This window comes from Pyrus communis, chromosome 14 (assembly GCF_041283825.1).
Source record: "Pyrus communis isolate YQ-2024b chromosome 14, ASM4128382v1, whole genome shotgun sequence".
Lineage (NCBI taxonomy): Eukaryota > Viridiplantae > Streptophyta > Magnoliopsida > Rosales > Rosaceae > Pyrus > Pyrus communis.
The window spans coordinates 18,396,254-18,456,686 of record NC_142578.1 but is presented as its reverse complement, the minus strand read 5'-3'; the positions used below and the strand labels follow the sequence as shown (position 1 = coordinate 18,456,686).

The window sequence follows — 60,433 nt, the reverse complement described above, 5'->3', positions numbered from 1 at the left end:
TATTAACCCACTAGCATTTTCAACAACCAATAGACTGTAGACTAGTTGAGGGGCGAATATGATTGAGTTCTCTCCCTCCGAAGTCCGGAGTTTAATAATAAAATTTTAACGAAAAGCTACCGTATTATTCATTTTAACGAAAATCATATTTTTATATTAAAATATTAATCATGGTACTATTCAATTTATCCTTTATTTTGTCCTTATAGTTAAAACTCAAAGTTTTCAAATATTTTTCATAAATTTTCCTTTTAATAATTCAACTAACTAGGGTACAATAATGAGAGGTCATATTTCCACTGCAACATAAACATTATCATTAACCTTTTTTATTTAAGTACATCAATATATTTTTACACTAAAGGGTAGATCTAGTAATTTTATACATAACTTGTTAATACGATAAGTGGAACAAAAAAATAACGGGTTTTGGATCAACACGATAACTAATCGGATCATTATATCATTGTACGATTAAGAACCTGTTAATAATGGTTCATTAACAGGTTTACACGAAGATGACATATGGGTAACCCGTTTCGACACGTTAAGAAAAAAAATTATCCTGCTGATTTTAATTTTATGAACTACTACAAAGACTTACTATAAAATACAATAATCATAATCTATATGTATATATTGTATATTAAATATGTATTATTGTATTATTATTCTATAGAAATTTAAAAAAATTATGTTTTACTTATTTATTTATATTTATAGTATACTAAAAAGTGAGATTGAAAAATTATAAAACACATTAAAAATAAAAGTATCAAGTAATTTAAAAATACCAAACACAAACACATTAACAAAATTATAATAATTAATTTACAAGTACGAAAAAATGTGAAAAATATTTAAACTATGACTATGGGTTCATCATTGTTTGAATTTTTAAAAACATACAAACCCTCATGAATAATATTTTTAAGGGAGTTCAAAATAAATAAAATTCATAATCATTAATGTACAAGTCTAAAAAATATGAAAGTATATACAAACACGCAAGATTTCCCAACCTTTAAATGCAACTCCCTTCATTTTGCATATTGATAGGAGCATATTCATGCGACTTAAATGGCTTGTTCTCGTGCATTTACGTTATGTTTCTTTAGTTATTTTAGTACTTTAAGCTATTTTCGTGTGTTTATAGGTCCAAAGGGCTAAAGGAGCAAAAAGATGCATTTTGGAGACTTTTGGAGCACTTTTGGGCTAAGGACGGATAGCTTATGCTTGAAGCCAAAGTGTTGGACGAAATTGAAGACCTAATTGGAGCCAAAGTGTTGGAACCTTGTTCTCTTTAGTTTTAGGACATTTAAACCTTTCCTAATCCCAATCATGCCATGATTAACACACATCCATTCTAACACATTGTCATTGCACATGCATTTCCTTCATTAGTTAACCCACATGCACTTATCACTTATCATCACCACATATCATATCACTTAATCACTTATCACTTATCATCACCACTTAACCACTTATCATATCATAACCACATATCATATCACTTATCACTTATCACTTAACATATCATCCACCTACTTCACCTACAACATCCACCTACTTCACCTACAACATCCACTTCACCTACAACATCCACCTACTTCACCTACAACATCCACCTACTTCACCTACAAATGACATAGCCATATGTTCCCTCCACTACTCCTATAAATACCCTTGCATTCATTCATTCATTCACATCTCATTTTCATTCACATCTCACACACAACACTTCCATTCCATTGTACATACCACAACACATCCAATCTTCCCTTTGCCGTGAGTCTCCCCTATAATCCAAACACCATTTTTCCATTTCCCTATTAATCCAAACACCACTCCCCAAACCATTCACACCATCAAACTATCCTTAGACCTTGTGCTACAACAACGAGGAAGAGAAGAGTGCCTAAACGTTCATACAATTCAAGTTTGAGTTGTTGGAATGTTTAGGTGTTTCTTTGATTTCAATGTTTAAATTCAATTCTCTTTGTTTGTACGTATGAGGAATGGAAGAGAAGAGTGCCTAAACGTTCATACAATTCAAGTTTGAGTTGTTGGAATGTTTAGGTATTTCTTTGATTTCAAAGTTATAATAAACTAAACCCCCTTTAGCTAGGGGGTGATTCGAAATATATGTTTATGCTTGCATTTTGATTTGATTAATTCTAATTGCGTTTCATAAGTTGTGGTTCAATTTGTTTAACCGTTTGATTGATAACTTATTTATGAATGTTTATTAAGAATGCGCGCTTAATTTTCATGCATCAATATGACGCTAGAATATAAGTGAGTTTCACCTAATAGTTACGAATTTATATTTACAAGTAGTGGAGGTTGCTTATAAACAATCGCGTTAAATAAATTCTTGGCATAAGTTTCATGCGTATTCCATAGTAACGAATGCCTCGTCAACACTTAAAGTTTTCATGATGCTTAATGATCTTTGATTGTATCTTTATTGTGCTTTTCACGTAAAGGACTTTTGGAGAATGTTGTGAATTGCGTTGCGCTAACCCATCCAATTCATTAACTTAAGGAAAACTTGACGGTTAATTTAAGCGGACCTAATTGACCCGGGGCGTTGAGAATTAATGATTTGTTGAAATGCAATTGGAAATCGTTTTATTATGCAAGTATAACATATGTGGAGATGAACCCCGTAGCTAACTTTCCATCCATTTGTTCTTTCTTTTCTTGTTTCTGTTTTCATGTTTAATTTAACTTGTTATTCAATTATGTTAAACATGTGAAACTAATTTCTTTTTAGTTAGAGGCGAATTTGAAGCCATGGACATATGTTGGTTATGATTTGATTTACTCCAGTTATGAATTCATGAACTTTAGATGTGGGTTACTTTTCTGTTTTGATTAAGAACTTGTTTATGTATGTGGGTTGAGGGTCGACACTTAATTTGCATGCCTAAGACTTGATGCTAGGATATAAGGGAATTTCACCTAATCGTTATGAACTTATATTCATGAGTAGTAAAAATCGCTAGTCACAATTGTGTTTAGTAAACCCTAGGCTGGATTAACATGCGTATTCCATAGTTATGAATGCCTAGTCAATGTTTATGATTTCCGTTGAACTTAATGATCTTTGTTGAATGTCTCTATCATGCGTATTCCATGTGAAAGACTTTGATTAGGAATAATTTGGTTGTAATGCGTATCCCATTCAATCCAATGAATCTAGGGAAATCTGACGGTTAATTTAAGCGGACCTAATTAACTTGGAGCATTGTCATTCATCGTTTGTTGAAGTCATAACTGGGAGTCAAATTATATGCTTATGTTCATGTGTGGATAAGGAACCCTCTAACTAGTTTTTTTCTTCATTCTATTCCATCAATTTCGTTTGTACAATCTGTTTTGTTTCCAAGTTTCTATTTTAGTTTAATTTCGTCCAAAACCAATCCCCCATTTATTTTAAAGTGTTAGATTAGTTAGAAATACATTTATTTTGTGTTTTTACGTTTTTTTTGAGTCAAATCCAAGTGATTAACAATCCCTCCTAATCCCCGGTCAGAACGATCCCTACTTATACATATACTACAATTTGACGAAAAGAGGGTTTAATTTGTGTGCGTATAAATCACGCACCACATATCATTGAACATTGAAAGGCAAATATTTTTATTTTTATTTTTTATTTATTTTATTTATTTTTTTAATGTTTTGAAGTAATATTTATGTGACAATGTGGTATACATATACTAATGTAGTATTGTCACATCCCGGCCCGGGGGGGGACCACTTCCCAGGCCTGCTCCACTACCGTATCACGATATTGTCCGCTTTGGGCCCAGGCCATGCTCTCACAGTTTTGTTTCTGGGAACTCACATGAGAACTTCCCGATGGGTCACTCATCTTGGGAGCGCTCTCGTGCGCTACTTGCTTAGCTTCGGAGTTCCCATGGAACCCGAAGCCAGTGAGCTCCCAAAAGGCCTCGTGCTAGGTAGGGATAAGAATATACATATAAGGATCACTCCCCTGGGCGATGTAGGATGTCACAATCCACCCCTCTCAGGGGATCGACGTCCTCGTTGGCACACACGAGACCAGGGTTAGGCTCTGATACCAAATTGTCACATCCCGGCCCGGGCAGGACCACTTCCCGGGCCCGACTCCACCGTAGCATGATATTGTTCGCTTTGGGCCCCCAGCACACCCTCATGGTTTTGTTTCTGTGAACTCACACGAGAACTTCCCAATGGGTCACCCATCCTAAGAGTGCTCTCGTGCGCTACTCGCTTAACTTCGGAGTTCCTATGGAACCCGAAGCCAATGAGCTCCCAAAAGGCCTCGTGCTAGGTAGGGATGAGAATATCCATATAAGGATCACTCCCCTGGGCGATGTGGAATGTCACAAGTATTATGTTTATTTTTTATTTTTTATTTTTGTCAAATTATGTTTTTCATTTTCATTATTTATTGAATTAAAATATATTTTCTGTAACGGGTAACATGTCAAGTTATATTACCTGATAATATTAACGGGTCGATTTTGGGTTGGGTCATATTACTAGTTTACTTTAACGGGTGTTACACGACACGACTCGTTAAGATATCGGGTATGACACAAAAACGACACAAAAACGAACACGAAAAACACAACACAAATGCCAAGTCTAGTAGTACTAATTGGCAACATTAATATTAAATTTAAATTAACTATCTGATCCACTAAAACTACACTATCCTTCTAACAATAAAATAACACATTATTTTTTATTATTTTTTAGAAATAACCGTTCAATATTTTAATTTCCACTTAAAGATCATTATTACCAAAAATCATGTAAACCAGAGATTGTTTAATTATCAAAATGTATCAAATAAATTAACAGTTCTTTGTGAATATGTTACTTGTATCTACATTATTGATTTAGTTACATTTGGATTACTAAAGGATCTCCAATCTAAATAATTTTTCGTAAAAATGACCTTAACATGTAGATTAAAATTTATACAATGAAGATAAGTTATTTGTTGTAGAAACAAATATGTTTTTATTTAAATATTTATATTTTCTTTTATTACAAACATTAAATATATAAAGTAAATTTTTTTTAACCTTATCTTTTGATAAGGAGTAATCTCCTCCACTAAATTTTGAAACTTGAGAAAGCTTCTCACTTTAAATAAAGATTCTTTATCTGAGACCAACTCTAACTCTTGAAGTAGATTTCAAAATTTGCCTTCTATTCCCCTCCTAAAACACTCTAACCTTTAGTCTAAAATGAAGTTATGGGTTAAAATTCAAAAATTAGGCAAATTCTGGCCGAAAAATAGATTTGGGTTAATGGGCTGGCCCACTTATGTGAACCAGCAATTGGACATCACCCGTGCAAATTGGACGCTCTAACTCGCCCAACGCGCATCAGCTTGCAAGCTTGTGACCTAACCCACGTGGGTTATGTCAGCCACCTTGTCGGCTAATTAAGTTGATGTCGGCCACTTGTTGGCTAACTAAGTTAGTCCAATGGCTCCTTTTGAGATCAACGACTTACATTCAAATAGTCGCAGGTGATCCAAGTTTTAAGGAATGAGGATCCTCTTTGTGAGGAATCCGGAATCCTCACATTGTGCAGTTAGTTTTCGTCAAATGCTGTTTATGTTTAATTTTAAATAAAAAAAATTAAAATGATTTATAATCGCACAAGGTACGATAAACAGACACAATATGAAAATATCCAGAATCCTCGCAAATAGGATCCGAAGAAGATCCTCGTACAGTTTTAAGTGCGGACATAGTGAAAAAAATATGTGATGTGACTATTCCTTATTGACCGACGATGGATAGATTAATATGAAAACTAATGAAAAAGATTTGAAAACTTTGAGTTTTAACGATAAGGACAAAATAAAGGGTAAAGTGAATAGTACTAGGATTGACTTTTTAGTGTAAAAATGTGGTTTTTCGTTAAAGTGAACAGTACCGGGAGCTTTTCATTAAAGTTCCCTAGATTAATGTGGGGAGCCTCCTTTAATGGAGAATTTCAATTAAAACTACAACTTGGCTGCAAAAAGCAGGTGCAAGTTTTGTTGTTAGGAATGAATATAGCCATATGATGGGTGCTGGAGCTTTTAATCTTGATAGGACCACCATTAATGGAGATGAGGCGAGAGGTTTCAAAGAGGGTCTGATTCATGCAATGCAAAGGGGTTTTAAGAAAATCATGGTGGAGGGTGACTCCTCGTCTCATTCAGCGGCCTAAGGCTATTGCGAGATACCCTGGAATCTCATTCTTTAATTGAAGATATTCGATGGTTGGCTTCGAACTTTACCAAAATCTGGTGGAAGCACATTTATAGAGAGGCAAACTTTGTGGCAGATGTTTTTGCTCGACAGGGTCTTCTTGTCCAGCATAATCATTTTTGGGAGTTATGTATCCCTTTGTTTGCTAGAGCATCCTTTGATATGGACCATATTGGAACCTGTTGTATTCGTGTTTTCTTGCTTTAATTATGTTTTATCTTGTAAAAAAAATATTTGTAGTAGAGCATGTCAACTTCCGAGATGTAACATTGGAAGAAAAAAAAATAAAGGCCAAATCTCGGAAATCAAGGCTGTAAATATCTGTGTAGCGGAGGCTCTAGCAGCGTTGGAAGGGTGACTTCTTGCCCAAGATATAGGTTTCTCAAACATAGTTGTGGAATCAGATTCAAAAGAAATCATTCTAACTCGTATTGTCAAGCTACAGAAGTTCTTTCAAGCTTGAAATGGCATTCATCGGGCAGCTAATAAAGCGGCAAATTTTGTTGCATTGCATCAAAGAGCGAAGATGAGTGATTTTGCTTGGGTCGTTAGATCCCCATCTTCGTTTGTCATGATCTTGAACAAGGATGGCTTGCCATGTCTACCAGTTGATGCAAATCGACCCCTAATACATCTAATTTATTACAAGACCAACGAAAAATACAATTCGCCCATCATCCATCCAACAAGACGAAAACTCCAAGGCTTCCAAGCTGAAGTCCAACCACATTCATTTGTTTTCGTTTTTTTCCGGTCACATTTAGAAAATTTATCCCACCTGGAATACAAGAAAGCAAGAAATCAGGCTTCATGACTTTGAGCATTCTCCTTTACAAATATACATATTAAGTAGCTTATCAACTTATTAAAAACGTGATTAACAGATCGATCAAACAATTTATCTTTTTAGTGCCTCCTATTCCAGACTGTTTAGGATTATCAGGAAAAGAAATCAACAACAATTCTTAGTAATAAAGTAGAACCACAATGGCGTAAAGCAAGATGCACCCAACATACCTCACTCATCATCTAATTCTCCTTATAGAACACTGACCCGATGTACAAACAAAATATCAGACACTGACGAATATTGTTGAGGGTTGGAAGAAGAGAGAGCTTGGAGAGTTCTTTACTTTTCTGTTTCTACATTGGTTATTGTTAAAAAAAAAAAAAAAAAAAAAAAAGTCTTTTGGTTTATTTTTAAAATTTACACGATTTCAGTAAACCCAAGTCATCCTGTGTTGTCCAAAAGCTACCATCTTCATGCAGCAACCAAACCAATTTACCCTACTTTCGTTCCAGAAAAAAAAAGATCAAGTCGTAAGACAAATATGCACAGTATAGTTTGATATATTGTTTATGTATGATACTGCATCATATCACGTAAAGTTCTTTTATTATTGTGGTTTCGTTTTTGTCCTACCTTTTGATTACGTACACAATATCTTGTTATTTGATTGACAACTTGTAAAGAAAGTTATAGTGCGACAGTTTCCTCAATAAAAACATAAGAACATGAACAAAAATATTTGTCATACACTTATTATTATAGACTCCAGCGGCACCATATCGACCAAATTTACTAACCTTTTAAACTTCAACAACAGATTTTGGCATTTTAGTCCTTGGTCTACCTCGTCTCTTCTTAGCGGGTGGAAGCATGATAACATCTTTTGAACCCCCATCCATCACATTCTTATTGTCAAGTACAGAAGAAATACGAAACCCATACGAACTTCTAAAATAGCTCGACTTGAAGTGGTCATCAATATATTCATAAATGCTATCAGAATGTTTTTGTAGAGCAACAAGTGCATAAACACAAGGAAAGCCCTTAATTTGCCACTCATGACAAGAACACAAACGATTATGCAGATCAACCATAATAGAATAATCAGCATGCACCTCATAAACAGAAGCAGTAGAACGACTGACATTCCAATTCATACCAAGCATCAATATTTCGTTCAAGGTTTTCTCTATCTAAGGGCTTAGAACGGAAGACCATTTCTCTGCTTCAAGACTCAACTCAGCCATCATTCTCATGAGTTTAATCCTGAGGCCATCAACCATATGACATAGCTCAAAAATCCAAGAATTAAATGTTTCAGAAACATTGTTGCACGTTTCACCATACTGATTACCCTTAAAGTAGGCACATCACCACTTCTCCTTAGGAAGATCTTCAAGAAAGGTCATAACAGGTGCACCACCCTTATGTTTCAAATTTCTCAAATTAACCTCAAAAGCAGCTTTAGTAGAAGCATGAGCGCATTTCGAAAAAAGATCAACAATTCGATCCTGGAAAAATTTACCATAAGTAGTTGGAAATTTAGATAAAAGGTTCTGTTTCAAAATTTGCAAGCAAAATGCATGATGGGATGTTGGAAAGATGTTTGAAATAGCTTCTACAAGACCTTTGTTCTGATCAGATACAAATGTAATTGTCCTACCTTGCGGGGTCAAAATTTTAGCTAAATTTTCAAAGAACCAGCTCCAGTTTTCTTCATTTTCTGAGTTCACTATAGCGAACGCAAAAGGGAATGATCCTGCCAACCAATAACATAAATACAGAATGGATGATGAGTATTCTAAGAGTGCATTTCTTCACCTCATAGATACATATCAACAATCACATTAAACTTATACCTTGATTTCCATTCTTCCCAATGGCACCAATTAGTTGACCCACATGCTTACTTTCTAGAACAGTTACATCTATGAACAACAACGGCCTGCACCACTGAAAACCATCAATGTAAGCACCATAACAAATAAACAATCTCTGAAAGCGAGAAGTCTTGGGATCACAATCCAAGACACAATGCGACCCTGGATTAGTTGACATTAAACCATTACTATCACCAACCAATCGACTATAAGATGAGGATTCATCACTATGAACTTCACTCTTAGCCACACCATGCAGTATGGTAAAGGATATTAAGACCATAATTCTGCTTAAAATCCTTGACAGTATCTACTGGCTTAATAGACCGTTTCTCCTGGATTTGATCCACCAAAACAGAAGATACGATCCTTACACTCATCATCTTACTTTGCTTCTCACAGTTAACACCCGTGCAAGTGTGAACATTAGTTAGAGTCTTTATGTAGAAAAAACCATTCAACCGACAAACCGAAGCAAAAACATGCCAATGACATCCATTTGAAATCTTTTTAAAACATTCAGTAACAACACGATGCTTATCATTCTTTGCATAAGCAAAACGAAATCCCATCGCAAAGGCATACATACATAACTTCGTACGAATTTCAGTTGCACCCCTTTCAAACTTCTGGCCTACATGAACAATGTATTCCTTCTAACCCTGAGACGTGTGTATCGCTTTCTTGGAATTTGGAGATGCTATCTAACATGCATGATGAAGATGCTAAATGATTAGATATTACATCATCACACGTTGCATGATTAGATATCACATCACCAAACGCTACATGATTAGATACTTCATCGTTGGACGCATCATGGTTATATATTACATCATCAATAAACGATGCATGGTGAGAAGCTATATGATTAGATGTTGCATCACTTGACGTTGTATTATTAGAAGTTGCCCGATTAGATGTTGCATCACCAGATAATCCACGAGTAGGAGCTACATGTGTTGCATGGTAAGGTGCTCCAAGCGTTACATGATTAGATGATGCATAATCAGAAGCTAGATGATATGGTGTTGCATGATTAGAAACTGCACGGCTATAAGGTGCCTGATCAAAAGATGCATAATTAGAAATAACACGACTTTGAGGCGGATGATTAGACGTTGCATGATTTCCATCCTCATTATTTGAACTTATAAGATCCTTGATCGAAATATCAATAAAACTACTTTTCAACATCGATAAACACATAAGCATCAAATGCACATCCATATCCGATTGCAGCAAGCAAGTAAGATGCTTGGGAAAAGAATATGTTAGCTCAAAACTCCCTACTGTCAGTTTCTTAAACCTTAAACATATATCTTTACAGACATCTGCATATTTACTGTGTTCAAACAAAGCAAAGACAGCAGTAATTGCACGATAACTACACCTTGCTATTCTAGCAGTCTCCATTCTGCTACATGCAAAAAGGAAAACCGTAGATGAACAGTAAGTATGACCAGAAATGGAAAATAAGCAGTAACTACAACTACCAAACTAACATTATAACTAATAGTAACTGTTCTGTAGTAAATATCAAGTTCCTCAACAAAATCAAATGTTCAGTGACTATGTTAATAAGTACTACTATTAAAAGACAAACCAAACACAATGTAATTGGTAGGCATGGGTTTAGCCAAGTTGGCTAGAGCAGTGTGCTTGACTCTCAACACCCAAATTCAATTCCCATTCCCCATAGTTTGGATGAGTTTAGTGTAATTATCATATCATTTTTGTAAAAAAATCACAATGTAATTGAATGCAACTGTCTTAAACATAAAGTAATAGTATTTCTGAAACAGTATACTGTAACAACTGTAACCAAGAGTTTTCCAAATTTTCTTAGGTACTAGGATTCAACATTATACAATCTATTCCCACAATAGAACAATAGTCGTAAAACGGTTGTGGAACAACAAAATCAAATTTAAAAAAATAATAATAATAATAACAAGAGAAGGGAAATAACAATGCTGAACCAAATACCTCAACCATACCCAATCAATACAAATAAAATACAACGAAAACAAATACCTCAACCATAATTACAGAATGCCTTTACTTTACCGACTATAGTTCGACAATGGAAACATAAATAACCATGAAAATTTGCAGAACCCAATAATGCATATTGGCTTACAAACATACATTCGGTAAAATCATGTAATAATATTGCATAAAAATCAAAAGCTTTATTAGCATGATGCTTAAGTGAGCCAACATAACTGGAAAAATTAAGGAGGAGAACAATTTAATGGCTTGATACGAGCGCAAAATACAAACTTTTGGAGGAAGAGTAAAGATAATATGAACTCATTAACCTAATTGGAGAGAGAGAAAAAGAGACATTTGAACCTTAAAAGAAGAGGAATTGGAAGCAATGGAGGAACTCGAACTCTGGAGCCTACTTCATAGAAGGAAGGAGACGAGACGACTGGAAAAAATGTTTTTCTAAGGCCATCTCTAACCAAATGAGGGTTATAAGGCTCATTTTAGCTCTATAGCCCTTCAAGAAATTAATATTTTAATAAACAGTGTCAGGCCATATTTCTTATAATCTCCACCCGAGAGGCCAAAGGGTTATAGGCCAAACATAGTCCTGTGACAAAAAACCATCTCCAACCGAGAGGCCCAAAGGGTCATAGGCCAAACATAATTTATTATTTTAATTGAATTAATATGGTTACTTAAATTAAACTACCTCAATAATTTTTCGAGACATAATCTCAATAATTTTTTGGATAGGATTTCGAGTGACAAGTGTCGATAAGTGAGTAACTTTGCAGATTTCTTGTCGATATGGAATCTCAATAATTTTAGGTCTCAGATTTCAAGTGCCACGTGTCAAGATGTAATTGGTTGTAGGAATTTTAGATCGGATTTTTATCTACGTGGCATTTCTTATCTTCAGCTTCCAATGTCCATAAATAAGGTGGATATTAGGCTATAATTCATACACCTTCAACTTTGCCCTCTCCAATATCTCTTTCAATTCAATCTCTTTTAATTCAATCTCTTTCAATTCAAGTTTGCAATGAATTCCAACTTTGGATCCTCTTCGGATTCCAACTGGGGTCCCTCATCCAATTCTGAATTGGAAGAAAAATGGGTGCAGATGAGACGAGAAGATGAGGAGTCTGATGAAGAAGATGAAGCATGGTGCAACACATCATATATAGCAGCCATGGCTAGGGTCATGGCGTGTGAGCCAACTGAGGAACAACCTCAATGGGGTGGCTCTGTTGCTGGTCGTTCTTACAAACCACAAAATAAACATATGTCACATGACAATCTGATGAACAACTACTTCAACCCTAACTTGGTGTACAAAGAAGAGGATTTCAAACGTCAATTCCAGATGAGGCATCATGTCCAGCATGTTAATCCATACTTTCGACAGAAGTTGGACAGAGCAGGCCGCCTTGGTTTCTCACTTCATTAGAAGGTTACTGTTGCACTTTTAATTGGCCTATGCCTCCCCAGCTAATGCGATGAATGATACATATGGCATGATTGAGTCTACATGCCTTGATACATATGACACAATTGTTCACCTTTACAAAGAGGAATACCTCCGTGAATCAAATCAAGAAGATCTGGATCGGCTCATTCGTAAAGCTGAAGATCGTGCCTTTCCGGGCATGATATGGTCATTAGATTGCATGCATTGACAATGGAAGAATTGTCCCACCAGATGGCAATGAGGCTTTAGTGGAAGGTCGAGAAAGCCAACTATTGTGTTAAAGGCGATTGCCTCGTTTGACACATAGATCTGGCATGCTTTCTTTGGAGTCCCTGGATCTCAAAATGACATTACAGTTCTTGGCCGTTCACCTTCTTCAATAACCTGACAGATGGTAAATCACCTCAACTTGACTACTACATCAACGACCGTCAGTACATATGGGGTATTACTTGGCAAATGACATCTATCCAAAGTAAGCGACACTTGTCCAAGCAATTCCAAACCCTGTGGATGACGCCCAAATGTGGTTTATCTTACACCAAGAAGCATACCAGAAAGATGTTGATAGAGCTTTTGGAATTCTACAAGCACGGTGGAAGATCATCAAGGAACAAGTAAGAGGGTGGAGTCGAAGTAAATTGAACTCCATCATGATGTCATGCATCGTATTACACAACATGATTTTGGATGATCAGTGCGATGGCTATATTGATGGAGAAACTGATGACAACCAAGATGATCCAAATAGGTCAAGGAGGGCTTGTGCAAAAATATATGATGGGCCTAATTTGCTTTTTGATCCAATAATTGGTAATATCTCGTTAAACGAATATATGAGGCGCAATAGGATGATACGTTTGCGTGCCACAAACAAGTACCTACAACAGGATCTTATTGCACATCTTTGGGCCAAAAGAAGCATGGAGTAGACATTTAAGTTTTACGTTGTTAAATGTTTTTTTTTTTAACATTGTTTAAGTTTAATATTGTTTAATGTTGTTTAATGGATTGGGTAGTTATAGGAAAAAAAAATTAGAATTTTAAATTTTGTAAAAAACAAAAAAAAAAAAAAAAAAAAATTCAAATCCAACAGCTAGCTGGCATCAGGATGACGTCTAGTAACCGTTGGGCTTCAAATTTTTGGACCGGCCTGGGCTGGCTGGTTGGCTGGTTTAGGCCAGCCGGTTGGCCTAATTCTACAATTGTGGCTTGGTGGGGCCCACGAGCCCTCTGGCTGGATTGGTTGGAAATGGCCTAACTTGACCGGGCTTTTAGCTTCGAATTGCTTTTGGGTCTTCCGGTGCATGGTCAAACTCTTTCTTTATATATATATATATATATATATATATATATATATATATATATATTTTTTTTTTTTTTTATTTGTAAAGAATAAAAAAATATGGAGCAAGAGATTTTTTCCGTGTTACCAGAATCTGGTCCAATACATTGCTTAATACAAGTAGAAAAAAGTATTTTTCTTAATGCAAGATAGGCAAATTTTTTAGACAAAATTTGTTATTCAAATTATATGTCAGAAATAGGAAATAAACATGTTAATCAACAACTAATAATCCAAGCATCAATAACCATGTTATTTGGTTTAAAAAGTTGGTCTCCCTACTATTACCCTATTAAATAGTGAGTTGTTAGGGAAAAGATGTGGGGATCCAACCCGCATCATGATGCATAGGCATTATTGTTTTTCACCATTGCGATAAAATTTCATCTGCTTTCGTCTCAAATAATTGACTTTCACGAACTTTTTTTAAGTTCTATTCTATACAGGTACTTTCAAATACGCCCTTGCTTAAATAAATTTTTGATAACATGATATTGTAAATTGTTCTAATCAATAGGGAACAAGATCAAACTCAAGTGCAAAAGTAACACATTGCTTTAGTCAACTGACATAACTCTTGCTTATTGCAACATAAAGAAAATGTGAATAACACCACACCAGACTTTTGACACCAACTTATCAACAAATGCGATTACATTTTACGATGTTGGTGATCACATTCATAATTCATCAGTCAATAGCTACAACTAGCAAACTTAATACGATCACATTATTCTTGGGGGATAGAATCCGCTAGGTGGTCAGAGCATAGCGACACCAACAGGTTTCGAAGCTATCACTGAGTGGAGAGTCTCTTTAATCATCGAAAACCAAATCATGCGGGTTTGGTTCGGTTTCCATACCCCTAAACTCGAAATCAAAACAATTAGATTTGGTTTAGTTTGGTTTGTCTTAATTCGGTTTGGTTTTTTAGGCCTCGGTTCGATTTTTTTTTTTGAGTTTTTGATTTTTCGAACTCATCCCAATCCAAAACACTGAAAAATCTCATAAAAATGACTTCCCCATCCCACCTTTGACCAAAGTATGATTCTCTCCCCTCCTATTCTCATCCCCTTCCCTCCCTTCCTCTCACATATTGCTTTTTGCCTTCTTTTGGCTATTAAAAAAAATTAACACAAGACGTTGACGTGGTTTAACCGTAACCGTTCAAATAGAAGGGAAGAGAATCCTATTCCATTTTGACCTCCACACTTCCTTATTTGTTTCTTTCCCTAGATTTGCATTGATTTATACTTATTTAATACCAGTAATTTGTACACAACCTATGTAGGTGATGATGAAAATTATAAAACAGAGTAGCCAAGGATCAACCCTCATATTTACTTAAACCCCATCATGTGAATTATTGAGTGAATTCCTTCAAAATCTCAGCGGGATAGACATAATTTGTACCTAAAATACATTATAAAATTCATCAATATTCTTCACTTTCAAAATTCTTGAAAAGTAAATAAAACCCTTTACATGTTGGAGAAGGCTTAGATTTGAGCATATGCACAAATAGAATCAAATAACAATTAACAAAGTATTTTGCAAAGATTCATGCCATTGCTTCATCATAAACCTTTAAAAAGAGTACTTTGTTACACATAAAAATAAAAAATAAATGAAAGATAGAACTAGAAATCCATAGCAAGGTACCTTCCTAAACTCTTCTTCACAAATTGCTTAGATGGTGATGATACGGCATTATGATTGTGCGGTGAGATATGAAGAGAGCTTAGGCCATCTCCAACCGATCCGGTCAAAGGATCATAGGGCTAAAAATAGTTTGAAATGACATGAAAACCGTCTCTAACCGAAGGCTGGGCCAAAGGGCTTGTAGGCACCTTTGACAATAATCTTTCCCTTAATTTTTTCAATAATTTTAAAATGGCCACCTCTTTCAATAATCTTCCAATATGTTCGAAAATCTTATTTTAATATGATAGTTTAATTTAATTAACTATATCAATTCAATTAAAATAATTAATTAACTATATTAAATCAAAATGTTTGACAAAAGAAAAGTACCAAGGCTCTTTTCAAGTCTGAATTTTCTTTCAACAGTGAGGTATGTTTCCATCGAACATACACAAAAATAGAGAGATTGTTTTCTTCGCCAACAATTGAGACATGCACACAGAGAAAAAAATGTATATACTTGAAGTAACCGCCACTCAATTCACATATATGTATGCGTACATGTTACACAACAGATTCTGTATAAAACACGAGCGAGCACTCAAAATCTCAAATCAAATTCAAATGCATCTCTCTTACTCTTCCACCCTCGTTTTCTTGACCAACATCGACGACAAGAAAGTCAGAAAGTCAGACAGAGGGTTGTTATCAAATACCTCCTTCACAGCAATCCCAGATGGCATTCATTTAGAAACCAGCCCATCCAGCAGGTTGAGAAGCCGGCTTACTGTTCTCCATACCCTTTGCCTCCCCTAAGCGCTGAGAATTGTTTCCTTCGCTCATAGGTCTTGATATCTGTGCGCTTTCAGTGGATGCAGCACTAAAACTATCTGCTCCAAAACCCCACGAATCAAAACCAGCACTTACTTGAGTCCCCTGCTTGTTCTGGTGACCATTTCTTGTCCTTGCCGATTTGAAGGCATTGGCCGTTGATGAAGGCTGCGGCGGTTTGGGTTCCTCTGCAAATGGCTGCCACGGCTTTGACTCCGGACTCGGAGTAGATTTTCCTTGCTGGAGTTTCCAAATGTTTCCTTCGATCTTCTCCCTATGCTGCAAAAGCAATAAATTTTCCAAATAAATAAACAACAGAGGACAAATTTTAAAGTCAAACAGTTGTAAGATGAGGCACAATTTTTTTTTTGAAATTATACCGGTAGATTTGGTGATGGCTGCTTTCCAGGTGAAGTCTGATTTCTCGATGCATCTTTATTTGGTGACGGTGTTCTAGCAGCAAGCGTCTGCTTAAGCTCTTGTAACTCCTGCCTTTGAGATCGGCAGATGGCTGATAGCTTTTCAAATTTGGAAGTTATTTCAGCCTTTTCCAAGTTCACTTGTTTCAGCTGCTCTTTCAATCTCTCTACTTCAGCCTCTAATGCTTCTGTTCCAGATTTGTTATTACTAGCTTCTGAGCTGAGTTTCTTAGAATCAAAGTCAGCAACGAAAGAGTTAAATGCCTCATCTTGAAAACTAATTGAACTCTCAGATTTGGATGTCTTTGCCCTTTCAGTGCCATGGTCTTTTTGTAAGAAACTTATTTCAAAGTCCTTTGAAGGTCCCTCCTCAGGTTTGTGCAATTTCCCATGCAAGTTTCTTCGTGTGGCATGGGTTTGCGCCCTTTCCTCTTTTGCAGGGGCACTGTTCTTGGGTTTGGGATGAATCTCCAGGCGAACCCCATCAAGTTTTTCTGTGAAATGGCCAGTGGGCTCTTCATCAAACTTAGGTATACTCTTTTCGTCAACAACAAGAGAGCTATCTGCATGTTGAGTGGACCAGAATGCACCAATTGGCCCTCCACCTCCCCCTGCCCTTGATGTATTTGACAATTGTAATGAATTTCTGGCTGATTCTCCAACCGAAGCTGGTGGTGGTGGTGGGCTTCTATGGGGCCTTGACAAACCTACAGATTTGAAATAAATCAGTCACTCAATTAAAATTGAAAACTTCAAACATAGAATATAATTTTTTTTCAATTAATAGAATTTAATTTTTTTTTTTTCTCAATTAATATTTTCAAGTTCGTACTCTTAGAAGTTTACATAAAGTAGCAACATCACTTTCAAACCTGAAATATCTGATAAGCAGAAAAACCTAAAAACAAGGTTTAAATGCAAAAGACAACAGAAAAACCAGCATGTGACAAGGATCATTGAGGACAATATAACAAATTAATCCCACACGAAGAAGTTTAATCAACAAGTAATGCCCTGATGTTTCAGCCTCACCTTCAGGTTTCTCAGCAGAGTTCGCTTCAGGTTGCCTATCAGGTAAAGACTTTTGTAAACCAACTGGTAACAGCTCATTAACACGAAACCACACCTGCCACCGCACAAGGGGAAAAAGCATCAGTAAACAAATGTTGGAATCTCCACACCTACTGTTGCATGGACGCAAATGATCTTAAACTAACCTAAATTCATGGAAATGAATGGCTAATCAAGCAAAGAGCTTGCCTGTGTGATGTCTGGTCTGTCATCTGGTGAAGACTGAAGCATGTCTCTGATTAGATCTGTGATAGATGAGCTGTATTTAGGTAATTCTGGAATGCGATAGTTTCCATTTAAGATCTGCAGCTTTGATTCTCCATCAAATGCACTTTTGAAGTAGCAAATGCGAAAGAGAAGACACCCAAGAGCCTGTAAATGAAACTCATAGTCTCAGCTCCCAGTAGCATTTGAATTATAAACTTCAACTCTTTCAGAATTTCCCAGCAATCTTGAGGGCATAATCAACTTACCCATATGTCTACTTTCTCGTTTATAAGCTCTCTCCGAAAGAGATCCCACATCTAAATCAAAGAAGGAAGAAATGAATCAATATTTTAAAACATCAAATACCACGCATTCAAGTTCAGAAATAAAGTTTTTCGTTCAACCTCAGGGGCTCTATAGGCCGGTGTTGTGTGCTTTCTAATATTGTCTTCTTCAATACCCATTTCTTCAGGCTTCTCGAAACGCTTGTGATTGGTAGAGATGCTTCCAAAATCACACAACTTCCACAATCCATCAGGCCCCAAAAGAAGATTCTCAGCTTTCAAGTCCCTGATTTTAAGTACCACTAATTAAAATTTTACTGGGAAAAACTTTTTTTTTTTGCACGAATGAGTTAATAAGCACATGAATGAAAGTTATCTTCTGCGAATAACAAAACAGGTTAAACGTATATCGTTTTAGGTTTTAACTCATCCGATCTCTTCTCTTTTTATCTTACCTGGAATTACTTTCCACAAAGAACCACATTTAAGGATTATTAGGCATCACAAATACTTTATTAAAGCATACTTCATAAATAGACATCATTTCTATTTACTGATTTAACAAGAAGAGTCGTGGTTACACCAACAAAACTGATTTGACCAATCATTTGACACTGAGATAAAAGAATACTTCATAAATAGACATCATTTCTATAAAATATAAAACAAAAGAAAAATATAAAAACATAATATGCATTGTTAAAGTGCCAAGTACCTATGAGCAATGGGAAGGGATTGTGAGTGCATTGCGAAAACTGCATTGCACACATCCCTGAAGATAGCAAGAACCTGTTTCTCCTCAAAGAACCCGGCTCCTCTGCTCTCGAGTACATTCACCAGACTCTTTTCACAAAAATCCATCACAAGGAGAGCTTCTTTTGTGCGCCCCATATCCAAGATGGTGTGGGCACAAAGTGTGACCACATTGGGGTGTCCTCTGAGCAACTTCATGACCGAGATCTCCTTCATCACCAACTCCAGCAGCTCCTCATCATTAATAATGATGTGCTTCAAAGCATACTGCTTGGACACATGCACGGCGTCCCGGGCTAAGTAAACGCAAGAGAACCCGCCTTCGGCAATGGCATTCTTGACATGAATCTTGACATTTCCAACGTCAATGGATCGACCTTCGAGCCCGGTTGGCTCCTTGTGCATAAAAGGCTTAAACCTCCACATGATCGATCAATGGATTGATTGATACAAACACAATGAAGACCAAACACTGCAACAGCGAATACCCAAAAGCATACAAATCAATCAAACAAACCCCATTAAAGAAAATCACTTAATTATCAGAGCATCTTATCTGAAATTAAAGATTAACTAATTTCATATTTGATTCAAAATGGCGATTAAACCCTGATAATCTGCAATCGCAGAACCCAGAAAAATAGAAGCATACAATAATGCTCAAATTCGGAGAAGCAGATCGGAAGAATGAGTTGAAGCAAATGCAATAACGAATGCAAATAAGATTGAAAACTGCAGCAGTAAATGAAGAGGGCGGACCTGGATGGAGGATTGGGTATGAGATTGGAGACTGGAGATTGGAGATCCGAGATTGGAGATTGGATATCGGGAATTGGCGTTTGAAGTTTCAGACATCTAAGATCAAGAGCCGACGTGCTGATCCCAAAGTTTCAGACATTTAAGATTGGGAATAGGTGTTGTGTTGCAGTCGCAGAGGCAGCTCGTCACGAAGAAGATGAATCAACCTAACCTATCTTTTTCCCATCTTTTGTCCTCACCGAACCACACCGCGTCCTTTTGAACAATCACCAATACCTGTAAATTTTTTATTTTTTATTTTTTGTGGAAACTATCATCAATACTTGTGAATTAAGACTTAACAAAACACATAATTTGACCCAAAAAACAAAAAAAATAATCATGGTTAGTAAATTCGCGTATAATATACTTATTAGAAACATACGCATATATTTATAAAAGAATTCTCCTTTTTCATACACAATGATTAGTTAAATTACACGTTTTTTAAACGTACCATATATATATATATATATATATATATATATATATTTGTTGGGAGATCTTTAGATCAAGGTGGACTTGGACTTTAACAACGTCATTTTGTCTCCCTTGGTTCGATTTCATACCAAGTGTTCAGGCAAAGATTTCTCTGGAGAAGGATCCTTGGACCTCAGCACAGCTCCCCAAGGGATTGGCACTTTGGATGTGTAGTCGGCCTCTAGCTTGTTGATGTGCTACAAGAAGAGGACAAAGTCAGTTCTGAAAGGTGCCTTTGTGGGGCCTTAGGTGTAGACCTTGAGGCTCACAATCAAAACTAAGTAAGTGCTAGGCATGCCATGCTATCTCAATATAGTAGATGTAGAACAAGAGTGTTTTTAGTCGATTACTTGCGCCCTAAGTTACTCGGACTTCTTGTTATCAAAGGATTGTCATGGATGGGTTAAGTCTACATTAAGTTCTTTTTGTTGCCTTGTAAACAAGGACTTTTAGTTTATAGTCTTGTATGTTTAAATGAAGGGAGTCAAGGCTCTTTTAAGCCATTTGTTTGGTTCTTGATTGATTTTAATGATAACATATCCATTAAACTAACTAGATCCAGATGCAAATAGAACTCTTAAGATAGGGAAATTGATGGAAATAACTTGAATACATACTGGAGAATGCATTAAGTAATAGATCTACAAATTTAGAAAACAAACAAAGAGCGTCGGGCAAGATTTCACCTTGTCTGTCAAGATTGAACCTCTTGCAATCACTTCTCTTTGAATTAACAGGGGTTTATATGCTAAAAAGGGACGGATGGTAAACAAGTTTACACAAGGGAATCGATACTACGCCACTATGGGAGATAGCAGAGCTTTAAACTGGGCAAGAGATAGCTTGTCGCTAAAAATGACTAAATCTGGGTTGATTTCAGCTTTTGAATGCAAATCTGGCTTAAGAGTAGAGTTTATATGTTTGTTTGTTTGATTGGTTGAGTGTCCTTGTCTCTAGGGCCTCTTCCTCCTTTTCTAGGCCAATTATCTCGACTGATGACTTTGCTCTTGCCCGAAAACATCTGAAGGGTAGTGAGTCATCAACCTTTTTACTTGTAATGCCACTAGAAAGTATTCTTTGGCTGGTAGTAGGTTAGTCTTCATCACTTGTCTCTTCAATGGTAAGAACGTGGCTTGTATCTTGGCTGAGAAGGCTTCACTTTGCCTTTGGGCTTGGTGCTGGGCTTCGGGCAAGTCCCCTTTTAGTTGACATCCTTGGGTTTTCCTTCATCTAGGTCCAATGTTCAAATATTAACCCAAATAATGCCCTCTTTAATCATTGTTGAGTCTGCAACCTAAGATGCTAATAATGATTAAATAGTCGTCGCACGCCTTCACTCGAGACTTGCACCATTTAAAACATACGTAGTATATTATATGTGGAAACTATACTTGTTTTATGGCGAGGGGTTATTATGTTTTCAAAAAGGTTTTTACAAAGCTTTATTTTAGGCCCACTCACCCTTGTTTTTCGCTCCTCCAGGTTTTAGTAGCAGAGCTTTAATGTCAACGAGGATTTTTGGCAAATCTTGGTATAGGTGGTTACCTTCAATGGTATAATTCGTATCCTACTTTTATTGTACTTTACTTATACTCTGACATCACGTGTGAATTGGGATCAATCCCACTCACATGCGCACTCTAACATTTAGGCACTTTTAGGTTTAAATTTATTCACATTTTCTACATCATTATACTTTATGACTTCATCACCTTCTGAGTGTCGACCAGCACATCTCGATTCGAAGTCTAGATGAACCTTTGCATTAACCCACAAATTCCATCGTTAAGTAATCACTTACTATATAATTCTCACTTAAACCCTTTGTCTAAATACCTTAGCAACTTCAAACCTTCGAATTCCCAGAACTTCCTAGAATTCTCAGAGCCTTCAGACTTTCCAGAAACTTATCTCGTTCCTCAAATCTTGCCCCTAATTCTGATTTTCTTCTCATTTTCTCCTCAAAATCATCTAATGGCACCCAAAGTTGCTCGAACTCAATCTCATTGTGAGATTGGTGAAGGGATTTCCACCATGCGCCACTTGCTCAAAGGCCTTCATCGCCTTCGGGCAGGCCTACATATTGAACTTTTCTTCAAGAAGCGAGAAGTATATTTTTAAACCATTTCAGGCTAAGTCGGATATTTCGTCTTCTAAATGGTCAAACCACCATCGCAACTTCCCACTTATGAAGGATGAGGCATGGTCATAATGGATAAATAAGCTCGAGCTCATCTTTAAAAGGAAATGGATAAACAACGTAATTTATGAGTTGATAATGCTCTCCAAGACCACGGTCATTGCCAAGTCCAAGCTACTGACAATTGCACTCCTCTTCTGAAACTCGGGCACCAACACTTTTGACTTCAAGATGGGCCTCATGTCTCCTACCATCCTTGACACGGCACAGGTCTTCAGGCTAAGGCCTTCGGGCAGGGTCGTAGATGTTACCCATGATTAGTCATTGGCTTCTACAGTATCTTCAGAAAGGCACACTATGTCTAGCTTTTGTTTCAGGACTTCTATGGCATTGAGGAGTAGCCGAGCAACTTTAATCGCACCGGTAGATTCCACTTGTGAATATAAAGCTATATTTCCTTGCACTGATATCCACAAGCCCAAACTTCCCCATGGCTTCTGCTTTCTTGATCACTTCATCATCATAAGTGTATGTTTCGGGATCAACTACCATGACCTTGTTGGTTTTAGGATCAATGTCAAAAACTTTGGTAGGACTTGTGGAAGAAGGCTTTGCTGTGGAGGCAAGGATTACAGAGGTGTCTTCTGAAATTGAGAGGTTGGAAGAGCAACTGTTTATACTTAAGGCTGAACAAACGACCTTAACCAACCAACTTCACCAGAAGATTGAAAAGGTCAAGAAAGTAAATGTTGAAGTTGAAGATGCTGAAGCATAGTTAGTTAATAGTAACATTGCTTTGGATGAGCTAGGTAGAATCTTCACTATTATACAAACATACCATTTTAGGATAGTTGCCCTAGCCAAGGATGTAAAACTATTGAGTTGATTCTTATGTAACTTCAACATTCAATGAAATGAAAATGACTTCTTTAATCCACTTTAGCTTGCATTTCCTCCTTGAAACTCAACTATGATGAGCATATAAGTTGACTTTTGGATCTCGTACAATGTCTAGACTTTTTCAATGTAACAATCCCTAAAATCCCATAAGGTTGGGTGATATTTCTTCAAAAACTTAGCATTAATTAGATGCTTTAGTAAGCTTCCTTCCATATCTGCCAAGTAATATCTTCCTTTGTCTAGTACTTGGTTGATAATGAAAGGACCCTCCCAAGTCGGACTCCACTTCCCAAAGCCTCTGATTTGAGCTCCTAAGGTAGTACTATTTTCCATACTAATTCCCCCTCCTTGAAAGTTTTTAACTTTACTTTTTTGTTGTATGCTCGGGCAATAGCTCTCTTCCCCTCTTGAATTTTATCTAGAGCTTCAATTCAGGTTACATCTAGATCTTCAACTCCTTGACACATAGCTTGAATATATTCTTCACTATGCAACCCAAATTGGTTTTGAATCCTAACAGAACTCGCATTTATCTCCATGGGGAGCACAACGTCTTGCCCGAAGGTTAGGGGCGTAAAGAGTAGTTCCAGTTCCTGCTTTCTTGGAGGTTCTGTAAGCCCACAAAGTCTCTCTTAATTTCTCAAGCCACTTTTCTGGATTATTTATCACCATTCTCTTAATAATGTTCACCAAGATCTTGTTGTTGGCTTCTGCTTGACCATTTGACTGGGGATAGTAAGGACTAGACGGAATCATTTTTATCTTGAACTTACCTGTAAACTCCTCTACTTCCCTTGAAATAAAAGATGGCCTGCGGTCTGTGACAATTGTCTCGGCTACCCCAAATCTGTGTAGGATCTTAGTTTCAATGTTCTTGACTACAGTTGAGGTGATAGTTTTGACTGCTAAAGCTTCTACCCACTTAGTGAAGTAATATGTTGCCACAATTATGAATGTATGTCCCTTGCTAAAAGCTAGATAAATTTGCCCGATGAAGTCCATTGCCCACCTTCTAAAAGGCTAAGGCTTGACCACGAGGTTCAAGGATACTGAGGGCATATGTTGGAGAGGTCCATGTCTTTGGCATTTTTCACACCCTCAGGCATAAGCTTTGCAATCTTTCTCCATCTCGGGCCAAAAATAGCCATATCTTCTAAGAAACCACTCATCTTAGTACCAGGTTGATGTGCCCCACAGATTCCTTCATGTACTTCGGCCATTACCCTCATTGATTCTTCCTGGCATAAGCACTTCAGCAGAAGTCCATCTAGAGTCTTTCTTAACATAGCTTTATTCCACAAAACATACTTAGTTGCTTGTCCTCTATTTTTCTTACTTGTGGGGAAAGATGGTTATTTCAAATACTGAACAATAGACGTTATCCAATCCTCTATCTCCATTTCTTCAGTCATCATATCTAGGTTGAATCCTCTTTCAAAGATAGAAGGGAGATTTCTTTTCTGAACTTTTATATCCTCTTCAAACTTCCTTTCTTGGATCTGTGCTCCAGAAGCCAATTGTGTCATCTCATTAGCAATTGCATTTGACTCTCTGGAGATATAGCTGACTGATATTTCAGTGCCCAAATAGCTCAATAGTTGTGTAGATGCCAAATAGTAACCTGCATGGTGATGTGTCTGCACTTGTATTTTCCATTTAACTGATTGATCACCAATTCTGAATCACCAGACACCTCAACTTCAGTTGCCCCCAACTCTGTTAAGATTTCCAGGCCAATTATCAATGCCTCATACTCTGCCCAATTGTTGGTAGTATCTTGATAATCCAAGAGGAATGAATAACAATGATGAGTACCTCTGGGATCAATGATGACAATCCCAACTCCAGTAGCATTTTGAGTGCAAGAACCATCAAAATACAATCTCTAAAGAGTGATCCAGAGGCTAGTTATTCTTTTTATCTCTTGTTGGATCCATTTTTCTTTGCCCGAGAAGGCTTTACTTGGAAAGATCCACACAATGGCCACTTCCAGAGTTCTTGGGATGTTGATAATCCCCTCTTGAGGCTCTTGGTGCTTAGCCAAGAAGTCTGCAATTGCTTGTCCCTTGATAGTTCTTTGAGGCACATATTAAAAGCTGAACTCTAATAGTGCTAGAATCCACTTTCTAGTTCTCCTAGTTAGCGTTGGTTTTGACAGCATGTACTTGATCACATTTATCTTGGCGATGATGTGGATGTGGCAAGGCAATATGTAATGCCTTAGCTTGCAGGCAGTGAAGTATATAGCTAAACACAAGCTCTCTATTGGTGTGTATCTTATCTTTACCTCAGTAAGGATTCTACTAAGGTAGTATATTGCTTGTTCCTTCCCTCTTTCATTGTTTTGGGCCAACAAGCTTCCCATTGACTTTTCAGAGGCAGAAATATAAAGTTTTAAAGGCTTCACCCTTTTAGGTGGCATAAGCATTGGTAGAGAGGTCAAGTAAGCCTTTATGTTGTCGAAAGCCTCTTTATATGGTGGGCCCCACTCAAACTGTTCTTTGTCTTTCAATCTTACCAAAGGAGTTCACAGTTGAATCTTGTCCGCCAAGTTAGCAATGAATCTTCTTAAGAAGTCGATTTTTCCCAGCAGCTTTTGCAGTTGTACTTTATTGGTAGGAGGAGGTGATTCCATTATCGCTCGAGCTTTGTTCTTGTTAACCTCTACACCTCTTTGATGAACAAGGAATCCCAAAAAGTTGCCTAACCTTACCCCAAAAGCACATTTCTTTGGATTCATTTTCAGCTTATGGATCCTCATTCTTGTTAAGGCTTGTCTGAGGTCTACCAAGTGCTGTTTTTCAGTTTTAGACTTCACCACGATGTCATCAATGTATACATCCATGCTATGGCCAATCAAGTCATGAAAAATGGCATTCATTGCTCTTTGATAGGTTGCCCCAACATTTTTTTAGCCCAAATGACATTACCAAGTATTTATATGCTCCAACATGACATGGGCACCTAAAAGCTATTTTATATATATTTTCTTTAGCCATTTTTATCTTATTATAACCAGTATTCCCTTCCATGAAGGATAAGACTTTGTGTTTAGTAACTGCATCTATGGGTAAGTTGGCCATGGGCATGAGATATTCATCTTTAGGCGTAGCTCCATTAATGTTTCTATAGTCAACACAACATCGAACTGCATTAGTTATAGCCTTTAATACAAGTAAAATGTTGGCCAACCACTCGACATATTTGATAGGCCTAATGAATCCAACCTTTACCAGCATCTCAATCTCTTCCTTGACTTTTTCTTCAATCCCTTTTGACATCCTCCTTGTTGCTTGCTTCACAGGTTTATATCCCTCATTAATAGGCATTTTGTGTTCTATTAAGGTTGAATTTAAACCTAGCATCTCAGTGTAATGCCAAGCAAAACAGTCTTTAAACTCATGCAAAAGATTAACTATCTTTGTTCGAATTTCAACTTCTAACAGGCCACTGATCTGTAGGCCTTGGATATTCCTTAGTCCCCAAATCAATGGTTTCTAAGAGGTTTTGTACCTCTAGTGGTGGCTTGCTAGGCTCTGTACACAAAAATTTGACTAACTTTGGACTTTCGAGCAAGTCTTCTGGCCCATCCAGGCCATATATACATTCAACCATTTGGATAGCTGCTTCCAACACCTTTCCAAAAAACTCTTTTTCACTTTTGTTATAGTTTGCTTGATACTTCTTCCTCTTGTTCCTCAGCCAAACTCTTCTTTTCCTGTTTCTTTTCTCTTTCATACACCAACAGTATTTTGATTAAGGACCTGACTGTAACTATTTAGTCCTTTCTTCTTTGTTCTGACATTACTGGTGTTAGGAAGTTGGTACAATATAGGGTTTATCCCATTCTTCCCTGGTGAGGAACAATCCTTGCTCCAAAAGTTTTTGGGCCGTCACCTTAGTTGGGCGACCGTTCTCATCAGCACCTAAGCACTGGAGAATCCCAATACTAGGACTATAAAAGCTGGCTTCTGCCACATTGGCAGTGAGGAGGAATGACAGTGACTCGGCCTCCACCATCTCCCAAAATCCTAATCCTAATCCTATAGCTCATTCCTCGTGGTAAACTGCTCCCTGTTGGTGTAGGGTGGAAGGCATATAGAGATTAATGAATCCCATCTCGACCTAGTAAAGCTCCATAGGTGGAAGTACTATCCACAATGAAGAAGGTTAGCATCATTTGCTTGAATCCCAAATCAACCTCCAAGGGCAATATCCCATGAGTTCTAGTGATGGCTCTAGAGAAACTAGAAACTGTTAGATCCATGGGGATAAGATCCTTCTCACTTCTACATACCCTTTTCACCTACTTATATGGTAACACATTGACCGCAGCTCCTCCATCAATCAAAACCTTCTTGAAGGGCACTCCCTCTAGATGAGCAGTTACATAAATAGGCTTGAGATGGTTGGCTAAGGTCAAACTCGGGTAACTGAAGACCATTATGTCTGAGTACACTCTCTCGGGTTCTTTTTTTGTAAGCTCAGGCAAACCTACTCTGCCTAACTCTTATTTTCCCGCTTCTTCAACACTAACATATACCATCATAGGTTCTGTTACTAAGTAATCACCCATCATTGTGGCAGGTTGATCATGCTTGGGGACAAAAAATGGCAGATAGAACAAATGTCATGTTTACATGGAAGTTGCTAGGTTCAGGTAAGTCATTCTTCTTGCCCCCAATATGGTCGATGAATTCAACTAACCAGGCCTGTGCTTCTTTTGGCAACATCAGCTTGGGCAACCTGACATGCCCCAACCCGAGGATTAACGTAAAACTTGGTTTAGAACGTGAATCATACCTTAATTATAAGCTTAACTAATATAATTAAGAATGTGACATGAAATCAAAGCATGTATAACTCGCTTGGAATAAAATTAACTGAACAACATATCATTATTGAAAGTTTCAGCCAAAATTACAACTTATGAACAACTCAGAGTTCACACAAAAGTAGTTCTTTATTCAAATAAGAGAGCAAAAGCCAACAAGCTCATCTTTTTATTTCTTTATACATAGTTACACAACAGACAGCAAGCAAACTTTTAGGTTTCTGGTACTGTACCTGCAAAATTTAGTTAGGGTGATCTTAAAAAGCTCAATATGGACCTATACCTTCATTACTAAAATAATAGAGTATAATTAACATAGCAGAATTTAAACCATAATCAGAATGATGCGTAAGAATGCAATGCAAATGTCTTAACTATACTCGTTAATCCACATAACTAAACACCCAGACCTTGTACGTCCCATTCCGTACTTATACCATTTGATCCCGAGTGTTTAAATATATGAACTAACCTTTATCCCTAAACATCCCCAAACTCTCCTTTTGTTAGTCATCTTGCCTAAACTCTTCGTCTCCAGTCCCGAATTACCCTTAAAGAATCTGTGCACTGTGGAATCACCTGAGACCTGGTACCTACTAAGAGTTTGGCTCAACTACGCAAAAGCTAATAGTCACTACCTTAGATTCCCAAAGTTCTTTCCAATAATCCAACTTTACTCCCATATCATGAATCTAAATTGCATTTCAAACATTTATACTCAAATAACCTTCAGAAACAATATTCATATTCAATTAGAATTTAATAGGTATATCAAACTTGTATGTGTACTTAAGCAAGCAATAATTAAATTAATATATATAGAAGGTTTCCCAGAACCTCCTACCTTGAATTCGATTAATTTTGTTCCTCTGAAGAACCTAATCGGAACACAAAAGTACAACCAAAAGTATAAATACAAGTAACACACATTAGTAACCAAACTAAGAGTTTAATCACAAAATTAATATTATCTAAAGAAAATACATAAATTATGGAATCTTATAACTCAAATAATGTCACTCAAATAAAGCAAAGAAGACTAGAAAGGACTCTGGAAAAGAAATTAGGTGTGGTAAAAACAGTAGTTTGCATCTCCACAAAATCTGCAGAAAAAACAGCACTATTGAACCAAGTTTAGGCTCCTTTTCGAACATTCAAAACTAAACCAAATCGTATAATGTTACATGGGTTTTGAAGTTTATGTTCTATACTTTAAAAGCATATAAAGTTTGTGGAAAACATAGCTCTAAATTGGAAGTTATGCCAAAAAGAAAAATGGAGTCTTGAAACTGGAAACCCAGTTTTCTGCTGCTGTTTGGTAGCTCACGACCCAAGTTTAAATAAGGTTTTGATCAGCCAAAACTCAATGGAACTGAGTGAAAACAATTGGGTTACGATCATGGGCATATGTATTTTCAACACACTAAAAAATTTCTCCAAATGAGCACATAAAGACCTATAAATTAAGAGCAAAATAAGTCCACTCGAAACTTGAGTTTTCTCTGCAAAGAAATTAATTTTCTGCAACTTACATAACAGTACACTTCCAATTCATATAACAAAACCCAAAATACTTCCAATTAGTCCAGAAGTCATGGGTACAACACCCAAATATAACATGACTCAAAATTAACAAGAAATTGACCTTTTGAACCAAATCCTCGATCAAGAAATTTGATCTACACACCCAATCCGAATTACCCAACTTTAATTCAAGTTCAGATTGGTTCATTGAACGGTAGAGAACCCTAAATAAAACTAAGTACTCCAAATATATCATGGCAGTTTCAATTCAACTTAAGGAAATAAAATTCGAAAAAAAATCAAAATGATCAAGGAACAAGAAATTTACCCTTCAAATCTCTGAATCCTTCCTTCACAATCACGATCTCTAACTCTCAATTTCTCTACCCCTTTTTTTATTTCTGATGTTTTCCCACTTTTCTGCAACCCCTTTTATAGTTTCTCTAATCCTACTCAATCCTATCAGAGCCATGATGAAAACCTAGCTTCCTAAGCCACCCACCTCCTGCTTATAGACCTCTGTTGCTCTTCTCAGTTCATCCTTTGCCGAACACACTCCTTGGTGAAATAGGAGATTAACAACTCTCTATAACACACTCCTTTGATCAATCAAAGGTCGACCTATCACAAGATTTCCTAACCTCTATCCATTTTGAGTCTAAAGAAAGAAGATTTTTTTCTTTCTAAAGTTGTGGAAGAGCACCTCCTCCCATCTTCTTTGTTTCCCTCGCACAGAAAGGAAGAACGTGAAAAAATGTTCTTTTCCTTTCTTTTGTAAATATATATATATATATATATGTATATGTGTGTGTGTGTGTGTATATATATATATATATTTAAATACTCCTTCATTGCTATACCCAAAAAAAAAAAAAAAAAAAAAAAAAAACCATATTTGTACCCTAAAACAATAATAATAACAAAAATAAGAAATAAAAAGTATAGTATTAAAAGGTACTAAACAAATTAATAAAAACGAAGCAGACTAAATTTTTTTGTATAAAAACAATTATAATCACACTTCACTCTTAATTAAACGAGGGATATTACAATCTACCCTCCTTAAAAGAAATTTCGTCCTCGAAATTTAAACTTACCCAAAACAATGAAAAGTACTGGATATTTCGTACGCATTTCCTTCTCTAACTCCCATGTAGCTTCCTCTACATTGCCTTGTTGCCATAAAACTTTAACTAATGGAATAGGTTTTGTGCGTAGCACTTGCGTTTTGTGATCTTGTATTTGAATTGGCCTATCCTCAAATGATAGTTGTTCATCCATTGTGAGTTCTCCCCAGTCGATTACATAAGACGGATCTGGTTCATACTTTCTGAGCATAGAGACATGGAACACATTATGTATGCCTGAAAGTTAAGGAGTTAGTGCCAACTTGTAAGCGACTTTGCCTATTCTTTCCAATATTTCAAATGGTCCAATAAACCGTGGTGATAATTTTCCAGACTTTCCAAACCTTTTGATCCCTTTTCTTGGTGATACCTTAAGAAATACATTATCACCAACATCAAACTTTAAAGGCTTTGTCTTTTTATCTGCATAACTTTTTTGTCGACTTTGAGCCGTTAAGAGACGTTGTCTAATGACTTTGATCTTTTTAGTAGTCTCTTGTACATAATCGGGTCCTATCAACACAGTTTCCTCTATATTTGTCCAACATAAAGGTGATCGGCAAGGTATTCCATATAATGCTTCATACGGTGCCATCTAAATGGTTGATTGATAACTATTGTTGTAAGCGAACTCTGCTAATGATAAATGATCTTCCCAACTTCCGCCAAAGTCTAAAATGCAAGCTCTTAACCTATCCTCCAAAATTTGAATAGTTCTTTCTGAATGCCCATCTGTTTGTGGATGGAAAGTGCTACTGAAATTGAGTTTTGTTCTGAAAGCTTTTTGTAAACTTCCCCACAATTGAGAAGTAAATTTAGAATCTCTATCTGACACAATCGAAATAGGACTTCCAAGTAATTTTACTATCTCTTGAACATAAAATTTCTCAAGAACTTCTGTAGAATATGTGGTTTTAACTGGTAAGAAATGTGTTGACTTGGTCAGACGATCCACAATAACCTATATCGCGTCTAGTTGTTTTGGAGATTTTGGTAAACCTGTAATGAAATCCATAGTTACATGATCCTATTTCCACTCTGCTATAGGTAACGATTGTAGTGGGCTTGATGGTTTCTGGTGTTCGGCTTTTACTTGCTGACAAGTGAGACACTTTGCAACAAAACCCACTACATCAATTTTCATACCATTCCACCAAAACTGACATCGAAGATCTTGATACATCTTGATTTCTCCAGGATGAATAGTGACCTTCCCGGAGAACATCATTTCTAAGATTAAAAAATTTTGGTACGTACAATCTATTCAAATACTTCAATCCACCATCTGGATGCAGTTTCCATCCTTTAATTGTCTCTCTAGTTGAAATTTTTGTTCAAATGGATTGAGATAAAGAATCAGTTTGTTGTGCAGCAATAATCCTTCTAACTAAAGATGGGTGAGTAACTAAATTACATAAATATGCACAACCTTCTTGTATTCCCACATGCAACTCAAAATGATAAAGGCATTCTATCATCTTTGCCTTTTTGATAATACAAATTAGCCATAAATCCTTGGGGTTTTCTACTTAAGGCGTCTGCTACAACATTAGCCTTTCCTGGATGGTAATGTAAACCAAAGTCATAATCTTCTAAATATTCCATCCACCGTCGTTGCCTTAGATTTAACTATTTCTGTGTGAATAAGTATTTCAAACATTTATGATCAGAATATAGTTCAAATTGTTCCCCGTACAAGTAATGTCTCCACGTCTTCAATGCATGAACAATGGCTGCTAATTCCAGGTCATGTGTCGGATAATTTTTTTCATGTGGTTTTAGTTGACGAGAAGCATAAGCAACAACTCTGTTTGATTGCAGCAAAACACATCCTAGTCCACGTAATGATGCATTCGTGTAAACTATGTAGCTAACTCCTATTTCAGGAATGATTAACACATGAGCAGTTGTTAATCAAACTTTTAACTCTCGAAATGATTCTTCACACTCATCAGTCCAAACAAATTTAACTCCTTTTTGTGTCAACTTGGTCATTGGAGCAACTAATCGAGAAAAATCTTTAATAAATCTTATATAATAACCAGCCAAACCTAGAAAACTCGTATCTTATGAACATTTTTTGGTTGATTCCAATTCAACATTGCTTCCACCTTTGAGTTGTCTACTGCGATGCCTTTATTTGAAATAACATGTCCTAAAAATTTTACTTCAGTCAGCCAGAACTCACACTTACTTAACTTGGCAAACAATTTATGTTCTCTTAATGTCTGTAAAACGATTGACATGTGTTTTTCATGCTCTTCCTTAGACTTGGAATAGATAAGAATGTCATCAATGAAGACAAAAATGAATCGGTCCAAATATGGCTGGAAAACTCGATTCATTAAGTCCATGAATGCTGCTTGAGCATTTGTTAATCCAAATGGCATGACCAAAAATTCATAATGTCCATATCGAGTTCTGAAAGCAGTCTTTGGTATATCTTTCGCCTTTACTCTAAGTTGGTGATAACCCGAATGAAGATCAATCTTTGAAAAATATCTAGCATCTCTCAATTGATCAAATAAATCATCAATCCTAGGCAAATGATACTTATTCTTTATCATGATTCTATTTAGTAAACAATAATCGATACACAACATAAGGGTTAGATCACTTTTCTTTACAAATAAGGCTGGAGCACCCCAAGGTGATGTACTAGGCCGAATAAAACCTTTCTCTTGAAGCTCTTGAAGTTGCTTTTTGAGTTCTGTCAATTTTGCTGGTGCCATACAATATGGAGGTATAGAAATAGGTAATGTTCCTGGATACGTCTCAATGGAAAATTCTATTTCTCTAATAGGTGGTAATCTTGGTAAGTCTTCTGGAAATACATCAATGAAATCCCTCACCATAGGAATAGATTCAATTTTTGATTCACTTATACCTTTTGCAATCATATGAGCAATTTGTCTCAAATAATTCACTTTTCTTTTATCCAAAATCAAATCAGGTTTTGAGACATCTGTATCACCATAGAAACTAAACTTTTCTCCATTTGAGGTTGTCATGGTTATCAATTTCTTTCCACAATCAATAATAGCTTCAAATCGCCTAAGCAAATCCATTCTAAATATTACATCATAATCCAACAAGTCCAACAACAACAAATTGCAATCCAATTTATGATGTAATATATCTATTGTGAATGATCTACATACTTGATTTACTTCCACCCAATTTCCCCAAGGATATCCGATCAAAAATGGACGTTTTACAGATTCACATTTTAACTCGAGAATGGATGCAAATGATGTAGATATAAATGAATTCGTAGTACCATGGTATAACAATATCCTAGCTAAAGAGTTAAAGATTAGAAATGTACCTTCCACTAATCTTGGATCTCGTTGTTCAGCTACTTGACCAATAGCATAAACTCGACTTTAAGCAAGTTGTCTGGGTCTCCTAGCACCTAGCGGTACCGTAGGTCTCCCTGGTGCAGGTTGTCCGCTTGGACATTGTCCCTGTTAATTAACAGGTCCTCTAAATTGATTAAGTGGAGGTTGGTACGGAGCACGATATGGTGGTGGTGGTGCATGGAATTGTGGTTGTGGAATTCTAGGTGCTTGGTTCATTTGCAACCTTGGACATTCCCTTTGATAGTGTCTTAATTGGCCACAATGAAAGTAAGATCATCCTCGAGTTTGACCAAAGAGTGTTTGATTTTGTTGAAAGCGAGGTGGAACAAGCCTTGGGGCGTTTACGACTTTGCCCTACACTTGGGTTCTTATATTCCAAAGCTCTTTTAGAACCTAAAATCCTTTGTTCTGCCATTAAAGCACGATCAACAATCTCAGCATACCTCTTCAGTTTAAAAAGTTCCACTTTTTCTTTGATCTCTGCTCTTAACCCTTCTTCTAACTTTGTTGCTTTAGTAGTCTCATTTGGAATCATGTAAGGTGCAAAACACATTAATTCTTCAAACTTTGACACATATTATGCCACAGTCATTTCATTCTGGCAAAGATTTGCAAACTTTCTGGTCTTCATGGCTCTCATAGTCTCAGGGAAATACTTCTCCAAAAATATAACCTCGAATGTTGTCCAAGTTGTAATTTGAAGATCAGGATCAACTAGCATGGATTCCCACAAGTGATAAGCTTGTCCTTCTAGGTAAGTACAAATAATTGTTACTTTCAGATTTTTTGGAACCCTCTGATCATTCAACTTTCTCTTGATATGGCGTAACCATTCCTCCGCTTGCATTGGGTTTGGGTCACCTTTAAATATTGATGGTCGGGTCTTGCGAAATTCCCCTTGAGTTCTCATTATTTGATCACTTTTTGTTTCCTCATGAGGTTCATGGTTATGTTGATTTGGCTCACGAATCGATGATGCCATATCGTGAATAGTTAATAATACTTCCATATTATTATTGTTCATACCATTATTTCCAAATCCTTCTACTTCCGCCATCTCTATAACCAAAATTTGAAAAATAAATCTAACATAATAATATTTAAAATAAAATACCTTAGAGAATAAAGAACTTAAAGAGAAATAAAACAAGAAGTCTGTAAGTTCAATCATGAGCAAGCAAATCAATCAAATAAGAGTAAACCACTTAAAGAAACTTGATCACATTCGTTTGCAAAATATAATTTGTAGCAGTACCTTAAGAAATAATAATAAAACAACTAAAAAAAATCATTCAAATAGATAGTATCATACATTGAATAAAAGCTACTTTTGTTGAAATCCAATACTATGTTATATAATAAACCAATCAATAGTTACTTTCTCTTTTGATACTTGTAAAAAAATGTGAAACAAGTCTGATTCACCCCTCTTTTGTTTTCTTTCCAACTGTAGTTTCAAACAACATAGAACCAAGCAAAACAAAAGAATACAATCTCAAAAGTATAAGTCAGACGTTAGATGTATAAATTAAAATAAACACACCTATTGTACATTGCTAACCTATTGGTTATAGGCTAACATAAGTAGTGACAACATAATTTACAAAACTTTCCCAAAAGCTTTAATAAACATGTTTCTTAAACTACAAAAGTACATTGAAACTTATGTTACGAACAGTAGCAAAAACACATCAACACCTATCCTTCGAAGGCTATTACTTCTCCCAAAAGCATATATAAGACTGCACACTAATTACACCAAAAATCAACCATTCATATCAGCCATTCACTGCAAAATATTTACACTAGTCACTTCCCAAACCTGAACTTAGTCTTCATTTAAATTGAACTGGCGTTCGGGAAGTCTAACACTTTCAAAAGGTTCAACAGGGTTCTCTTCATCATCAAACTCAGAATGGATGTAGATAACAGGTGGATGAGTAACTGATGGTGCAGGAATAGAAACTACACTATCAGATAGGTCTTCCGGAATTTCTGGTACTCTTTGAGCTGGAACTTGAACAGGAACCTAGGCTAAGTTAACACTTGGCGGAGGCCATATATTTCCACCTAAAGCTGTCACATGGTTCATCACATAACCATAAAGATTTTCACTGGACTCTATCTGGATACGGTATTGAGTCTTGATGTTCAGCAACTTGTTTATATGCCTAACTACTTCCCGTTGCATCTCTGGCTTGTAAAACATTCTTCTATGATTGCTTTTGTATGTATCATACACCAATACCATAAAGGCTTCATTACGAAAGCGGGTATGCTACAGGTCTTCATTATAAGGCTTTAAACCATTGGGTCCCAGCTTAAATCCGCCCCATGCATCATTTCCATTTGCAGGATGCATCTAAACATCATCATATCAAGTTAGTAATCAAATAACAAATAAACACATACGGTTAAACAAATCCTAGAGCTCTGATACCAAATTGTCACGCCCCAACCGAATGATTAACATAAAACTTGGTTCAGAACGTGAATCACACCTTAATTATAAGCTTAACTAATATAATTAAGAATGTGACATGAAATAAAAGCATGTATAACTCGCTTGGAATAAAATTAACTGAACAACATATCATTATTGAAAGTTTTAGCCAAAATTACAACTTATGAACTACTCAGAGTTCACACAAAAGTAGTTCTTTATTCAAACAAGAGAGCAAAAGCCAACAAGCTCATCTTTTTATTTCTTTATGCATAACTACATAATAGACAGCAAGCAAACATTAAGGTTTCTGGTTCTGTACCTGCAAAATTTAGTTAGGGTGAGCTTAAAAAGCTCAGTAGGGACCTATACCTTCATCACTAAAATAATATAGTATAATTAACATAGCAGAATTTAAACCATATTCAGAATGATGCGTAAGAATGCAATGCAAATGCCTTAACTATACTCGTTAATCCACATAACTAAACACCCAAACCTTGTACGTCCCATTCCGTACTTATACCATTTGATCCTGAATGTTTAAATATATGAACTAACCCCCATCCCTAAACATCCCCGAACTCTCCTTTTGTTAGTCATCTTGCCTAAACTCTTCGTCTTCAGTCCCGAATTACCCTTAAAGAATCTGTGCACTGTGGGCTCGCTTGAGACCTGTTACCTACTAAGAGTTTGGCTCAACTACACAAAAGCTAATAGTCACTACCTTAGATTCCCAAAGTTCTTTCCGACAATCCAACTTTACTCCCATATCATGAATCTAAATTGCATTTCAAACATTTATACTCAAATAACCTTCAGAAACAATATTCATATTCAATTAGAATTTAATAGGTATATCAAACTTGTATGTGTACTTAAGTAAGCAATAATAAAATTAATATATATAGAAGGTTTCCCATAACGCCCCTACCTTGAATTCGATTAATTTTGTTCCTCTGAAGAACCTAATCGGAACACAAAAGTACAACCAAAAGTATAAATACAAGTAACACACATTAGTAACCAAACTAAGAGTTTAATCACAAAATTAATATTATCTAAAGAAAATACATAAATTATGGAATCTTATAACTCAAATAATGTCACTCAAATAAAGCAAAGAAGACTAGAAAGGAATCTGGAAAAGAAATTAGGTGTGGTAAAAACAGTAGTTTGCATCTCCACAAAATCTGCAGAAAAAACAGCACTATTGAACCAAGTTTAGGCTCATTTTCAAACATTCAAAACTAAACCAAATCGTATAATGTTACATGGGTTTTGAAGTTTATGTTCTATACTTTAAAAGCATATAAAGTTTGTGGAAAACATAGCTCTAAATTGGAAGTTATGCCAAAAAGAAAAATGGAGTCTTGAAACTGGAAACCCAGTTTTCTGCTGCTGTTTGGTAGCTCACGACCCAAGTTTAAATAAGGTTTTGATCAGCCAAAACTCAATGGAACTGAGTGAAAACAATTGGGTTACGATCATGGGCATATGTCTTTTCAACACACTAAAAATTTTCTCCAAATGAGCACATAAAGACCTATAAATTAAGAGCAAAATAAGTCCACTCGAAACTTGAGTTTTCTTTGCGAAGAAATTAATTGTCTGCAACTTACATAATAGTACACTTCCAATTCATATACAAAACCAAAAATACTTCCAAGTAGTCCAGAAGTCATGTATACAACACCCAAATATGACATGACTCAAAATTAATAAGAAATTGACCTTTTGAACCAAACCCTTGATCAAGAAATTTGATCTACACACCTAATCAGAATTACCCAACTCTAATTCAAAGTTCAGATTGGTTCATTGAACGGTAGAGAATCCTAAATAAAACTAAGAACTCCAAATATATCATGGTAGTTTCAATTCAACTTAAGGAAATTAAATTCGAAAAAAAATCAAAATAATCAAGGACAAGAAATTTACCCTTAAATCTCTAAATCCTTCCTTCACAATCACGTTCTCTAACTCTCAATTTCTCTACCCCCTTTTTTATTTCTAATGTTTTCCCACTTCTATGCATCCCCTTTTATAGTTTCTCTAATCCTACTCAATCTTATCAGAGCCATGATGAAAACCTAGCGTCCTAGGCCATCCACCTCCTGCTTATAGACCTCTGTGGCTCTTCTCAGTTCATCCTGTGCCGAACACACTCCTTGGTGAAATAAGAGATGAACAACTCTCTATAACACACTCCTTTGATCAATCAAAGGTCGACCTATCACAAGATTTCCTAACCTCTATCCATTTTGAGTATGAAGAAAGAAGATTTTTTTTCTTTCTATAGTTGTGGAAGAGCCACCTCCTCTCAGCTTCTTTGTCTCCCTCGCACAGAAAGGAAGAACGTGAAAGAACTTTCTTTTCCTTTCTTTTGTGTGTGTGTGTGTGTGTGTGTGTGTATTAAATACTACTTCATTGTTATACCAAAAACATAATAATAATCCTTATTTGTACCCTAAAACAATAATAATAACAAAAATAAGAAATAAAAAGTATAGTATTAAAAGGTACTAAACAAATTAATAAAAATTAAGCACACTAAAATTTTGTATAAAAACAATTATAATCACACTTCACTCTTAGTTAAACGAGGGATATTACACAACCTTTCTTCCCAAGTTATGCCAAAGTTATGTGTCTGCACTACGTTTTCGCAGAGAGTATCAACCAGCAATAGTGGACGCATTCCTCTCTCAGGCGAGATAGTTCCAAAACATATTGGCTCCGGGCTCCATCTTAGTGTTGGTATCATTACCATGTCCTCTTGAGCTCTCCTTAGGATTATGTACTTCCCAGGATGAGTACTCTGTGGCACATGATCTCCTTCCCCCTCAGTCTTGCTATTTGCCTTTTTCTACCTCATTTTTGCTTCTCCAATGAAGTTGATTTCTTCCCCCATGAGGTACTTTCTCAAACTTCACATTTTCAGAGGTTTCCGAGGCAGTGGGGACTTTTAATGAGTTCATGTGGGCTTTGTGCTACCTCTAAACTCTCTTGATCATAGAGGCTCCCATTTCTTTGATAGGTCTCCCATCTTTTCCTACTACATACCATTTCCACCCAAGTCAGGCAGAATCTTTCTTGGTGAATAGGGATATAATGCTCTTTGTTCTTTCCTTCATTCTAACATCATTGTAACTTGGTTGGGGAGGCCTTACATCCACCCATTTTGGTATTTTGGCTTCTCTATCCTCCACCTTTTCGGAGGCTTCATAATTTTTTAATACCTCTGATAAGCCCTTTGGTTGAGAATCTTCCCCCAACCTTTGGAAAACATTTCTGGAAGTTTATTTCTCAACTGCTCGCATGATACTTCTGCGGACTTCTTGTTCCTCTTTCCCCTTTCTTCTAATCAATTCTTCATCTATAATAGCTCTTGATGCTGGTACTCCTAACTCACATTCGCCCTAGCATTTACTACACAACACCAGTCCTTTAACTATGGCTGCTTTGGGTTTCTCGGGCAGCTTGATAGTTCATTGTGTTGGTTTGTCAACTTGCCTCCTTTCTGCTTTCACTTCCCAAGTGGCTTTCCCTTTCTCTTTTTCCGTCCAAGTCAAGTTGATCATGTTTATTGAGCCTTTTGGGAAGGGATCTATGTCAATCATCATATTGCAATACTTCTTTTTCCAACAGCAACTTTCCTTTCACTATAAGGTCTTGTATCCAATCCTTGAACTGGACACAGTTGGTAATACTTCTTTCCCTTTAGCTCTTTTAGCTTAGGCATCTTTTTGGTGTTGTCGGGCATGATCACTCTTGCCGCTCCAACTCTTCATAGATCTGCAAGGCCTTGGTTAAATCAAAAGAATAACTCTGGTATTTAGGGGGCTTCATAAGGACAAATCCACCATCATTCATCACCATTTTCTGATCCTTGACTGGTTGGACTAACCCTTTCATTATTAAAAGTTTGAAGGGGGTAGTCATCTCTGCCGTACACATGTCCATACCTTCTCTTTCATAGACATCATTTTGTTCTGGCTCAGCTCCTTCAAACTCCACTTGGTGAATTACAGCTTTATTTTTGTAAAAATAAGAAGCCGATGAATGCTTCACTTGCTGTTCCTCAAGCAACAACCTTTCACACTTTGTGGTAACAATTACCAATTCTTGTAACTCATTGAACTGTACATCATAAAACTTTTTTCCTCAAAAGTAGCCTCAATGCCTTGTGAGCAATGGATATGAGTTGGGCACGATTGATAGGGAATTGGCACCTCATTCTTGTCCTTCTAAACCTCATCATGAAGTCTTCTGTAGACTCATGTTCATATTGTGTCCCCTCCACTAAATCATTGATAGACATCTCCAGCTTCATCCTATAGAACTGCTCATGGAAAGCCATCTTCATTTGGCCCCAGTTAGCAATAGAATTAGGGGAACAACAGAGAATACCATTGAGATGCTAGGCCAACCAATGAGTTCCCAAACAATCTTAACTTATAATTAGGATTGTCTTCGAATGCCACGCAATGGTTGGAGAACTTGAAGATGTGATCTCTAGAGGATACACTGCCATCATCCCCACTAAAAGTGGGAAACGCGGGCATCTGGTAGGTGATCCTGAACAGTGGGCGAGCCTGAGGTTAAGCATTCTAGGCCACCATCCTTCTTAACTCAGCTAACTCATCTCTGAGCTACTGGTTAGCTATATTGTTGTATGGGGTATGTGGGGCTCATCATTTCGAGTTACGATCATTGCCTGAGAAGGTTTCCTTCTTTGGGTCGTGCTGTCTCCACTTGGCATCCCCTCCCTTACTGGCCAATGGTGGAGACCTATAAGGAGAAGGTTTGTCTGCCTTGGCAGGCTCGCTTTTTCAACTGGATTCTCCAATTAATTGGGGCATGCCATACTTCTTTCTTTCTTACCCGCTCTGCCCCCTACTACCTAGTGAAAATAATAGGGGGTCGGACAACTTTGTTTCCAAGATCTCCTCTAATATTGGCTGACTAGCTCCAAATCCTTATTTTTTCCTTTATCCCTCTTTTCCTCATGCACAAGAAATAGGGGGATAACTGGTTATTTCTCAGGGCTCTCTTCCCTCATTATTTCCCTGGCATAACCATTATTTGGAGTAGAGTACTCCAGATCTAATTTTCTTTGTTGACTCCCTGTTAAGGAATAGAGTCTGCTTACTTCTCCTCTGGTTTCTAGAGTAATCTTCTCCATACTTTTCAGCACTTGTACCATGGTGGCTTGCAAATCTTCATTAGTCACCTTCCCTCCTGACTTCTCGGATGAAGTCGGGCTTTCTAGAATAGCTGGTCCCTGCAGGGAAGGAAAATCATCTGGATGATTTATCATGCTCGATCTTGGTAGACACTAGGGTGGCCCGTATTCTGTGTTCCACCCGATGGTTTTCTCCTTCTTTCTTTTTCTTGGCGTACAAGACTATGAATATCCCACAGGCATGCCAAAACTATGTTCGGGCAAAAATTTCTTTGGAGAAGGATCCTCGAACCTTAGCACAACTCCCCAAGGGATTGGCACTTTGGATGTGTAGTCGAGCTCTTACTTGTTGATGTGCTACAAGAAGAGGAGAAAGTTAGTTATGAAATGTGCCTTTATGGGCCTTAGGTGTAGGCCTTGAGACTCACAATCAAAACTAAGTGTTAGGCGTGCCACTGCTATTTAGTATAACAGATGTGGAACAAGAGTGTTTTTAGTCGATTACTTGCGCCCTAAGTTACTCAAACTTCTTGTTATCAAAGGATTATCGTGGATAGGTTAAGTCCACATTAAGTTCTTTTTCTTGCCTTGTAAACAAGGACTTTTAGTTCATAGTCTTGGATGTTCAAATGAAGGGAGTCCATGCCCCTTTAAGCCGCTTGCTTGGATCTTAATTGATTTTAATGATAACATATCCATTAAATTAACCAGATCCAGATGCAAATGGAACTCTTAAAATAGGAAAACTGATGGAAATAACTTGAATACAAACTGGAGAATGAATTAAGTAATAGATCTACAAATTTAGAAAAACAAACAAAAAGCGTTGGGCAAGATTTCACCTTGTCTGTCAAGGTTGACCCTTTTGCAATCACTGCTCTTTGAATTAACAGGAGTTTATATGCTAAAAAAGGATGGATGGTAAACAAGTTTACACAAGGGAATCGAAATTATGCCACTAAGGGAAATAGCAGAGCTTTAAACTGGGCAAGAGATAACTTGTCGTTAAAATGACTGAATCTGGCTTGAGAGCAGAGTTTGTATGTTTGTTTGTTTGATTAGTTAAGTGTCTTTATCTTTAGGGCCTCTTCCTCCTTTTATAGGCCAATTAGCCTGACTGCTGTGACTTTGCTCTTACCCGAAAGCATCTGAATGGTAGTGAGTCATCAGCCTTTTACTTGTAATGCCACTAGAAAGTATTCTTTGGCTGGTAGTAGATTAGTTTTCATCACTTGTCTCTTCAATGGTAAGAACGTGGCTTGTATCTTGGCTAAGAAGGCTTCACTTTGCCCTTGGGCTTGGTACTGGGCTTCAAACAAGTCCCCTTTTAGTTGGCATCCTTGGACTTTCCTTCATCTAGGTCCAATGTTCAAATATTAACCCAAACACCAAATCTCGAAATATCTCGAAAGAGTTAGTGCGTCTTAAGAATTATCCCAATTAGATCAATAATTCGAAGACTAGCATGATTAAACAAACAATGGCTTGATCAAGAGAAGTGTTGTGTGGAAGCTAGAAGTTCATTAGTTTTGCATGAAAAAAAAAAGAGATTAGGTGGTTGTATGGTGTTCTCTATTGAATAACCTGGGCCTCCTAAGGTGGCAACAAGGCTTATGATGGCTGGAATACTTAGAGTGAGGTTATGGAAAATACTAAGGTTGCAAAGTAATGCTTCCTGGGTTTCTTTGGCTTACTTGCACTACATGCGGTTTACAAATTTTTAATGCAATTATACATGTGAATTGTTTCACTTGTTTTGATATTTCATAATTCTTTTTGGGGGTGTGATATCCACACAACTTTTTTTACTTCTCCCACATCTTTTTAGTTTTCAGCCGTCAGATCGGATGAATTGAAGAAGATCAACGGACATAAATTAAGAAAGGGTGTGTGAGAAGTAAAAATGGGTGTATGGATAGCACACCCCTTCTTTTTGTTCAATTATAAGCGATCAACCACAAACACAGAGGTAACTGATCATAAAAGATTTTGAATTTTTTAACTAAAGTGAATCCAAGTAGCATTTGTCCTGACCGTACAAAATTTTAAAATTCTATACACTGATTTACAACATAAAAAGTAAGATATATATAACACATATACATTACATCAATTGGACCACAAATTTCGCCGATTATACCAATAACAGGTTCGTTGGAAATTGGAATGGTGAAATGGCCGGAGAATACAGGGTTGGAGTGTTGGGGTCACCGGAGAAAGGAGGGTTAGGGGTGGGTCAGGTCACTGGAGATGGATGTTTGGATATGAATATAGCAATAGTTAAGAAGAGCACATGTCATATTCTCATTGGCCAACATAACTTGGTGAGTAAAATGGGTACTGACCAGTATACCCAAGTATTATCCCTATAAAATAGAATAAGAGAATACGAAACAACAAAACGTCACACGAAATTAATTAGAAATCATGGAAAAGGGAAAAACTAATATAAACAAATAATAAGCAGGCGAACCATTTGTTGGTATTGCTCTCTTCTTCAGATACCTTATTAAGAGCTAGTTTAGAATTGCAGTTCTTTAAAAAATGTTTTTGTTGTGTTTTAAGAAGAGCCTAATAATTTCTCTAACCGATGCTTTGAATTGCCAGGTGGACGTGTAATGATAAAAAATGGCATCTCATTTCATCCCAACCGATCAGCTAAAAGCTGATGTGGATTGAAGCCTTAGTGGTTGGTGTCAAAATGATGCCTCTAATATTCTGATGACACATAATTATTTCAATTTTTTTTTTTTAACTTTTGGGCCAGCAATTTGGAAAAAATAGTAAATTAAAATACAAAATAATTTACTAGACACGTCGGTTGAAGATAGAAATTTAACATAATGTCAAACTGCCACATAGATCATCAAATTAAAATTTGAAGGTCAATATCTAATATCTCCTTTGAAGATGCTCTAAAAGTCTAACTATATCATTTATTTCTTGCCATACATTATTACCTATGATCCTTAATTAACTCTACCTACATCTCTCCTTTTTCTCCCGCCAAAATGATATAGTGATATAACTCGATTTCAGTTGCCATTTGAGAGGGTAACGGGACCGATTCCACATCTACCTAGAACCAATCAAATTTAAGTGACCATAAGCATACATTGATTGAACATATGCCGTTCTCTCTCTGACTCTCTTTCTCTTAAACAAAGGACCAAACAAATATTTCTAGCTCCCCTAGTTATGGCCTTTGTAAACAGAAGACAGTCCGTCCGGAAAAACAAGGTTTGAAATTTTAAAACCTCTAGGGGAAGAAAGAATACCAATATGGTTTGAAGAGTTCTCAGTCATCTTGTTGAGATGTCTAATTAACGATTCCATACTCAATATGAAAATATAGGGTGAAAGTGGATCACCTTGTCGGATACCACATTTAGGATAGAAATAACAGTGTGCTTCACCATTGACTAAGCAAAGCATGATCAATGAAGATTTTCTTAACCATACTAATAACCAAATCCTTAATAATGTCCCAGCAGTCATGGAAGAATCTAGCACTTAGACCATCAGGGCCAGGAGCCTTTAGAGCCCCAATACTTTTAGTAGTTAACCAAATCTCTTCATAAGTTATGGGGTTCAACAGGGCAGCATTGTCCCCCGAAGATGCAGAAAACAATGATATCCCTAATGTTTTGAAGATCACTTAGGATGGGGGGCACATCACAACAGAAACATTTTTTAAAACCTTGAACAAAAATTTGTTCCATCCCTTCATTAACAGCCCACTTGTTACCTTCACCATCTCTAATCTTGAAGATCTCGTTTCTTTTCTTGCGAATTGTTGCAATCGTTTAGAAAAACCTAGTGTTTCTATCCCCCAGCTTTAGCCAATTAATCTTTGCCTTTTGAGCCCACTCACCTCTTCAGTTCTTAGAACACTACTCAACTCTTCTCTTAAGCACTTCTCAAAGTTTAATATCAAGATATCCCCCTTCATAGCTCGTTTTTGTTTTTCACTGAGGCGATAAAAAAGTATTTGTTGTTTAATTTTTATGTCGCCAAACTTCCTTATTCCATTTTCGAACAAGAAATTTAAAGGTTCCAGCAGAAGCTTTGAACCTATCTTATCCAGTAACCTTTGAGAATTCACAATGACCCGATCCAATCTTTCAAACATAATAGAGTTATCTTGATGTCCGTCACACCACGTAAAAGGAACACCAAAAGCATTCAAAAAAATGAAATTGGAGGATCCACCAAACTTTTCAAACAAACTTGCAATGTTGTTAAAGTCTCCAATAAGACACCAAGGCTAACAAATAGGGTTAAGAGACATAATTAGATCCCAAAGAGAGTGCTTCAAATGCTTATGAGGGAATGAATAAACAAAAGTGCAGTAAACTCATAATTTGAAGAGCAATCTTTTACAAAATAGTGCATGTTTCTAGAAGAAGCGTTAATAATATTAGAGACACAACCTTGGAATTCCATAGAAGGCACATACCACCTGATCTACCATCAGGACCACAACCATACAATTGATCAAAATACTTGACATAAACATTCCTAGGGACCTTGTCAAAAGAAGTCTGTTTCCAAAACGCAAAAAAAAGATCCACCATCATTAAACTACACACATAATTAAAATTACTGCTAAAATCCATCCTTCCTTCTCCTCTGCAATTCCATGACCCAATCTTTATCAGTCCAGTTCTTCGAGATAACTAGTCCCAGCCTCATTCGCAAACTCCTCTCGGATTCTCTTTCTTGGACTCATCATACCCACCTTTAACCTCAGGGAAGGCCTACTGACTTCAGCAGCCATTGACGCAAAGACCATATTCACATCCATCTCCCCCTTGTTACTCACAACTCTATTACTCACCCCAGAACCTACATCATGATAAATACCACAAAAAAACCACTGAGGGTGCAATATAAAGAAAAATCATTTTTAACCAATATAAAGCTCATTTGGAAGTCATAAAAACCTATCCATTTAATCTTATAAAGAGTGTCTAAACTAATGATATGCCAACCAAGGTAATCAATTATATACCAACAAGCTAAATCTAAAAACGAATTTCGAAAAAAATTAACTTCAAGCTATAAAAATACCTCCTGCACATGATCATCTTACTGGGAGACTTCCTCCAATCCTGGACCAAGTCAGCTCTCGGGACCCACTTATACTTCTCAACTTTTCCAACTTCTTTTCCAGCATCTCTTGGCGGCTTAGAGGCAACATCCTTGTAGGACTTCCCTCCCTCAACTTGTCCAAAACCATAGTGTCTCTAAGCTTTCTTTTTCCACTTTGGGACCACCGTAGTCCAACCCTCATTTTCTTATGGTTCAACAACCATTATATGCCCTACCTCCTTCGTTTCCGTGAAATTCTCCTCAGGTAGCAAAGCAACAGGGAAACAAAGCATGACATCATCATGTAAAGCTTCCCTTATATCAGCATCGACATTTGTGTCTTCAAGGAAAATCGCAGGCTCTTCCTCGAACATTCTCTCAATGAGGAAGCATCTATCATCCACTTCATACTCCAGACAAATGTGACCATCAGGCCTCCTATGCTCGCAATAAAAACAAACTTCGAACAGCTTCTCATAGCTTACTAGAAAGGGGCAATCATCATCATCATCATTAATAATTAAAACTCTTTTCAAATGGACCCTTAAATCCACCTCCACAAGGACCCTGACAAAAACTCCATTAGGATTAAGAGTAACTTCGTCAACTTTAAGGACATTAACTAGCAGGAAAGGTGGGCTTAGCCTCACAAATGATATTATCTACACTAAGGGGGGTTGCTTAGCCTCACAATAGGTTAAGCAATAACGTAGTTCATATTCACATTTTGCAAGAATTGAACATAAGGCCTCTCACTTACCAGTGAAGAGGAATACCACACCGTAGTACTAAGTGGCAATATTTTAAGTTTTAAGTGAGAGATTTTATGTTTGAATCTTTTGCACATGGTATAAAAAGAAAAACATTACGGTTTTTTACAACAAAGTGAACCCCAACAAAGAAATCCTAGCGTAATCCCATATTTAAGAGGAAGTTCGTACCCAAGAGAGACCAATTGTGAAATTCTAGCCCAAATTCTATCCCAAGACCAAGCCCAACTTTAATTGGAAACCCAAGCTAACTGCTAAGCACTCATGCAAAATCTTCCAATTTTCACTTGTCTGTCAGACTTACATATGGTGGATTGTTCTGACATTTAATGTCTTATTCTTAATGGCGGAATTAGAAATTTTTCACTAGATGGATTAGCTTATGGATTTAAATCTTTATAAACAAAGAAACTTGATACTGTATTTTTCACAGTATCATCTAGCTTAAGAAAATTTTCACAAGGTGAGTTAAGCATTTTCGTTATTAAACAAATACGTGTTAAAATTCAAACAAATCCAAACGTGTACATGTACGAGAAGCGATGAGAAAAATGATGTAAGAAAAAAAGATAGTTCGAAAACTGCATTATATAATTTTATATAGTTAAACGAAGAGAATTAGGATTATTGACTAAATATATGGTGGGCTGCATTCAAAAATCAATAAAAAGTACATGTAAGATTTTAATTTTTCACTTAAAGCTACCTAGGCTATAGCCCATGATAGCTCTTAACGTGGCTCCTCCAGTGCTTATTCTTCAACCCACTATGTTCCTGCTTCAACCCTTCTCATTCTTTTAGTATAGATTAGTGTAGAATATCGTTTGTACCAAATAATTCTACTAAAGGGCGACTTCTAGTGTCTCACATACGAGCAGCCTATCTAGCACTCAGAGCTGCTTCCACCTAAATGTCTCCGATGCCCGTATGTAGGTGGTCGTCTCCTTCTTCATAAGATCATCGTTTCTCGCATTTGAGTAGACTTGCGAATTGCGAAACATTATTTTCAAACAACCTCAAAGCTTTTGAAAATAAATTAAAAGAGCATCAGAGGTCTGTGCATTTGGTCCAATTCACAATTGCACCTAAACACAATAACTTATATTTGGTTCTTATTATTTTTCTTTCTAATTGCATGGATTAGGATGCTTGCCACAAACTTCGTAACTGATCTGTAAATTCCAAACTTAGACATTATTAAAGTTCAAAAGTTCAAACATGACGACCAACAATCATAGGCTGGCAACAAGATTTTTTAACAAATGTACGAGACAAGAATACAAATTATTACTTCTCACGTACTTATATATCTAACTAAACTTTGGTAAGCTAGCTACATACATTGTGTCTCACGAAAGCTATTATTTCTTAGATTATATTTTATATATGTGTGTGTGTGTGTGGGGGTTAAGATCGGGAATCATTATTTTTTACACACTATTTGTAAAACCCACTCCGTAAATTTAAGGATTCAAATCGTTTATAGTTTAATTTTATAATTCGTAGATCATATCATTTTGAATTTTGATGATTTTTGATATCTTTGAGAGAAGACATTGGGACCATTTTTCCCATTTAAATCAGCCATAACTACACAATCTGTAGATTTGCAAGTGCATGTAAGTTTGAGATTGTTTCTAACAAAGTAAGACCGCTTATGCAATGGATTTGTAACTCATTTTATTAAGAGAATTTCTTTTAGTTGTTTTCAAAAGTTGGAAATGGTTTTTTTTCTTTTTGAAAAAAAAAAAAAGAAAAAAATTAGATTTTCTTTTAAATATATTTGGTAGAAAATTTTAGAAGTGCTTCTAAGATACGCATCTTCAAGAAAAACTTTAAATTTGTGTTAAATTAGCAAGAAAATGGTGTCAAAAAAATATTTTAACTTTAATTTTTCATCTCCAACAAAAGCTCACAGTTTCTGAAACAACCTTCTCTCTCTTCTTTTCTCCTTTGCTCCAGGGTCCACCCTAGTATTTAATTAATTTTTAATATTTAATATTTAGCAAGTGAATAGTTGCACTCTAAGAAAGACTCTTTTACTTATCTCTTGGAGATGAATTTTTTGAGTTTAGCTCTTTAAAATATAATTTTGATTGTTTTACAACATAATAATGTGGTTCAAATTTGTCTTTGGTGAAAATCAAACCTAAGATCTCTAACTTACAAGTGAAGAGGAATGAATATCACTAAACTGTAGTGCTAAGTGACACTACATGTAACATCCCACATCATCCAGGGGAGTGGATCATGTAAGTCTTATATGTATATTCCCATCTCTACCTAGTACAAGACCTTTTGGGAGCTCACTGGCTTCGGAGTTCATCGGAACTCCGAAGTTAAGCGAGTTCGCACAAGAGCAATCCCAAGATGGGTGATGCACTGGGAAGTTCTCGTGTGAGTTCCCAAAAACAAAACCATGGGGGTGTGGTAGGAGCCCAAAGCAGACAATATCGTGCTACGGTGGAGTTGAGCCCGACATGTGGTGGGGGCCCGAGTCGGGATTTGACAATTTGGTATCAGAGCCAATCCCTAGCCGGAAGTGTGCCGACAAGGACGTTGGGCCCCTAAGGGGGGGTAGATTGTAACATCCCATATCGCCCAGGGGAGTGGATCCTGTAAGCCTTATATGTATATTCTCATTTCTACGTAGCACGAGACCTTTTGGAAGCTCACTGGCTCAAAACTCCGAAGTTAAGCGAGTTCATACAAGAGCAATCCAAGGATGGGTGACATACAGGGAAGTTCTCATGTGAGTTCCCAGAAACAAAACCGTGAGGGTGTGGTAGGAGTCCAAAGCGAACAATATCGTGCGGTAGAGTCAGGCCTAGATATGGTGGGGGCCTGTGTCGGGATGTGACACTACAAGCACAATTATGTTCTATAAAAGTAGTTCCAAACGGCAACTAAGCCAAATTATGGTACTATATGTTTTTTTTATGGATGGTACCATGTGTTCTTGACCTTTGTATATTGGTATATGCATGTGAAAAAACAATTAGTCTGTTTAATATAACTTATGAATTGCATTTAAAAAAACAAAAATTTGACCTTTTACCAATCATATAGTCCATGTGTTGGTGAATATATTTTAGAATCTCCAATATGTATGCACTTACAAAGGAGTGATTCCCAAGTTAATTATAACCCCAGTTCAAGCAACTTGGGTTTTTGGGTTGTTAGAAACACACATATGTATACTGGGAGATATATATACACTATTTTTAACTTCTTACATACCTTTGTATAATCTTGATCGTTACTTTCCCTTTGATTTATCCAAACACGAGCATCCATCTCTTGGAATTGCAGTATGTGTTCTAGTGCAATACATTGTTCCACAAACATGAAAAGCAAAAAAGAGTATAGTCCCAGTATAAAAGCATCTTCATTCGTTGGTGAAAGGTACGGGCAATGACATGTAAGTTAATGGAATGCAGTAAGCATGAAACACTTTTTAATTTTTATTTTTTGAATTCAAAGAACGAGAAACAGACTAATGAGAAGCTCAAAGCTTTATTTATTTGATTGAAGAACTTGCAGAAGTTAATCGCATTTTAATTTGGCTACTAAGAGTGCAAACCATGGTGTACTGAAAGACCTAATTGAGGTGTGGATATTACGTGCTAAAATGGATCGAGGAAAGGTCTACCATATCAGCCCATGCGTTAAGAGAAAATCTAGGAAAATCCTTTTTTCTGATGGACTGATGTAAGACAACTCTTGGGAGGGTTGACCTACCAAGTTTTTTGGGAGGCCTCGCCGTGCATTGATTTTCATTTCTTGGTAGGTTATCATAGGTGTAATTTTGAAATTATTTGTTAACCTCTCACGAAAGACAACTATGGCTATTAAAGAACTGGAAATAAAATAAAAAAATAAAAAATAAAAAATAAAAACCACCCATTTCTGTTACAATATAATAAGTGCATTATCGCACAATTTAGTCTAGTAGTATGCAGTTTTTATTTTGTTGGTGGAGGACCTGAATTTAAATCCCATAATAATTTAGGTCCTAATATATCCAGATGACCCGTTTTATCATTTATGTTCTAAATAACTTTGAATTGACTCTTGGCAAAGTAAGTGTTATTTTTTTCATACAAAGATATTAAGTAGAAGTACATAGAAATAATACTCAAACAGTAGTTCAAGGTGTAAAAAAATTTGTAGATTGAAGAAAATCACACTGGCAAAATAATAAGATTGTTAGGCTAATTGGAAAACACCAAGAAAAGGGGGAGAGGTGTCTGCCAAAGGTCCTCTAATGCTTAAGTCATAAATAAGTTTGAGAGAAATTGAACTTGAGAGAGTTTTGAGAGATAAATGATGATTATTGATTTCCTTATTTGACTTGGTTATTTATAGGAGAGACTCTACGTAGGCAACCAAGAAAGTGAGATTGCATGCCATGCTAGGCAGACATTTGTGTAATGCTAGTATGGTGTATACCTCACTCAACAAATTGCTGGTGCAATCTCTAGTGGTAGGCGCGATCTTTTGGTAGATGAGTCTGCAAAAGCAGAGGACTCCCAAGGGAGACTTTGAAGAGTCATTGCCTCCTTGGGCTCAGAGAAGCGCACAGTGGCAGGAGTAGGGATATCATGGGCCTGGAATGGACACCATGACATGTACTTGAGCCCGAAGGTCCAAGACCTATAGGGCAAGCAGGTCCTTAGCCCACTAGGGTTTTGTGTGTGGTTTACTCATGGCGTCAAAGGTAAATCCGTCAAATTGAGCTAATAGTTCACACTAGATAGTTTTGCCCGCGCGTTGCTGCGGGATCACAAATTGTGTGAAAAATTTGTTTCAAAGATATAAAAAGATTGTATGACAGAAAATGCTGAATAAATCTTTATATACGAAAGATTTGATTGATACAATCTATATACAAAAGATGATGTACATGTGAAAAAGATTAATCTTTACTTACATTCCTGCATTCTTACATTTTTCGAACTCACCTACTTTAACTCCTCCACAGTCAATAGGCACGAACCTTCATCTTTCTTGTTGGATTAAAAGCTGGCAAATCGCAGAGCTGAAACCATTTTCATTCAATTACAAAGTTGTAGAATCAAAATATCAATTTTATCAATTTACGAAATCACAAATATGCAGATTAAATTGCATGTAAAGAAATGTGTAAATAGAAAAGTATCAAATTGCAAAAGAAATGTTAACACAACACCACTACAATAATAAGAAATCTCAAATAATAACATCTACCACATATTATTTTTTAAAATGGATACCGGTAATAGATAACTTATAGCTTTCACTTGCTTACTGTTGTTAATGAGATACAAAATACAGCCAACAAAAGAAAACATAACAAATACCAAAAGAAAGATTAAGCTCCCAATCAAGTATTTAAATGAAAGAGATGTAAAGGTAGTCAAATAACTGAAAAACATCAATGTTTCAAATAATAACCATCACAAAATTATTCCACTCAAAGTCCCCTAAATAACACATCATGGGCATCCTGCCACGATTATCTGAGAATATATCATTGGTTACTGTTGAAAATATACTGCATTATCTTGAATTCAAAGTACAAACAATGAAGAATGCACATGAAGAACACACAATTTCTTTGCAAAACAATTTTATAATGTTATAATGTTGAATTGGAAATTCAGAATGAACTTCATTAGTTCAATATGAAAAATTCAAGAATTTAATCACACTGAAAAATGAAAATCACGAAGCAACGAAGAAGCAAGCAAACTACAGAATTCAAAGAACCAAACATGCCAGAACTGAAACATTAAAAATAGCATTTACCTATTTCAAAGATAAAAAATCCCAGATATCAGTATATCAGCACTCCCTGCAAAACACCAAAATCAGAAAATTAGAAAAATCTAATTTGATATCATTGTATCTTAAGAAACCACCAAATTTCCAATCAAAGAAAAAGTAATAAAAACCCCTGCATAAAATAATCAGAAGATAAAAGCTGAAATTTGTAAAGCATTTGTGCAAAGCACTTATTAGAGGAACTTACATATGGATGAAAGTGTTGGTCTCTTGTATCATGTTAGAGCAGCATTAGCTGGAATTTACAAATATAATACATTCTAAGCATTCGAATGATTCACTTTGCACAAAACCTAATCATCCAACTGTGCAGAAAAATAAAAAATGCACAATGACAAATTTGAATCTATAGTACTACAATAAAGAACGGAGAAAAAGTTACTTATTACAACCCCAGTTTTTATTGGTGTCATTACCCCCAATCTTGTACCATATACCAAGGTACTGAAAACATATTGTTTCACATTTAATTACACTGTTTCACATTCAGCTGTGCACACATAAAATTGGTATCAAATTTATTTCAGTAATGGCTCAATGGTGTAAGGATTCTTTATCGCTTGTTTTGACTTAGACAAATTTTTTCATCATTGCGGCTTTATTTTTTTCTAATACCATCACGTAAAATAAATGCAAACCAAGAATATCTAGAACAATATAAATAAGGAATTTCAAAACATTATAGCAGAAAATCAATTACATGCAACTTTTCTTTAAACACTCTTTAAATGTAGAAAACAAAACTAACCTTTTTTGTAGTAGCGATGATAAGGAATTAAAAATCAAAACAACATCTGCTAAAAAATACAAAAAAGAAAAATCAAAATGAAAAAAAAAAAAAATCAATCTTCAAAACCATATGCAAAATAGCGGATTTGTGTCATCATCATTATCCTCACCATTATCATTATCATTACCCACTTGCAATTCCTTGCTGTCTGGTTTCAAATTACTCTTAATTCTCATCCAAGTTAATGGGTTTTGAATCACCACCAACTTCTACAATTCCCAAATCACAAAATTCTAGTAAAGGGTATGCCAAAAACGCAAATTCAAAATTCAATTTCTTTTTGTACAGGACAATAGAAAGATTGAGACTTTTTTTACTTCTACAGTTCTACACACTTTCGAGCTCTAAATTTTCTCGGAAACAAACAGAAAGTCAAAGAAGTTGTACCTGGTCCAAGAGAAGAGCAGTGCTAGAAGAGATCTCTGGCGAGAAACTTAATAAGATGGACCAAACCATTGAACAAAGAAACTCAGTGAGACTAAAAGAACGATAATCAACCATAACAATTATAGTTAACAATAAATGTAAAAACCCAGAACCATTAACCTTCCTTAAAAATATGAACTATTGTCCTTATTACTATGTATTTAACCAGATCGCAAACAATCTCATTAGATCTCATGATATCATGAGGGGGCATAAACACATGCAATTATCAAGAAGTTAATTCTCCAATTTCTAATCACAAATTCCAAACATAAACAACGGAGTGCAAGGGATAAGAACATATTGGACTGATGAACGGAATAGCTAATGTGATGAAAATGCTCAAACCTTACTAACAACGCTGCAACTCCTGAAAAATCATAGACTCACAAAATCTGGTTTTACCAGGCAAACCGTGGACAACCCATTGCAATTTACTGCAAAACAAAATTGTTAGTATATCCAAAACACGATTAAAACCCACAAATCCATCACCAAAACAAATAATTTCCCTAACAAAATTAATCATATTAACAATTTTTTCAACCTGATATATAGATACACAACGACATGTATAAACATATCAGAGATATAGAGAGAGAAAGAGAGAGGTAGAGGTAGAGAGAGACCTGATGGTGTTGATGAACACTGGAGAGTGAGAAAAGCAGAGGACAACTGGAGGTTGCTAAAAGAGATTAAGTACAGTGAAAAATTAAATATTTGACTTCTGGGTACTTGAGAAGAAGTGAGATTTAGTTACCTATGTAAGGAGAGATTGGGAAATACTCTGAAACCCTTGCATCAGCAATCGCAAGATCAGGAAGAAAAAAAACCTTGGAAACCAATTTCATGACCTTCCACATAGCGCCGACAAATCTAGGTTTACAGGGATGCAAAACTCATCTGAAAAAAGAGAACCCAAACAAAATCTCAAATAAAAAAAAAAAATTTAAAAAGAAAAAGGAAAAGGAAAACCACGATCACAAAACCCCATATTTGAACAAAAGAAAACCCCAGATGTAAGATCCGAAGAACTCACCAAGACATGCTATCCTTTATGGGTAAAATTTTTCTTCGAATCAAACCGAGAGCGTTTATTGGTTGGGTGGTTTTTCAGCAAAACGGAGAAAGTGAAAGAGAGAAAATCCCTTAAACCACGAAAATCAGCAACCCTTTTCGCGAAAGAAAGCACAGTTATCACAGGAAACAGAGGATTGGAAGAAAGAACAGCCAAAACGAAAAAAGCAAAAGCCGAAATCAAGAAAAGCAACGAAGGAACAAAACCCTAACTCAAGATGACTCTCGAAGTCGAGAGAATAAGATGAGCGCCTCGTGGAAAACAGGGACACAAACGGAAAGAAAACAGAGAAGCGAGGGCAGTTCCGTCCGGACACTGGTCATCCACAGTACCCAACCCCTACGGGTTTTAGTATATATGATGTCATTCTCTTACAAAATGTAGTTAATTTATGTCTTCACACTATTATCATGCATTGTATAACTAGAATACTAGTGTATATATTCTTGTATCAGATAAGGTTTAACAAGGTTCAAATGACTTGTTATTGGAATGAGTTAATACCCCTTGAAATGCAGTTCTGAGAAAAAAGTTATAATTTCCATAATGGATATCAAAACTTCCATACATTTATCAATTGAGGTCGCGAGGAAGTATGAGGCAAATCCTGTTAGTATTTTCACATGTCCAATACATGTGTTCATCAATCGGACAACGAATTTATAGTTCAAATATCATGCAATAAAAAATTCATTCGGATACATTTCAGAAACGTGCATGAGCTTTTTTCTTCCTCTTTTATTTTCTTGTTAATGTTTTTGCTATCCAATTTCATCATGAATAACTAAGTACCTTAGGGTTCGGTTGAAAGCCAAGTCATTTTTTTATTGATTAATTTCATATTATACTTCACTCTTTACATATATTTGTTATGCTTGATCACCATAATCATGTCTTGTATTGAGTTTTTTACGTAAGTAAATTAAGATGACCAAGTCTTGTGCCTACGCCAGGTAACAAAAGAACTATCGCATGGGAAAGCGTTTTTAGTTTCAATACTTTCTTTTTAGTTATTTTCCACTCTTCGCTTGTTATAACCTACAAAACACAAATAGAATGTAAAGAGTAAAACAAAGGTGTAAACAAGGAGAATTAAGGCTGTTTATAGCTAAGCTTCCTAAAACTCGATTTGAATTTCTTTGACCCCTGTAACTCAAAAGTCGTCACTTTACTCCTTAGAACTTCAAATTCGCTCCACTTTGCCATATGGAACTCGATTTTGATCCAATTTTGCCCCCTGAAACTCAAAAATCATCATTTTACTCTTAAAAAAAAAATTCCAAATTCTTAAGTTCTTCCATCTCAGCAACTCAAGCACAACAACTTAAAAAAAAATCAATTCTTAATGTTTGTTTTTTCTTTTAAACTTAATATTTTATGATTATTGAATGTTAATGCATAGTAAAAATTTATAATCAAATTCATTGGCACATGTGGCATAATCTAATTGGGTGGTGAGTCCCACATTATTTTAGGGGTCTAGTTTTGAGTTTTACAAAGTAAAGTGATGACTTTTGAGTTACAGTGAGCAAAGTAAAATTAAAGTCGAGTTTCAAAAAGTATAGCTAAATTAGGGGAGAGAATTGATATGAATACAGCGTCGAGTTTATGAGCACAACATTACGAACTCCTTGTAATCTTTATTTGATAAATAAAAAGGTTTAAATTGTCTGATTAGCAAGTAGTAATCACAAGGTAACAGAAGACTTTCAAAAGCCATCATCGCAGATCCTGTACAAATACAACGGCCTAGTTTCTTTGATGAGCCTTTTTAGCACTAATTTTCCAACTTTGGCATATCGTTAGGCTTTTGTGATTGCTTCTTTTATCTCCCTTTTGGGCGTGCGTATTTAGCTTTTCCTTGACAATTGGTAATTTGGCATCCCCCACCCCCCGAAGACCTAATTTTATTCCCCCTTTAAACAACTCGATCCGATCTTTTAAATGATCTGTTTATCTTTTCAAAGATCTTAAAGTACAACTGTATCTCTTTACTTAACAGCCTTCGTTTTGGTTGTGGCTTCACTGTATCTGCCCATAAGTCTTTCTTAATTATACTTCTAAATCATCATTGGGTGAACCTGCTCACTCACTAAATAATTTTTATTAGGACCTCTAAGCCTCCAATAATTTTAATTTATTTCTTAATTCTTTTTTTTTCCCCTTGCTTTGATGTTCATGTGGCTCCATATACTAGTTTACTAACTCATATCGATAAATATATTCTTTGGAATGAATCCAAATCTTTTAGGTACAATAGATTAAGGATTTGATAATGTTGGTTTGCTACCATTTGTTTAATATAAGATTAATGATAAAGAAATTGGGGGCACGAGTTACTTGTAATATTATAAAATTAAAGGTTGAAGGATATAAATTAAATTAATGGGGTTTTGTTTGATTAATTAGCAATTAGCTACATAGGCTTATATTTCTAATTTAACAAGTAGGTAGTAAGTTAGGTTCAACTTTTTCAAGTGGCACATCTTATTGTCACATTTCCATCGATTCATGAATAGACTATATCTTGTCACATGAACATTTTATTTTTTGCCTGTCAATATTGTCAAGTTGTTGACATTGACCTACAAACTTAATTGATATTTAATTACAAGTCAAATACTTATAATGGTTTATATACATTAATCATCCTTCTTTCCTATGTTATTTACGGATGATAAAATGTGTTGTCGACCAATAATTAATCAAAATATGGTGTTTGTTTTTTGAACTTATATATAAAAAGAAACATCAAAGTGGTAGGCACACCTTTGCCATAATAAAGATCCAGATTGGCTAATGTATAAATGGATTTTTTTAGGTCAACCATAATGCATATGTGGTTAATGAGGCTAATTTAGTTTTATTTTATTTTATTTTTTGAATCTGCCACCTAAATGTCATTGCTAAGTTTTAAATAATTCATTATTTATTTCTTACGGAATTATAATTGATTATCTAGAAATCTAGCATGAAGCGATTTTAGTTATGAGTAATGCTACAAAAGTCGTACAATGTCGTCTCCTTAACATTTTTTTTATTATATATTCATCACCATTACCTCATATTTTAAAGTTATGTTGTGTGTGACAACCCGTCCCTACTTTTACAATTTATTAATTTAAAAAGCGTGAATTGACAAAAATGCCCCTAGAGGCAAGGATTTTGACTTTCGTTGGCCATCGATTAGAGAGATGTAGGACTCATTCTTTTAGTGTATTTGTGTAGTACTCGACGATACGAATGCATGGGCACAAGCGGAATTAAAATTGGAGCTACGACGAAGATTTTATGGACTTACGATGTTCAAGGGCATTTTGGTAAATTCATTATTCTAGATAATGCCTTTCATTATTTTATTAATTTTTCTATGTAAGATTTGCATGGTGGGACCCACCCACGTGGGCCTCCTATCCCTTGCGTCCGCGTATCACTCATCCTCCCATACTCTCTTAGTTCTCTTATCCCTCACCTCTCTCATCTCTCATCACTCTTTCTATAAAAAATTCTCAGGACCTTCTCCTTCTCGGCACGCTAAGAGCCCCACACCTTGCGAGCTCCATCACCTCCGTCGCACAACACCACCATCACCACTTCATTCTTTTCTCAAACCCAGGGCAAAATCCTTGAATCTCGACAATAACTGACCACTGTTCAAATTTTCTTTTTTCGACGATATTCACAGTGAGTTCTTGCCGTTCACGACGAAGAGCCATTGCGGGAAGGAACTTCCCAGATTTTTCGGTGGCTTTTGAGCCTTTTTCCGGCCAACTCAGGCCACGGTCCAAGAAACCAAATGTGCGATTACTATCAGGGACTCCGACTATTCTAGTTCAAACGGTTGCGACCTCACAAGTAACAGTGAGTGGGACTTTTCTTTATATAGTATATACATATTTGTTAGTTTCCATTTATACATTTGAAAAAGAATTTACTACGTATGCCTAGATTAGACTAATGTTTACAAGAATTAGCAAAATGACGGAATTTACGAAATTATTCCGTATCCTGCGGGATGCACAAGTATGTGTGGGATGCTTTAATTATATTTAAAGCCGTGAATATTATATGCTGATTAGAATTATCGAATCATTGTGGCATGATTATATTTATGTTATCTGCTCATCGTTGCTGCACTGGTGTTAGAACTCACCAAAGCCAGGGCCAGTCTTTCACGTGTATGTGCACATCGCACCGTACGCTCACTTTGGATCCATAGTAGGTGCTAGTCCTGTCCTAGATTGCTATAGGCAACTAGGACTTGTATGTGCTGTGCATAACGCTAGTCTTCACATGATTGTAGTAATAGAGTGTATATCATTGTTACACCCAGTCCTGTTCATGTCAGAATATCTCTACATGAACTCATGTGCCAACATTTGTTGATGAGCACCCAATATGATATGTTTGCTTATGCAAGATTATGTGATTATGGATGTCATGTGATTATTTATGAAATATTGTGCCGTATTTAATTCTTGAAATATTGCAGGCTACGGTAAGTATTTTCTTACTATACGTAGTATGTATATTTTGGAAATTATACTTGTTTTACAGCGAGGGGTTATTATGTTTTCAAAAAAAAATTATAAAGCTTTTATTTTAGGCCCATTCACCCTTATTTTTCACCCCTCCAGGTTTTAGTGCTGAGCCTTCATGTCGACGAGGATTCTTCGCAAATCTTG

The 60,433-nt window shown here is 36.2% G+C and overlaps 1 protein-coding gene, 1 long non-coding RNA gene and 2 pseudogenes across 9 annotated transcripts; all 4 read right to left on the bottom strand.

Annotated features, from left to right (window-relative positions):
* Positions 1 to 7,868: 7,868 nt before the first annotated feature.
* On the bottom strand, positions 7,869 to 10,364 carry LOC148691325 (protein FAR1-RELATED SEQUENCE 6-like; annotated as a pseudogene).
* Positions 10,365 to 15,920: 5,556 nt separating this feature from the next.
* LOC137712617 (Protein kinase superfamily protein) lies at positions 15,921 to 20,050 on the bottom strand. Its single transcript, XM_068451724.2, has 8 exons — positions 19,728 to 20,050; positions 18,931 to 19,440; positions 18,336 to 18,501; positions 18,198 to 18,248; positions 17,914 to 18,096; positions 17,686 to 17,779; positions 16,615 to 17,360; positions 15,921 to 16,513 (listed from the first exon to the last, which is right to left on the bottom strand). Exons 2-8 carry the CDS (start codon positions 19,392 to 19,394, stop codon positions 16,151 to 16,153), a joined length of 2,067 nt encoding a protein of 688 aa, XP_068307825.2. The 5' UTR covers positions 19,395 to 19,440; positions 19,728 to 20,050; the 3' UTR covers positions 15,921 to 16,150.
* Positions 20,051 to 26,718: 6,668 nt separating this feature from the next.
* LOC148691324 (uncharacterized) lies at positions 26,719 to 31,366 on the bottom strand (annotated as a pseudogene).
* A 21,103-nt stretch (positions 31,367 to 52,469) lies between these two features.
* On the bottom strand, positions 52,470 to 56,107 carry LOC148691323 (uncharacterized). Of its 8 annotated transcripts, XR_015955495.1 has the most exons (6): positions 54,632 to 56,107; positions 54,354 to 54,453; positions 54,203 to 54,251; positions 53,642 to 53,689; positions 53,419 to 53,464; positions 52,470 to 52,669 (listed from the first exon to the last, which is right to left on the bottom strand). It is a non-coding gene; the product is annotated as an uncharacterized LOC148691323 (long non-coding RNA). The 8 variants fall into 8 exon arrangements; XR_015955491.1 differs by having other exon boundaries at positions 54,354 to 56,107; XR_015955490.1 differs by having other exon boundaries at positions 54,203 to 54,248; positions 54,354 to 56,107.
* Between the last annotated feature and the right edge of the window lie 4,326 nt (positions 56,108 to 60,433).

Bases quoted from the DNA above. Each gene is read 5' to 3' on its own strand.
- LOC137712617 (XM_068451724.2), bottom strand. From the start codon at position 19,394: ATGTGGAGGTTTAAGCCTTTTATGCACAAGGAGCCAACCGGGCTCGAA. The intron at 18,097-18,197 runs GTAAGTTGATTA...TTTCATTTACAG, and splicing joins ACGAGAAAGTAGACATATGG to GCTCTTGGGTGTCTTCTCTT. The intron at 17,361-17,685 runs GTGAGGCTGAAA...TCAAATCTGTAG, and splicing joins CTCTGCTGAGAAACCTGAAG to GTTTGTCAAGGCCCCATAGA.